Source organism: Mobula birostris, chromosome 23 (assembly GCF_030028105.1).
Source record: "Mobula birostris isolate sMobBir1 chromosome 23, sMobBir1.hap1, whole genome shotgun sequence".
Classification (NCBI taxonomy): domain Eukaryota; kingdom Metazoa; phylum Chordata; class Chondrichthyes; order Myliobatiformes; family Myliobatidae; genus Mobula; species Mobula birostris.
The window spans coordinates 11,410,485-11,482,573 of record NC_092392.1 but is presented as its reverse complement, the minus strand read 5'-3'; the positions used below and the strand labels follow the sequence as shown (position 1 = coordinate 11,482,573).

The 72,089-nt window shown below is 43.0% G+C and overlaps 1 pseudogene; it reads left to right on the top strand.

The window, feature by feature from the left end:
• The first annotated feature begins 26,260 nt into the window (after positions 1 to 26,260).
• LOC140186874 (C-type lectin-like) lies at positions 26,261 to 62,597 on the top strand (annotated as a pseudogene).
• The last annotated feature ends 9,492 nt before the right edge of the window (positions 62,598 to 72,089 follow it).

The following is a 72,089-nucleotide window of genomic DNA, read 5'->3' as shown; positions in this document are numbered from 1 at the left end:
GACAAAGAAATGGCAAAGGACCTTTATAAGTATTTTGTGTCAGTCTTTAGAATGGAAGTCTGTGAGAGTGCCAGAGGACAGAAATGACAATTGTTGCTATTACTGAGGAGAAATTGTTTGGGCAGCTGAAATTGCTGAAGGTAAATAAATCACTGGCCCAGATGGACTAAACACCAGAGTTCTGAAAGAGGTAGATAAGGAGATTATGGACACATTACTAATGATCTTTCAAGAATCGCTGGATACTGGAATGGTTCTGGAGGATTGGAAATTTGCAAAAGCCACTCCATTCTTTAAGAATCAAGGGAGGTAGAAGATAGGAAGTGAAAGGCCAGTAAGCCTGATTGCAGTAGTTGGGAAGATTCTGGAGACCACTATTATGCAGGTGTAACAGGGTACTTAGAGGCACATAACAAAATAGGTCAAAGTCAGCATGATTTCCTTAATCGGAATTCTAGCTCAACAAATCCATTGGAATTCTTTGAGGAAGTAACAGGCAGGATAGCCAAAGGAGATTCAGTGGATGTAGTACATTGGATTTTCAGAAGACCTTTGACAGGATGAAGCACATGATGCTGCTTAACAAGGTAAGAGGCCATTGTATTACAAAAAAGATACTGGCATGGGAATAAAGGTTGGCTGACTGGAGAAGGGCTCATACAGAAAAAAAACACACACAGTTCAGGACACTGTTCTCTATTACTGACTGAGAAACTAAGTGAGTACAGCCACCACAGACAGTGAGAGTGGCTACAAAGAAATCAAGGCACTGAATCATCTGCTGGAAACAATGAGTGAATGTTTCTGGAGTTTTGAAATGATCTCCACCACCCTCATACTACATCAGCGATGGGACACTGAGAGTCCCATCGGAGAGTTGGGAGACCCTCATGGAACAGTAAAGCACAGGAACAGGCCCTTCAGCCCTCACTGTTAGTTGTTTCAAACCTACTAACCGAGAGCCATCAGCCGCCATGTTGTCTATAGCCCTCTATTCTCTGCATATTCAATCTCAATTTAAGAGCCTCAGTACTTCCATTGTATTTGTCCCCAATACCAACCCTGGCAGTGCTTTCCAGGCATCCATTGTTCACTACATAACAAAAATTACCCTGCATATCCCCTTGGAACATTAACCCTCTCAACTTAAGTGGTTATCTTATTGTGTTGGACATTTCATCCCTGGGAAAAAGCTACTGGTTGAGTACTGGGCAGCAAAGTAACATAGCAGTTAGTGTAACATATTACAGTACCAGTGGCCAGGGATTTGTTCTGCTGTATGTAACTAATATGATCCTTCCCCACCTCACGACCCCCATGACTACCTGGTTTTCCTCCAGCTACTCCAGTTTCCTCTCATTCCATGGGTGTAATTGGGCAGCACAGGCTCATTGGACCAGAAGGACCTGTTAATGCGCTGTGTCCCTAAATGAAATAAATAAACAAATATCTATTTATACCCATAATAATCTTATAAGCACAACCCCCTCCTCCTCTTAGCCTCTGTTGCTCCAGAGAAAACAACACAAGTTTATCCAATCTCTCCTCATAGCACATGCTCTCTGATCCAGACAGCATCCTGGTAAACCTGCACCATCTCCAATGCTACCGTATTATCCCTATAATGGAGTAACTAGAAATGAATGCAATACTCCAAATGTGATATAATCAGTTTTATAAAACAGCAACTTATCATTTGTATTGAATACCTCAACAAGATAAGGCAAGGACAGCAGATTCCTTCTTAAAATTTAAGTTTGAAGCTTCTAGTTTAAATATCTGTCAACTATACATGAATACAGTCAAATGAAAGGGTGTTCCTCCAAAGCCAAGTTCGAACACACATTACCAACAGCACACATCACATGTTACCTCACGCAGGTAAAGACATCTATTAATCTTGCGAGAGCATGGATCTGTGCCTGGAAAGTCTTCACTCTGGGCAAGGTTGTATGGAAGACCAACAGTTGCCCATGTTGCAAGTCTCCCCTCTCCACGACACTAATGTTGTCCAAGGGAAGGACATTAGGACCCATACAGATTGGCACCAGTGTTGTCACAGAGCAATGTGTGATTAAGTGCCTTGCTCAAGGACACAACACGTTCCCTCGGCTGGGGCTCCAACTCACGACCTTCAGGTCGCTAGTCCAATGCCTTAACCACTTGGCCATGTCACCTCACACATAGCACAATTATTACATATGGTTAGAGGTTTAGAAAAAAATACAGCAACAAAGAGTAAAACAAGATAATATAGCCCATGTCTCTGAGATGTCTCGGACCAGCTTGATCTTCCACTGAGCAAATACTGGAGTACAGCACTCTGCATACTCTAGAGGGCAACACGGAGTAAACACTGGAGGATAGCATCCAATGAACACCAGGGGGCATCACTGATGGGAGGGCCAGTGCTCAATACAGTACAATATTCAGAGGCACACTGCTAGCTCTGGTGTGTCTCTCACTGGTGATTGTCAACAGGCGACCCCAAGGCATTTGGGCCTTTTCCACAAAACAACCGAGGCGGTGTTGCTCCTTCTGTTGGTCTCACCAATAAACCAGTGAACTGGGATTCTTTATTAACCTATCAATATTTCCAAAAGGTATTGACTTGTACTCCAGGATCCCTCTGCATATCAACACTGTTAAGGATCGCCCCAGTAACTATGTACTGTCTCTTCACATTTAATCTCCCAAAGTCCGAACATTTTACTTGATGAGATTAATCTCCCTCTGTCATTTCTTTACCCATATCTGCAACTGATCTATATCCTGCATATCATTTGCTAATCTTCCATAGCTTCACCAATATCTGTATCATCTGAAAACTTACTAACCTACCTATCCATGTTTTCATCCAAGACATTTATATCGATATCATGAACAGCAAAGGTCTCAGAATGGATCTCTACAGAACATCACTAAACATGGACCTCCAGGCAAAATAAAACCTATTGAAAAGAACTCTTTATCTTCTATGGCAAGCCAATTCTGAATCCAATTGACCAGATCACCATTGAAACTATCAATCAAATGAGTAAGAAATGATTTGCCTTACACAAGCCATGTTGAGTGTCTCTAATTATGTCCTGTTTCTCCACATAAAAATCCTCTCCAATACCTTCTATACAACAGGGGCTAGAGTCATTATTTCTGTGTTTTTCCTATCCTTACAAATAGAATTATATTAACTATTCGCCAGGCCTGTGGGCTCTTGGCGAAAGCATCAGCTCTAAATAAGTAACCTGAGGTATATCTATCAGACGCTGAGGACAACTACCTTAATATTCTTCAAGAAACCTAACACTGTCTCTTCCTCTGTCTCAAAATCACTGAGCATATTGGTACACTCCACACTGATCTCTCTATCCTCCACTTCCTCTTCCTTGATAAAAACCAACACAAGGTATTAGTTTAGGACATCAGCAATACCCTCAACCTCCAAACACAATTCCCCTCTTAATCCTTCAGTGCACCTACCCTCTCCCTAATTATCCTCCTGCTCTTAGTATAGGTGTAGAATGCATTGGCCGTCCCTTTAATCCTCCTTGAAAAGGAATTTTCATGGCCCTTCATACCTTTTCTAATTCCCTTATTAAGTTCTTTTCAAGCTTCTTTATAATCTTCAAATGCCTTGTTTGTCTTGGCTTCCTAAACCTAACATGCATTTCCTTTTACTTTTTAAATAAATACACCTCTCTTGTAATCCACAAACCCTTTCTCAATCTGTCCTTGTCCTTCCTTCTCACTAGAACTTGCCTGCTATGTACTCTGTGTAGTTGATCTTTGAACATCCTCCACATGTCAGATGTGGACTTGCCCAATAATAGTTGTTCACAATTCACTCTCTCTAGTTCCTACCTAATGTTCTCATAATTGGTCTTCCTACCATTCAGTTATCTCTGCAAGGTCCACACATACCCTTTTCAGAGCTATATTAAAATTTGCAAAGTTGTGATCACTGATTCAGAGATGTTCTTCCTCTCACTCAGGGTTTCACAGCCTGTGGGCCACTGAGCCTTCCGTTAGTGTTTGGGCTCCATGGCATAAGAAATGTTGGGAACCCATACTCTAAATATTCAGCGAGATTAATTTCCCAACACCATGGTCCAGTATGGCCCTTCCTCTTGTTAGATTGTCTACATATTGATTTTAGAACCCCTACTCGACATATCTAACAAATTCTGCCCTGTCTATACCTGTTGCAGAAAGGAGATTCCAGTTAATATTGGGAAATTTGAAGTCACTCACAACAAACCTTAAAACACTAAAAAACTTCAGCAGATGTACCGTCGAGGACATTGCAACTAGCTGCATCACCGTCTGGTATTGGGTAGGTGGGTGGGGGCGGGGTTTGTTATTGTACAAAATAGAATTAAGTTGCAGAAAGTTGTGGAATTAGTCAGTTCCATCATGGCTACTAGCCTCTGTAGTATCCAAGGCATCTTCAGGTAGTGGTACCTCAGGAAGGAAAATGGAATCCATCATTAAGGAACCCCACCACCCAGGACATGGCCTGTTCTCATTGTTACCATCAGGCAAAAGGTAAAGGAGTCTGAAGGCACACACTCAGCAATTCAGCTATAGGCCATCCTTTGCAATCTTTACTTTATTGTCGCCAAACAATTACTAGAGCTTACAATCATCACAGCGATATTTGATTCTGCGCTTCACGCTTCCTGGAGTACAAATCAATAGCAAATAGTAAAAATTTAAATTATAAATCATAACTAGAAAATAGAAAAGGGAAAGTAAGGTAGTGCAAAAAACCGAGAGGCAGGTCCGGGTATTTGGAGGGTACGGCCCAGATCCGGGTCAGGATCTGTTCAGCAGTCTTATCACAGTTGGAAAGAAGCTGTTCCCAAATCTGGCTGTATGAGTCTTCAAGCTCCTGAGCCTTCACCCGGAATGAAGAGGGACGAAAAGTGTGTTGGCTGGGTGGGTTGTGTCCTTGATTATCCCGGCAGCACTGCTCCGACAGCGTGCGGTGTAAAGTGAGTCCAAGGATGGAAGACGAAAGGAGAATCTGGTTTCTAGATGGACACTGAATGTATGAACACTATCTCACTTGCTTTTATTTCTGTTTTTGCACTACTGATTTAATTTAATTTAACTATTTGGTACACACATATATATTTACAGTATTTCAGGGTTTTCTTCTATATTTATCATGTATTGCATTGCACCCCTGCCACAAAATTAACAAATGTCCTGATATGTGCCGGTGATATTAAGTGTGATTCTGATTCTCATTCTGACTTGTTTTTTTTCTGTGGAAACATGTTGACAAAGAAGATGAAACATGAATAAAAGCCAACCTGGAAATTACTGAGAACAATAAACAAACAGATAACATTGTATTCACAGAGGGAGGTGAATTACATGGAAAAATGATTTGCAGTTTTGCACATACCAAGTTATCTCAGTGAACCTGAAAGTTTGTGCTGAAATGGAATCTGGAGTGTACAAATAAATGAAATCAAGAAATTTATTCACTTCGAATTTCTTCATTTTACAGAATACAACTTTCTTCATAATTCCTTTAATAGCTAATTGTGCTTTACCCATTGGGGTTATTGTGGTCATGGACTTGTCTCCTGAATTCTATTACATTAAATGCAAACTTTTAAATTTTTCACCTGGAGGATACAGTAGGAAAATGGAAAGTTGCGTTCTTTGAAGAGAAAATTAGCAAAACAGAACATTTTACATGGTGAGACACATTGCTGTGTGCAGGTGTCCTGGTGTGCAGGAAAACAAAGTCCGATGACTCCTGGATACACTTGACATTTGATAACTGACTTGGCCTGAACAATCCAAGATAGCTTCCAACAACAAAATCATTGTTCTATTCTGCCAAGCAGACTGTCAGCTTTAGAATCATCAGCAAACATCTTAATTGTTAAAGCCAATGGAAATTTATTCTCAAAGCATGGATGTGTCAGCATATACTACCTTGAGATTCATTTTCTTGCTGGTATTTACAGTAAATAAATATGTAATAATTTATGACAAATTATACACCAATGAATGATGAATAACAAAGTTGCAAAAGAAGAAAAATCATGCAAAAATACTGGGAACACGAATTGCAGGGTCACAGTTGTACAGACACATTTTGAGGGTCTGTAGGTTGTGGAATGAGTTCAGAGTTGAGCTGAGTTACATTATTGATGGTCGTTCAGGAGACTGAAGGTTGCAGGGTAATAACTGTCTTGATTGTGGCAGTGTGGTGTCTATGGCCTCTGTACATCTTGCTCAATGGTAGAAGCAATGAGAGAGCATGACCTGGATAGTGGGGGTCCTTGATAATGGATGCAGATTTCTTGTGGCAGCATTCCTTGTAAATGTGCTCAGTTTTCAGGAGGGCTTTACCTGTGATGGACTGGGAATATTTCTGTAGAATTTTTCATTCACGGAATAGGTGTTTCCATACCAGGCAATGATGACACCAGACAGGATACTCTGCTCTTTTCAGTTATAAAAGTTTGTCACTGTCTTAGGTGAAATGCCAAATCTACACAAAATTCTAAGGGGGATGGGATTCAGTCATGTATCACACATCATACCAATGTCAACAAATGCTGCTGATCGGTTCCTTTTTGTTTACTTCCTGATTTAATCTTTAATTTTAATTCAAAGTCAACAGATGATGTAACAAATAAAACACTGGTCCTCCGTATCCATGCCAACTTTCAAGCACAGTCCACCTTGTCCCCTTTCTGTGGAAAGTGGCCAGTGAGTGAGTGGGCCAGTGAAGGAGTGGAACTTTGAGGCTTTGAATCGAGAGGCTTCGACGAGAAGAGGCGAAGGACAAGCTTGCTCGCAGTTAGTCTTTACAATGCCTACTGAGATGGTGATGTGCCTCTCATGTGAGGTGTGGCAGTCTTGGGGGAACGCCCCTCTCCCACAGAGTCACATCTGTTAGAAGTGCGTGCAGCTGGGCGATCTGGAAGACCATGTGAGGAATCTGGAGCAGCAGCTGGATGACCTTCGACTCATAAGGGAGAATGAGGCAATCATATATGAGAGCTACAGGGAGGTAGTCACACCTAGGCTGTCGGAAGCAGGTCGTTGGGTGACAGTCAGAGGGGGGAAAGCGAAGGTGAGCAGACAGGTAGTGCAGAGCACCCCTGTAGCCATTCCCCTGAATAATAAGTTTACCATCCTGGATACTGTTGGCGGGGACGAACGACCAGGTGTGAGCCACGGTGCCAGGGCCTCCGGCACTGAGTCTGACCCGGTGGTGCAGAAGGGTGGGACGGAGAAGAGGAGAGCTGTCGTCATTGGAGACTCTATAGTCAGGGGAGCAGACAGGAGATTTTGTGGATGTGAGAAGGACACCCGCATGGTTTGTTGTCTCCCGGGTGCCAGGGCCCGGGATGTCTCTGACCGGGTGCACGACATCCTGGTACGAAAGGGAAAGCAACCAGAGGTCGCGATACACGTTGGCACCAACGACATAGGCAGGAAGAGGGATGAGGTCCTGAAGTGTGAGTTTCGGGAACTGGGCAGAAGGCTGAAGAACAGGACCTCAAGGGTGGCATTCTCAGGATTGCTGCCAGTGCTACGTGATAGTGATGGTAAGAATTAGAGGAGATGGCAGCTGAATGCGTGGCTGAGGAGTTGGTGCAGGGAGCAGGGTTTTAGATTTTTGGACCATTGGGATCTCTTCTGGGGAAGGTGGGACCTGTACAAATTGGATGGGTTGCACCTGAACTCAATGGGGAGCAATATCCTATCAGGTAGGTTTGCTAGCATGGTTCAGGAGAGTTTAAACTAATTTGCAAGGGGGATGGGACCCAGAGCGATAGAGCAGTGAAAGAAATGCATGGAGTAAAGCCAGATCTGACATATAGAGAGGCTTTGAGGAAGAGAAGCAGAATAAACGGTGTAAAGGTAGTAAGGTAGAAGGGCTGAAGTGTGTGAACCTCAATGCAAGGAGCATCAGGAATAAAGGTGATGAACTGAGAGCTTGGATACATACATGGAATTATGATGTAGTGGCCATTACAGAGTCTTGGCTGGCACCAGGGCAGGAATGAATTCTCAATATTCCTGGATTCCAGTGCTTTAAAAGGGATAGAGAGGGTGGAAAAGGGGAGGAGGGGTGGCATTACTGATCAGGGATACCATTACAGCTACAGAAAGGGTGGGTAATGTAGCAGGATCCTCTTTTGAGTCAGTATGGGTGGAAGTCAGGAACAGGAAGGGAGCAGTTACTCTACTGGGGGTATTCTATAGGCCCCCTGGTAGCAGCAGAGATATAGAGGAGCAGATTGGGAGGCAGATTTTGGGAAGGTGCAAAAATAACAGGGTTGTTATCATGGGTGACTTTAACTTCCCTAATATTGATTGGCACCTGATTAGTTCCAAGGGTTTAGATGGGGCAGAGTTTGTTAAGTGTGTCCAGGATGGATTCCCATCACAGTATGTGGACAGGCCGACTAGGGGGAATGCCATACTAGATCTAGTACTAGGTAATGAACCGGGTCAGGTCACAGATCTCTCAATGGGTGAGCATCTGGGGGACAGTGATATATTCAGGAATTGGAGCTGGAATTGGATGAACTCCGTATTGTTCGAAAGGCTGAGGGGTTGATCGACAAGACCTGCAGGGAGAGGGTTACGCGCAAAGTGCAAGGCACAGGTAATCAGGTGAGTGTCAAGAGGGGGAAAGGGGATAAGCAGTCAGTGCAGAGTACCCCTGTGCCCGTTCCCCTCAACAACAGGTATACTGCTTGGAAGAGGACCTAGCAAAGGACAGCCACAGTGTTTAGGCCCCTGACATCGAGTCGGGCTCTGTGGCTTAAACGGGCAGGAGAAGAAGAGGTGTGCAGTAATGAGAGGGAGTTCGATCTTTAGAGTACCAAACAGGAAATTCTGTCAACTGAAACAGACACACAGATGATATGTTGCCTCCCAGGTGCTGGCATCAGGGATGTCGTGGATCAGATTTAGAGCATTCTTTAGGGGGAGGGTTACCAGTTGGAATTGTGGTGTATATTGGTAAGAATGACACGGTAAAAAAAGAGAGGAGATCTTGAAGAGAGAACATCCACTCTTTAAGAATGGAGGGAAGCAGAGAAAAGGAAGTTATCAGCCAGTTAGCCTGACTGCAGGGGTTGGGAAGACACTAGAGTCCATTATTAAGCATGAGATTTCGGGCTACTTAGAGGCACATGATAAATTAGGTCAAAGTCAGCATCATTTCCTTCAGGGAAAATCTTGCTTGATAAATCCTTTGGAATTTTTTGAGGAAGTAACAGGCAGAATAGGCAAAGGAGAGTCAGTAGATGTTGTATACTGGATTATCAGAAGGTGTTTGACAGGGTGAAGCATAGGAGGCTGATTAACAAGTGAAGAGCCCATTGTATTACAAGAAAGATACGAGTATGGATAGATAATTGGCTGACAGCCTGGAGGCAAAGTGTGGGAATAAAAGGGGCATTTATTGGTAGGTTGCTGGTGATTTGTGGTGTACCACAGGGGTCCGTGTTGCGAAAAATCTTGATACATTATATGTCAGTGATTTGGATGAAGGAATTGATGGTTTGTTGGTCAAATTTGCAGACAATTTGAAGATCAGTGGAGGGGCAGGTAGAGTTGTGGAAGCAGAAGGACTTGGTCAGTTCAGGAGAATGGGCAAAGAAGTGGCAGATGGAATATAGTGTGTGGTCATCCACTTTGTAGAAGTAGTAAAGGTGAAAACTATTTTCTAAATATGGAAGAAATTCTAAAATCAGAGGTGAAAAGGTACTTGGGAGTCCCAGTGCAGGATTTCCTAAAGGTTATCTTGCAGGTTGAGTCAGTGGTAAGGAGAATATATACAGTGTCAGCACTCATTTCAAGAAGTCTGGAATACACATGCCAGGATGTCATGCTGAAGCTTTGCAAGGCATTGGTCAGATTGTACTTGTTGTATTGTGAACTGTTTGTTCATAAGGATGTATCTCAGAGGACCTGAAAGACTGTACTGTAATGGGGTCGATACATGGGGTCAGACCACATGCTCAAAATTCAAATTCAAATTCATTTCTGAGCCACCTTGAAAATCACTGAGCATTCAGGAGGCTGAAGTTCAATTTCATTAGATGACAAGCAACACACACCAAAGTTGCTGGTGAACACAGCAGGTCAGGCAGCATCTCTAGGAAGAGGTACAGTCGACGTTTCAGACCGAGACTCTTCATCAGGACTAACTAAAAGAAAAGCTGGTAAGAGATTTGAAAGTGGGAGACAGTTTATAAACTGTTCTGAGGAATGGAACAAATTGATGTTTTGGGTTTGGCAGGATATTCAAGGATAAAACATTTTGTTAATAGATGGTAGTATCTGATGAGCAATTAAATAATTGGGGTCACTAATCAAGTGTCAGCGATGTTAAAGGATGTGATGTGGAAAACATGGGTTTTAACAAAGTGTTTGAGAAAGATTCCTGCGTTTGATTCAGGTAGACCCAAGAGAAACATCTTTATGAAACATCTTGTTTAGTTGACACCAGGAGTTCGGGTGTCCATCTTATCACACAGGAGAGGGTGCAGAGTAGATTCACCAGGACATTGACCGAGCTGGAGTGTTTCAGATATGAAAAGGGACTGGATAGACATGGTTTGTTTCCCTGGAGTAGAGGAGCCTGAATGAAAACCTGATAGAGATCCACAATATAATGAGGGGCACAGGTTGTAAGAATCTACTTCCTGGTACTGAGACATCTAAAACCAGAGGACATGGTTTAAGGTGAGGTGTAAGAGATTCAGAGGGGATCTGAGGATTTTTTTTCAGCAGAGATGCGTCTGCAATCTGGGAAGCACTTCCTGAGATGATGAGAGAAGTGCGTACTCTTTCAGTACTCGGAAGCATTGGAGAAACACTGAATCACAATGGAATGACGGATGACTAATGGCCAAGTGCCGGGGAAGGGGACAAGGTGGACTGTGCTTCAAAGTTGGCATGGATACAGAGGGCCAGTGCTTTATTTGTTACATAATCTGTTGACTTTGAATTAAAATTAAAGATTAAATCAGGAACTAAACAAAAAAGAACTGATCAACAGGATTTATTTACTTTGGAAGGATATGTGATACATGACAGAATCCAATCTCCCTTAGAATTTTGCGTAGATTTGGCATTTCATCTAAGACAGTGACAGACTTTTATAACTGCAAAGAGCAGAGTATCCTGTCTGGTGTCATCATTGCCTGGTATGGAAACATCAATTTCATGAATGAAAATTTCTACAGAAATATTCCCAATCCATCACAGGGAAAGCCCTCCCAAAAACTGAGCACATTTACAAGGAATGCTGCCGCAAGAAATCTGCATCTATTAACAAGGACACCCACTATCCAGGACATGCTCTCTTATTGCTTCTACCATTGAGCAAGATGTACAGAGGCCATAGACACCACACTGCCACAATCAAGAGAGTTATTACCCTACAACCGTCAGTCTCCTGAACGACCATCAATAATGTAACTCAGCTCAACTCTGAACTCATTCCACAACCTACAGACCCTCAAAATGTGTACAACTGTGACCCTGCAATTCATGTTCCCAGTACTTTTGCATGATTTTTCTTCTTTTGCAACTTTGTTATTCATCATTCATTGGGGTATAATTTGTCATAAATTATTACGTATTTATTTACTGTAAATACCAGCAAGAAAATGAATCTCAAGGTAGTATATGCTGACACATCCATGCTTTGAGAATAAATTTCCATTGGCTTTAACAATTAAGATGTTTGCTGATGATTCTAAAGCTGACAGTCTGCTTGGCAGAATAGAACAATGATTTTGTTGTAGGAAGCTATCTTGGATTCTTCAGGTCAAGTCAATTATCAAATGTCAAGTGAAGCTTATTGTCATTTAACTAAATACCTGTACATAATGTATATAGAAACAAGACAATGATTCTTCGAACCAAGGTGTTAAACACATACACATAACAAACGATAACTTATGAAGGTAAGGATAAAATCTACAGATGAATCACACATAAATAACAAACTAAAGTGTAATAAAACTAAATATTGTAAAGAATAGAACAGATAAACCAGTGATATACTGACTACAATACAACTGGGAGTGCAGAAGCCCTATTGCCTGGGAAGAGAAACTGTATCTCATCCTGGCCATTCTTGTTCTTATGCATCATAGTATCCTTTGTTTCTAAATTTCACTTGCAACTTGCTTTCCATCCACATGGCCCAGCAAGACAAATTTTTGAATATTTTATCTTTATGCCTAGCTGCTGTCTTTGCTTAGCTTCTTTGTACAGCTCCTCTGGAGAGAGTCCACTGTAATGAAGTCTCACCATGCTCTCTCTCATCTATAGCAGCATCATTTGTGCATCCAGATTCACCTGTTTCACCAACATTCTCTTTGTTCCTTCCAACCCACTCCCTCTCTACACCAAGATATTATGCCAAAAGAATACCTTAATATGCATATAGTGAAAGAGTTTGTTGCCTTTGTTATACTTTTACCACTGAGCTCTGTTTGACAGATTTTCTTAAGCCTTTAAGTAAATTCTGTCAAAAGATTTCCTTTCATCGCACTAGGATCTATTTTCTTTGCTTGCTGATTTCCTGGATGCTTATAAGTTTCTAATTCATCCATTGGTTGTATTGTATCCTGCTGCTCTGTTTTGTATTCCATTAGCTCTTTTGCACCTTTCTTTATGTTTAATGTTCTGCATTAATCTAGTCCAAATTCCATGTGTATATCTATCGAAAATAGAGCTACTATTTGAATTAATTGTTTTAGCTTTACTGATAAAAGAGTGTATAATTTCAAATCATCCATGGAAAGAAGTTGTGCCAAGGAATAACTTGTTTCATTCTTTCTGATTTGATATCCAACTTTCATCTGAATGTTTATTGATAAGGAGATTATAGTACGTCAGTGCTTCATCAGATGTTGAAGGAATTTCACAAGTATTGGGTGTCGTTTATATACGCAGTTTGTCAACTCCTGAAGACAGGTGGCAGATCAACTGATGATCCCACTGGTGATAGCACAGGACAGTTAACATCTTAGTCCACGTGTATTTTGTAACTCTGTGTTAAGAACTTCTGTTAACCATGATGTGGGACAGAATCAAATGCTTTGTGGCAGTCAATTTAACATTTGAAAGAGTTCTGGCTGAACACCGGGCTTGATTTAGAATTACAGAGTTTATTACCCTTTACATTTTCTGTCAGGAGTTTTTTTACATCCTTTCATGCCCTTTCTGCTCTTCTATAAGTATATTGTGGTTCGAACTGAGTGGTGATTAGTTACGAGATGTACGATGTTACAATTTTAAAGCAAAATACAGGAAATGCTGGAGGAACTCAGCAGGCCAGACAGCATCTATAGAAAGCTTGCAGTTTAATTCCATCTATGTGAGACCAAACTAATTGTTCCCACTAAATCGCAAACAACCTAATCTTCAAGATCAACTTGCCATGTAGGTTCTATTCCAAGTTTCTACTGGAGTCCATGTAGACAAATTCCATTACCCGACCTTCATCTATCCCTTTACTTACCTCTTTGAAAAATACTAAAAATTCATCTGTCGTGACCAGCCCACACATGCACAAAATCATGCTGATATTCCCAATCATGCTTTGACTATCCAAGTGTTGTAGCCCTGTCATTAGAATTCCTTCCAGTAATTTCATGAGAACTGAAGTGAGGCTCACTGGCCTATAGGGAAATCCTTGGGGATTTCCCCAGCATAATATAATTCAGGTCTGCAAACACCTCCTTGCTGATAACATGCATTTGATCCAAGACTTTACTCTGTATTACCCAATTTTGTTATCCATGATATTCTCCTTTGTCAACACAGAGGAGAAATGGGCATGAAGGTTGGTGAATGACCAAAGGTACATCCAGAGGAGGAATGGATGGGAAAAGCGAAAATGATTTCTCCCCATATGAAGGGGGGTCTCACTGATTCATCAAAGGTTTTATGAGAAATAAGAGTCGAATGGCTGAGAGTAGGAGCACGTGGAAAGGGTGAAGGGAAAGTGAATGTTTGATTGAACAGTTTTAATAAAACTGAGGTGGGTATCAGATTGTTGAGGAAGGAGACTTGCACAATATTCTCTAGATGCAGATATATTTATCGCTTGTACATCAAAGCATACAATGAAATGCATTGTTTGCATTAAAAACCAATGCATGCGAGGATGTGCTTCACCACAGAAGTGTCACCAATGAAGTTACCTCCAATGGGATCGAATGTGATCCCACCACTAAGCACATCTTTCCCTCCCCCCCTCTCTGCTTTCCGTAGGGATCACTCCCTACGTGACTCCCTTCTCCATTCGTGCCCCCCATCCCTCCCCACTGATCCCCCTCCTGATGCTTATCCTTGTAAGCGAAACATGTGCTACACATGCCCTTACACTTCCTCCCTTACCACCATTCAGGGCCCCAGACAGTCCTTCCAGGTGAAGCAACACTTCACCTGTGAGTCGGCTGGGGTGATATACTGCGTCCGGTGTTCCCGATATGGCCTTCTATATATTGGTGAGACCCGACGCAGACTGGGAGATTGTTTTGCTGAACACCTACGCTCTGTCCGCCAGAGAAAGCAGGATCTCCCAGTGACCACACATTTTAATTCCACATCCCATTCCCATTCTGATATGTCTATCCATGGCCTCCTCTGCTGTCAAGATGAAGCCACACTCAGGTTGGAGGAACAAGACCTTATATTCCGTCTGGGTAGCCTCCAACCTGATGGCATGAACATTGACTTCTGTAACTTCCGCTAATACCCCACCTCTCCCTCGTACCCCATCCGTTATTGTTTTATATACACACATTCTTTCTCTCTCTCTCCTTTTTCTCCCTCTGTTCCTCTGACTATACCCCTTGCCCATCCTCTGGGTTTTCCCCCACTCCCCCTTTTCCTTCTCCCTGGGCCTCCTGTCCCATGATCCTCTCGTATCCCTTTTGCCAATCACCTGTCCAGCTCTTGGCTCCATCCCTCCCGCTCCTGTCTTCTCCTATCATTTTGGATCACCCCCTCCCCCTCCCACTTTCAAATCTCTTACTAGCTCTTCCTTCAGTTAGTCCTGATGAAGGGTCTCGGTCCAAAACGTCGACTGTACCTCTTCCTAGAGATGCTGTCTGGCCTGCTGCGTTCACCAGCAACTTTGATGTGAGTTGCTTGTCATCTAATGAAATTGAACTTCAGCCTCCTGAATGCTCAGTGATTTTCGAGATGGTTCAGACATGAATTTGGATGTGGTGTGATTTTGAGCATGTGGTCTGACCCCATGTATCAACCCCATTACAGTACAGTATTTCAGGTCCTCTGAGATACATCCTTATGAACAAACAGTTCACAATACAACAAGTACAATCTGAGCAATGCCTTGCAAAGCTTCAGCATGACATCCTGGCATGTGTATTCCAGACTTCTTGAAATGAGTGCTGACACTGTATATACTCTCCTTACCACTGACTCAACCTGCAAGATAACCTTTAGGAAATCCTGCACTGGGACTCCCAAGTACCTTTGCACCTCTGATTTTAGAATTTTCTCCATATTTAGAAAATAGTTTTCACCTTTATTACTTCTACAAAGTGGATGACCACACACTATATTCCATCTGCCACTTCTTTGCCCATTCTCCTAAACTGACCAAGTCCTTCTGCTTCCACAACTCTACCTGCCCCTCCACTGATCTTCAAATTGTCTGCAAATTTGACCACCAAACCATCAATTCCTTCATCCAAATCATTGACATATAATGTAAAAAGAGTGGTGGCAACACGGACCCCTGTGGTACACCACAAATCACCAGCAACCTACCAATAAATGCCCCTTTTATTCCCACACTTTGCCTCCAGACTGTCAGCCAATTATCTATCCATACTCGTATCTTTCTTGTAATACAATGGGCTCTTCACTTGTTAATCAGCCTCCTATGCTTCACCCTGTCAAACACCTTCTGATAATCCAGTATACAACATCTGCTGACTCTCCTTTGCCTATTCTGCCTGTTACTTCCTCAAAAAATTCCAAAGGATTTATCAAGCAAGATCTCCTCTTAAGGAAACGATGCTGACTTTGACCTAATTTATCATGTGCCTCTAAGTAGCCCGAAACCTCATGCTTAATAGTGGACTCCAGCGTCTTTCCAACCCCTGCAGTCAGGTTAACTGGCTGATAACTTCCTTTCCTCTGCTTCCCTCCATTCTTAAAGAGTGGATGTTCTCTCTTCAGGATATCCTCTCCTTTCCTACCTATGTCGCTCTTACCAATATACACCACAATTCCAACTGGTAACCCTCCCCCTGAAGAATGCTCTGAACCTGGTCCAAGACATCCCTGATGCCGGCACCTGGGAGGCAACATATCATCGGTGTCTCTCTTTCAGTTCATAGAATTTCCTGTTTGGCACTCTAAAGATCGAACTTCCTCTCATTACTGTACACCTCTTCTTCTCCTGCCCGTTTAAGCCACAGAGCTCGACTCAATGTCAGGGGCCTAAACACTGTGGCTGTCCTTTGCTAGGTCCTCCCTCAAGCAGTATACCTGTTGTTGAGGGGAACGGGCACAGGGGTATTCTGCACTGGCTGCTTATCCCCCTTTCCCCCTCTTGACACTCACCTAATTACCTGTGCCTTGCACTTTGGGTGTAACTAGGTGTATGTCTTGTTAATCAACCCCTTAGCCTTTCAAATGATCCAGAGTCCATCCAATTCCAGCTCCAATTCCTGAATATATCACTGTCCCCCAGATTCTCACCCACTGAGAGATCTGTGACCTGACCCGGTTCATTACCTAGTACTAGATCTAGTATGGCATTCCCCCTAGTCGGCCTGTCCACATACTGTGACAGGAATCCGTCCTGGACACACTTAACAAACTCTGCCCCATCTAAACCCTTGGAACTAATCAGGTGCCAATCAATATTAGGGAAGTTAAAGTCACCCATGATAACAACCCTGTTATTTTTGCACCTTTCCAAAATCTGCCTCCCAGTCTGCTCCTCTGTATCTCTGCTGCTAAGGGGGCCTATACAATACCCCCAATAGAGTAACTGCTCCCTTCCTGTTCCTGACTTCTACCCATACTGACTCAAAAGAGGATCCTGCTACATTACCCACCCTTTCTGTAGCTGTAATAGTACCCTTGACCAGTAATGCCACCCCTCCTCCCCTTTTTTCACCCTCTCTATCCCTTATAACTGGAATCCAGGAATATTGAGAATTCATTCCTGCCCTGGTGCCAGCCAAGTCTCTGTAATGGCCACTACATCATAATTCCATGTATGTATCCAAGCTCTCAGTTCATCACCTTTATTCCTGATGCTTCTTGCATTGAGGTACACACATTTCAGCCCTTCTACCTTACTGTCTTTACACCGTTTATTCTGCTTCTCTTTCCTCAAAGCCTCTCTATATGTCAGATCTGGCTTTACTCCATGCACTTCTTTCGTTGCTCTATCGCCCTGGATCGCATCCCCCTTGCAAGTTAGTTTAAACCATCCCGACCAATGCTAGCAAACCTAGCTGCAAGGATATTGCTCCCCCTCGAGTTCAGGTGCAACCCATCCAATCTGTACAGGTCCCACCTTCCCCAGAAGAGATCCCAATGGTCCAAAAATCTAAAACCCTGCCCCCTGCACTAACTCCTCAGCCACACGTCCAGCTGCCATATCATCCAATTCTTACCATCACTGTCACGTAGCACTGGCAGCAATCCTGAGAATGCCACACTTGAGGTCCTGTTCTTCAGCCTTCTGCCCAGTTCCCGAAACTCACACTTCAGGACCTCATCCCTCTTCCTGCCTATGTCATTGGTACCAACGTGTATCACGACCTCTGGTTGCTTTCGCTCTCGTACCAGGATGTCATGCACCCGGTCAGAGGCCGGACCCTGGCACCCGGGAGACAACAAACCATGCGGGTGTCCTTCTCACATCCACAAAATCTTCTGTCTGCTCTCCTGACTATAGAGTCTCCAATGACGACAGCTCTCCTCTTCTCCGTCCCACCCTTATGCACCACAGGGTCAGACACAGTGCCGGAGGCCCTGCCACCGTGGCTCACACCTGGTCGGTCGTCCCTGCCAACAGTATCCAGGATGGTAAACTTATTATTAAAGGGAATGGCTACAGGGTTGCTCTGCACTACCTGTCTGCTCACTTTCGCTTTCCCCCCTCTGACTGTCACCCAACGACCTGCTTCCGACAGTCTAGGTGTGACTACCTCCCTGTAGCTCTCATCTATGACTGCCTCATTCTCCCTTATGAGTCGAAGGTCATCCAGCTGCTGCTCCAGATTCCTCACATGGTCTTCCAGATTGTCCAGCCGTATGCACTTCTGGCAGATGTGACTCTGCGGGAGAGGGGCGTTCACCCAAGACTGCCACACCTCACATGAGAGGCACATCACCATCTCAGTAGGCATTGTAAAGACTAACTGCGAGCAAGCTTGTCCTTCGCCTCTTCTCGTCGAAGCCTCTCGATTCAAAGCCTCAAAGTTCCACTCCTTCACTGGCCCACTCACTCACTGGCCACTTTCCACAGAAAGGGGACAAGCTGGACTGTGCTTGAAAGTTGGCATGGATACGGAGGGCCAGTGCTTTATTTGTTACATCATCTGTTGACTTTGAATTAAAATTAAAGATTAATTCAGGAAGTAAACAAAAAGGAACTGATCAGCAGCATTTGTTGACATTGGAAGGATGTGTGATACATGACTGAATCCCATCCCCCTTAGAATTTTGCGTAGATTTGACATTTCATCTAAGACAGTGACAAACTTTTATAACTGCAAAGAGCAGAGTATCCTGTCTGGTGTCATCATTGCCTGGTATGGAAACACCAATCCATGAATGAAAAATTCTACAGAAATATTCCCAATCCATGACAGGTAAAGCCCTCCTGAAAACTGAGCACATTTACAAGGAATGCTGCCACAAGAAATTTGCAACTATTATCAAGGACACCCACTATCCAGGACAGGCTCTCTTCTTGCTTCTACCATTGAGCAAGATGTACAGAGGCCATAGACACCACACCGCCACATTCAAGACAGATATTACCCTGCAACCGTCAATCTCCTGAACGACCATCAATAAAGTAACTCAGCTCAACTCTGAACTCATTCCACAACCTACAGACCCTCAAAATGTGTCTGTACAACTGTGACCCTGCAATTCATGTTCCCAGTATTTTTGCATGATTTTTCTTCTTTTGCAACTTTGCTATTCATCATTCATTGGGGTATAATTTGTCATAAATTCTATTACGTATTTATTTACTGTAAATACCAGCAAGAAAATGAATCTCAAGGTAGTATAGGCTGACACATCCATGCTTTGAGAATAAATTTCCATTGGCTTTGACAATGAAGGTGTTTGCTGATGATTCTAAAGCTGATGGTCTGCTCGGCAGTATAAAACAATGATTTTGTTATAGGAAGTTATCTTGGATTGTTCGGGTCAAGTCAATTATCAAATGTCCAGTGAAGCTTATTGTCATTTAACTAAATACCTGTACATAATATATATGGGAACAAGACAGTGTTGCTTCGAACCAAGGTGTTAAACACATACAAATAACAAACAATAACTTATGAAGATAAGGATAAAATCTACAGATGAATCACACATAAATAACAAACTGAAGTGTATGAATATTAAATATCATAAAGAATAGAACAGATAAGCCAGTGACATACTGACTAAGATGCAACTGGAAGTGCAGAAGCCTTATTGACTGGGGAAAGAGACTGTATCTCATCCTGCCATTCTTGTTCTTATACATCATAGTCTCCTTTGTTTTTAAATTTCACTTGCAACTTGCTTTCCATCCACATGGCCCAGCAAGACAAATTTGCGAATATTTTATCTTTATGCCTAGCTGCTGTCTTTGCTTAGCTTCTTTGTACAGCTCCTCTGGAAAGAGTCCACCGTAATGAAGTCTCACCACGCTCTCTCTCATCTATAGCAGCATTATTTGTGCATCCAGATTCAGCTGCTCAACACTGTTTCACCAACATTCTCTTTGTTCCCTCCAACCCACTTCCTCTCTGCGCCAAGATATTACGCCTAAAGAATACCTTAATATGCATATAGTGAAAAAGTTTGTTGCCTTTGTTATACTTTTTCCACTGAGCTCTGTTTGGCAGATTTTCTTAAGCCTTTAAGTAAATTCTGTCAAAAGATTTCCTTTCATCACACTAAGATCTAATTTGTTTGCTTACTGATTTCCTGGATACTTAAAAGTTTCTAATTCATCCATTGGTTGTATTGTATCCTGCTGCTCTGTTTTGTATTCAATTAGCTCTTTTGCACCTTTCTTTTTGTTTAATGTTCTCCATTAATCTAGTCCAAATTCCATGTGTATATCTATTGAAAATAGAGCTACTATTTGAATTAATTGTTTTAGCTTTACTGATGAAAGAGTGTATAATTTCAAATCATCCATGGAAAGAAGTTGTGCCAAGGAATAAATTGTTTCATTCATTCTGATTTGATATCCAACTTTCATCTGAATGTTTATTGATAAGGAGATTATAGTACGTCAATGCTTCATCAGATGTTGAAGAAATTTCACAAGTATTGGGTGTCGTTTATATACGCAGTTTGTCAACTCCTGAAGACAGGTGGCAGATCAACTGATGATCCCACTGGTGATAGCACAGGACAGTTAACATCTTAGTCCACGTGTATTTTGTAACTCTGTGTTAAGAACTTCTGTTAACCATGATGTGGGACAGAATGAAATGCTTTGTGGCAGTCAATTTAACATTTGAAAGAGTTCTGGCTGAACACCGGGCTTGATTTAGAATTACAGAGTTTATTACCCTTTACATTTTCTGTCAGGAGTTTTTTTACATCCTTTCATGCCCTTTCTGCTCTTCTATAAGTATATTGTGGTTCTAACTGAGTGGTGATTAGTTACAAGATGCATGATGTTACAATTTTAAAGCAACATACAAAAAATGCTGGAGGAACTCAGCAGGCCAGGCAGCATCTATGGAAAGCCTGCAGTTTAATTCCATTCATGTCACTCCAAACTAATTGTTCCCACTAAATCACATACAATCTAATCTTCAAGTTCAACTTGCCATGTAGGTTCTATTCCAAGTTTCTACTGGAGTCCATGTAGACAAATTCCATTCCCCTTCATCTATCCCTTTACTTAACTCTTTGAAGAACACTAAAAAATCATCTGTCGTGTCCAGCCCACACATGCACAAAATCATGCTGATATTCCCAATCACACTTTGACTATCCAAGTGTTGTGTTTCTTGTCCTCAGAACTCCCTCCAGTAATTTCAAGAGAACTGAAGTGAGGCTCACTGGTCTACAGGGAAATCCTTGGGGGTTTCCCCAGCATAATATACTTCAGGTCTGCAAATACCTCCTTGCTGATAACATGCACTTGATCCAAGATTTTACTCTGTATTACCCCATTTTGTTATCCATGATATTCTCCTTTGTCAACACGGAGGAGAAATGGACATGAAGGTTGGTGAAAGACCAAAGGTACATCCAGAGGAGGAATGGATGGGAAAACAGAAAATTATTTCTCCCTACACGAAGGGGGGTTGCACTGAATCATCAACCATTTTATGAGAAATAAGAGTCGAATGGCTGAGAGTAGGAGCATGTGGAAAGGGTTAAGGGAAAGTGAATGTTTTACTGAACAGTTTTAATAAAACTGAGGCGGGTATCAGATTGTTGAGGGTAGGAGACTTGCACAATATTCTCTAGATGCAGATATATTTATCGCTTGTACATCAAAGCATACAATGAAATGCATTGTTTGCATTAAAATCCAATGCATGCGAGGATGTGCTTCACCACAAAAATATCACCATACGTTCTGTTGCCAACATATTGTGTTTACAGTGTTTCTCCAGTGGACTCGCAGAGATTCACAAATACAGGGCTCCACCCATTGGGTTTCAATTTACAGAATTCCAATCAATCCTTTGCTCTTGATCCTTGACCACAACAATCCCCATGGGTAAAGCACAATTAGATATTAGATTAAAGGATTCATGAAGAAAATTGCATTCAGTAAAATGAAGAAATATGATGTGAATGAATTTCTTGATTTCATTTATTTGTACACTCCAGATTCCATTTCAGCACAATCTTTCAGGTTCACTGAGATAACTTGGTATGTGCAAAACTGCAAATCATTTTTCCATGTAATTCACCTCCCTCTGTGAATACAATGTTATCTGTTTGTTTATTGTTCTCAGTAAGTTCCAGGTTGGCTTTTATTCATGTTTCATCTTGTCAGCATGTTTCCACGGAAAAAAAAGTCAGAATGAGAATCAGAATCACATTTAATATCACCAGCACGTATCAGGAAATTTGTTAATTTTGTGGCAGGGGTGCAATGCAATACATGATAAATATAGAAGACAACCCTGAAATACTGTAAATATATATGTGTGTACCAAATAGTTAAATTAAATTAAATCAGTAGTGCAAAACAGAAATAAAAGCAGGTGAGGTAGTGTTCATAGGTTCAGTGTCCATCTAGAAACCAGATTCTCCTTTCGTCTTCCGTCCTTGGACTCACTTTACACCGCACGCTGTCGGAGCAGTGCTGCCGGGATAATCAAGGACACAACCCACCCAGCCAACACACTTTTCGTCCCTCTTTATTCCGGGAGAAGGCTTTGGAACTTGGAGACTCGTACGGTCAGATTTGGGAACAGCTTCTTTTCAACTGTGATAAGACTGCTGAACAGATCCTGACCCAGATCTGGGCCGTACCCTTCAAATACCTGGACCTGCCTCTCGGTTTTTTGCACTACCTTACTTTCCCTTTTCTATTTTCTATTTATGATTTATAATTGAAATTTTCACTATTTACTATTGATTTGTACTCCAGGGAGCATGAAGCACAGAATCAAATATCGATGTCATGATTGTATGCTCTAGTATCAATTGTTTGGCGACAATAAGGTAAAGTAAAGTAAAGATTGCAAAGTATGGCCTATGGCTAAATTGCTGAGTGTGTGCCTTCAGACTCCTTTAACTCTATCCTGATGGTAACAATGGGAAGAGGCCATGTCGTCTGTGGTGGGGATCCTTAATGATGGATTCCATTTTCCTTCCTGAGGTACCACTACCTGAAGATGCCTTGGATACTACGGAGGCTAGTAGCCATGATGGAACTGACTAATTCTACAACTTTCTGCAACTTAATTCGATTATGTACAATAACACGCCCCACCCCCCCCCGCCACCCACCTACCCATCACCAGGCGGTGAGGCAGCTAGTTACAATGTCCTTGACGGTACATCTGCTGAAGTTTTTTAGTGTCTTGAGTGACTTCAAATTTCCCAATATTAACTGGAATCTCCTTTCTGCAACAGGTATAGACAGGGCAGAATTTGTTAGATATGTCGAGTAGGGGTTCTAAAATCAATATGTAGACAATCTAACAAGAGGAAGGGCCATACTGGACCATGGTGCTGGGAAATTAATCTCGCTGAATATTTAGAGTATGGGTTCCCAACGTTTCTTATGCCATGGAGCCCAAACACTAACGGAAGGCTCAGTGGCCCACAGGCTGTGAAACCCTGAGTGAGAGGAAGAACATCTCTGAATCAGTGATCACAACTTTGCAAATTTTAATATAGCTCTGAAAAGGGTATGTGTGGACCTTGCAGAGATAACTGAATGGTAGGAAGACCAATTATGAGAACATTAGGTAGGAACTAGAGAGAGTGAATTGTGAACAACTATTATTGGGCAAGTCCACATCTGACATGTGGAGGATGTTCAAAGTCCAACTACACAGAGTACATAGCAGGCAAGTTCCAGTGAGAAGGAAGGACAAGGACAGATTGGGAAAGGGTTTGTGGATTACAAGAGAGGTGTATTTATTTAAAAAGTAAAAGGAAATGCATGTTAGGTTTAGGAAGCCAAGACAAACAAGGTATTTGAAGATTATAAAGAAGCTTGAAAAGAACTTAATAAGGGAATTAGAAAAGATATGAAGGGGCATGAAAATTCCTTTTCAAGGAGGATTAAAGGGAAGGCCAATGCATTCTACACCTATACTAAGAGCAGGAGGATAATTAGGGAGGGGGTAGGTGTACTGAAGGATTAAGAGGGGAATTGTGTTTGGAGGTTGAGGGTATTGCTGATGTCCTAAACTAATACCTTGTGTTGGTTTTTATCAAGGAAGAGGAAGTGGAGGATAGAGAGAACAGTGTGGAGTGTACCAATATGCTCGGTGATTTTGAGACAGCGGAAGAGACAGTGTTAGGTCTCTTGAAGAATATTAAGGTAGATGTCCTCGGCGTTTGATAGATATACCTCAGGTTACTTATTTAGAGCTACACACATAAAAGTTGCTGGTGAACGCAGCAGGCTCCGATGCCTTTCTGTAGGAAGCAGTAAAATGGGCCAGATCAGTTCCAGTTCCTCCAACAATGAGCAGTTTGTTCATAGGGTAGTCCTGTAGTACTTGAAGATCTTAAAGTCCAGGATTCTCTTGCAATCATAAAAAAGAGAATTTAAAAGAGAAACAAAAAACAGCCCTTCGGTTGGCCCTAGAGAGGCCGCGGTGTCCATAAGACCATAGGACTTAGGAGCAGAATTAGGCCATTAGGCCTATGAAGTCTGCTCCACCATTCAATCATTGCTGATCCTTTTTCCTGCCATCGGCCCCACTCCACGGTCTTCTCACCATAACCTATGATGCTATGTACAAACAAGACCCCTTTAATCTCTGCTTTAACTACACCCAATAACCTGGTAATTATTTATTATTTGCTTTGTGTTTACAAACAGCCTAAACACAAAGTGTGGATAAAAGAGAAATACTGTAGGTTCTCCAAATCTGCTGCGTTGAATAAAGACCTTTGATATCTCCCTGGTACCATATCTATCTGCCACAACAAACATGTTTGTGTACAATTCATATTCTTTGGAAGTGTAGCTGTTGTCTTTCTCTGTAATACCTAACATGTTTTACCTGTGTTCTGTGAAGTGAAATTGTTGATAACAGTGGAATGCACTTGCAAAACCTGCTGGCTCAGAGATGTTTTTGGTGCAGATTTTAATCTATCACTGGGACGTTTGGTAATCCTCTGATGGCACGTAAAGAAGAGGAAGCACTTTGATGACGGGCAGGTGTCACATAGAGAACAGGGTGGTGATAACCATCAAGACCCTATCCTAAGGGGTTTCAATGAAGAGTTCGGCTTATACTACAGACTGGCTGCACCACTTACTGAAATACTTTTGCAGAATAATATTGACAATCTGTTCATTCTGTGGGACCACAGCCCTCCAATGAAAAACATTTAAAAGAATGCCAATTCTCTCCACAAGGATGTTGGCATCCTAAGATGTTAACACCACCCTAGTACTAGAATGAGGAAACAGACATCTCATAGAGATAGGATCTATGGGCATTTAGAGAATCATGGTCTGATCAGGGACAGTGAGCATGGCTTTGTGAAGGGCAGATCGTGTCTAACAAGCCTGATAGAGTTCTTTGAGGAGGTGACCAGGTATACAGATGAGGGTAGTGGATGTAATCTACATGGATTTTAGTAAGGCATTTGACAAGGTTCCACACTGTAGTGTCATGGTCCGGTCCGTGAAGACCGCATTCTGGTTCAGGGTCCGGTCCATGGACTCAGGACTCCGGGTCTTCCAGCTGTCTCTCCTCTGGCTGAGTTTATCGTAGGCACCTGATTCCCATCTTCGGGCTTGGAATATAAGTAGCCTTGGGGGTGAGTGTGGGTTGCTGGTTTGTCTTGTCAGTCCCCCTTGGAACAACCTGCTGATGGAAGGCTGGTGAAACCATTCATGATCTCTAGGCCTGGTTAGAGGACCACTGCTTCATGAAGCATTGTTGCCACTCATTGGAGTAGACTTTGTGGTATGGATTTGGCTGTTTCCTGGGCCAGCTGAGTGGCTGTCAGCCACTCTGAGCTAGGTAGGGACCTGGCTATTCCCGTAGCCAGCTGAGGTTGCTGGCTGTAACTGTGACTCAGAGCAACCCCAGAGCAGAGATGGAACTGTCTGTCGTTCTTTGGTGTTTGTCTCTTCTTGTCCTCCCCTCCGTAGGGTAAGTCTGGCCGTTTTGCCGTTGACCTGTGGGGGGTTTCTGTCTTGTATTGTCCTTGCCTCCATGGGGTAAGTCAGGCCGTTCTGTTGTTGCCCTGTCGGGGGGTCATGTGTTGTCTTGTCTTTTCCTTGCCTCCATGGAGTAAGTCAGGCTGTTTTGCCATTGCCCTGCAGGCGGATATGTCTTGTCTTGCCTTTGCCTCTGTTGGGTAAGTCCAGCTGTTCTGCCGTTACCCAACAGGTGGACCTGTCCCACCTTGGTGTGGAGAGGTTGAGTCCCGGCTTGTCTAATTATAAGTCCCGGTTCTATGTCTATATACTGTCCTGTCTCATGTTGGTGTTGTATTAACGATGACTCCTGGCTTTTTGAAGGACAAGTCCTGGCTCTATGTTGATGTTCAGTTTCCAGTTGGTCTCTCAGCTCCAGCCTCTGAGTTACCAGCCTCCGCATTCCAAGACGAGCACGCCGCAGCCAAGCTCCCAGGACCCAAGCCTCGAGCACGCCGCAGCCAAGCTCCCAGGACCCAAGCCTCGAGCACGCCGCAGCCAAGCTCCCAGGACCCAAGCCTCGAGCACGCCGCAGCCAAGCTCCCAGGACCCAAGCCTCGAGCACGCCGCAGCCAAGCTCCCAGGACCCAAGCCTCGAGCACGCCGCAGCCAAGCTCCCAGGACCCAAGCCTCGAGCACGCCGCAGCCAAGCTCCCAGGACCCAAGCCTCGAGCACGCCGCAGCCAAGCTCCCAGGACCCAAGCCTCGAGCACGCCGCAGCCAAGCTCCCAGGACCCAAGCCTCGAGCACGCCGCAGCCAAGCTCCCAGGACCCAAGCCTCGAGCACGCCGCAGCCAAGCTCCCAGGACCCAAGCCTCGAGCACGCCGCAGCCAAGCTCCCAGGACCCAAGCCTCGAGCACGCCGCAGCCAAGCTCCCAGGACCCAAGCCTCGAGCACGCCGCAGCCAAGCTCCCAGGACCCAAGCCTCGAGCACGCCGCAGCCAAGCTCCCAGGACCCAAGCCTCGAGCACGCCGCAGCCAAGCTCCCAGGACCCAAGCCTCGAGCACGCCGCAGCCAAGCTCCCAGGACCCAAGCCTCGAGCACGCCGCAGCCAAGCTCCCAGGACCCAAGCCTCGAGCACGCCGCAGCCAAGCTCCCAGGACCCAAGCCTCGAGCACGCCGCAGCCAAGCTCCCAGGACCCAAGCCTCGAGCACGCCGCAGCCAAGCTCCCGGCTCAAGGCCCCAGCCTGCAGCCTACATTTGGATTGGAGGGTTGTGACTAGTGGTGTCCCACAAGGATCGGTTCTGGGACCTCTGCTTTTCGTGATTTTTATTAACGACCTGGATGTGGGAGTAGAATGGTGGGTTGGCAAGTTTGCAGATGACAGAAAGGTTGGTGGTGTTGTCGATTGTGTAGAGGATTTTTGAAGATTGCAAAGGGACAATGATAGGATACAGAAGTGGGCTGAGAAGTGGCAGTTGGAGTTCAACCCTGAGATGGTACAGTTTGGAAGGACAAACTCCAAGGTAGAGTACAAAGTAAATGGTAGGATACTTGGAAGTGCGGAGGAGCAGAGGGATCTGGGGGTACATGTCCACAGATCTCTGAAAGTTGCCTCACAGGTAGATGGGATAAGAAAGCTTATGGGGTGTTAGCCTCCATAAGTCGAGGGATAGAGTTTGAGAGTTGTGAGGTAATGATGCAGCTCTATAAATCTCTGGATGGGCCACACTGGGAGTACTGTGTCCAGTTCTGGTCGCCTCACTATGGGAAGGATGTAGAAGCATTGGAAATGGTACAGAGGAGACTTACCAGGATGTTGCCTGGTTTAGAAAGTATGCATTATGATCAAAGATTAAGGGAGCTAGGGCTTTACTCTTTGCAGAGAAGGAGGATGAGAGGAGACATGATAGAGGTGTACAAGATAATAAGAGGAATAGATAAGGTGGATAGCCAGCACCTCTTCCCCAGGGCACCACTGCTCAATACAAGAGGATATGGCTTTAAGGTAAGGGGTGGGAAGTTCTAGGGGGATATTAGAGGAAGGTTTTTTACTCAGGGAGTGGTTGGTGCGTGGAATGCACTGCCTGAGTCAGTGGTGGAGGCTGATACACTAGTGAAATTTAAAAGACTACTAGACAGGTATTGGAGGAATTTAAGGTGGGGGTTTATATGGGAGGCAGGGTCTAAGGGTCGGCACAACATTGTGGGCCGAAGGGCCTGTCCTGTGCTGTACTATTCTATGTTCTATCTTCCATTATGCACCCACAGTTCCCCTCAGAATCCTAGAACTCTCAATCAGATCACTGGCATTTTTTATCCCAATGAGTTTTGACAAATTCTGAATAATATATCTTCAGTGGACATTTCACTCACTCCAAATATCCATCTGATAATCAATGTTGCACTTATTCAAGGCAAATATTTCCTGCCTTGGGTACGCAGACCAAATCAACACAAGAACTGCAAATAATGGTTCACAGTCACACTGCAGATTATCAGTGAGAGTCCTTCAGCAATGCAGACAAAATGCTGCAGAGACTCAGCAAGTCAGGCAGCATCTATGGAAGGGAATAAACAGTTGATTTTTGTTCAGAGACACTTCATCATGACTGGATAGGAAGGGGGCAGTAGCCAAATTAAGAAGGTAGGGTAAGGCGAAAGAGTACAAGTTGGCCTGTGATAGGTGACCAGGTGAGTGGAAGCTCGTTGGGTGCTGGAAGGTTGATGGGTATTAAGAAGCTGGGAGATGTTCAGTTGGTGAGGTAAAGGGCTGAAGAAGGAATCTAATAGGAGAGAATAGTGGAACATGGAAGAAAGAATAAAAAGAGTCACAAAGAGGTGATAGGAAGGTGAGGAGTCAGGAATGGATGAGAGGGTAAGCAGAATGAAGAATGGAAAAAAGAGAGAAAGGGGGAGGAGAGAAATTTCTGGAAATTAGAGAAATTGATGCTCGTGCTCTCCAGTTGGAGGCTACGCAAACAGAATATGAGGTATTGTTCCTCCAATCCAAGTTTGGACTTGCTTTTGTTCTCCAAAGCTCTTACAGCATCAGACAACATCCACCTACAGATTAACTTTCTGCATCTGGTGAACCAGCACGTCAGGACCTCTCCACACACCAACATTTACAGGTCCCTCACCATGTGAAACATTCCACTTTGCTTTGTCACCCATCAAATGTACAACATCCCACTTTCCCATAGAACTCTTCAAGTGCAGTCTGCATTCATTGTTACTGTGTGTGGAAAGTAACTGATCTTGGTGTTTGAAGTAACAGGTGATTTTTTTTTTTAGAAACTGCAGTACACCAGAAGACCTGTCAAAGCTGATCTACCTGAGCATGAATTTGGAGCAGCTTACATTCTCAGTTGATGGCTTTACCTGTAAAACTACATTTAGGTAACAGAGTAGTGGTTACGGGAAGACTTAATTAAGTGACAGACTAGGTCTTCATTACAAAATAAAATGATTATCCACAAGTCTCTCAATTAAATCCAATTGTTTAATATAACAATAGGTGCATGTTGATGCTGACTGACTTGCTGAGGTCCTTTAGCATTTATTGTGTGTTACCCTGGATTTCCAGCCTCTGCAGAATATCTTCTGTTTTTGTTTATAATTAATGAAATTCCTGAAAGTTCAATGTTGTTTACTTTTAGACATTGTGGTTCCATAACCACATTACCACAACCCACGTCTCTATTTACTAACTGGTGGTCATGATTAATCTTTCCTCTACCACAGATCCCCCTCTAGGCCCGTTCCCTAGAATAACCAACAAGACATTAAGGTTTAGAGCCCTTGCACCTCTGTTGTTTATTCCATTACATGACCGTGCCCATACAGCAACATTTTACCTGCAAACTAAAATAATAATGATCATGGTAACAATCAGTTGTACAATAATGAGCATTTGAGAGGTGAGTCAAATGCAGGAATGGACGTGTACATTCAAGCCCCAATTCTGAATACTGTTCCAAAAGTAGGAATTCTCAAGAACAATTTTTGGCACTATTCTCATGGTCCTTTACCCTTTTCAACAATTGTTTATGACTTCCTTATCCTTCCCGATGCTCTTTTCCCAATCAGCAGTTAAATGTAGAATGGGTGCTAGTCCAGTGCTACATACTTGTGCAATCCTTTGTCTGGGTGACTGTCATAAACAGTCAGTTGCAGAAACCTTCCATATCTGGCTAATGGAGCTCTGCCCTGTAATCTTTAATTCAGTCAGTATATCACATGATTTCCGTTTCTAGTCAGATTGCAGTTCACCTGTCCTTTGTAATAAGCTCTTTCTGATGTTGTGATGTTGGAGGTGTTGTTCACCAAATAAATGAGAGGAAAGTTTGTTTCTAACAGGTAATATGGTCAGGAAACAGTTATTGTAATGTAAAAACCACATTCAGGCAGGATTCTTCTTACAATCTATTCCAGACAAGCCCAGTGGTTCCCCCTGGGTATCACTGTATCAGCTCCTCTCCTCTCTTGGACTCGTATAACTCGATTGCATAGGCATGTGGGTTACTCACAGATATACACATTCCCTCCGACTACTGACAAAATCCAGGCAGTACTGCATTTTATCATAGCTTTGGGTGTCATTATTCACTCAGCCCAATACATTAACTGTTTACTCTTTTCCATGGATGCTGCCTGGCCTGCTGAGTTCCTTCAGCATTTTGTGTGTGCTGAGTCATAAAGCAGTCAGGTTGAAAACTGCCTCCACCTGTCTTCAGCCTGTACTAGAGTGAACTTTTTGCCAGTATCTTCTAATAATCACCAAATCTCCCACAAGTGTCCCTCTGGCCCCTGACTGCACTGTCCCTGCATGATGAATATTGATATGGAATCCCCCTCTTGAGTACGCCTACTGTCCACAGGATGTGTCCCGAATGCCATGCAGTGTTCAGAATACTGCATACTGTCACATTCCCCATGTAAAACCACGTACCACTGGTAATCCTACAGCTGGATTTCTTCTTTATTCCTTTGATTCTACATTTTGCTTGCGATGGAGAGAGAGCTGAAAGGTATGATGCAGTTTATGAACTCTTTCTTAAACCTTCACATCTTTCCAAAGATGGGTCAACAAGAACTTCCCACAGATCAAAACAGAGAGAGAGAGAGCTCTTTAGTTGGTGGTTTCAGGGATGAGAGGTGAGTTTGGGGGAAAGTACACACAAAGAGGAAATGCTGCAGTGAACAGGACATGGTGCAGAAAAAGAAACCTCTACCATAATGAGCACATGACTTTGCAAGGTTTCAAAGAAGTCTTTGACAATCATTTTTGTGATATTTTATTTCTTCGAAACTTATCCAATAAATCGTCTACATTTATAGTATATGCAATGGACCTGTACCCACAGTCATTGTCTGGGGCACAGATAATGTTCTGAACTATCTTATATTGCAGATGAATTGAGAAATGCTACACTTGGAGTGTACTATAGGGAAATGGAAAGTTGTGCTGTTTGATGGGAGAAAGAGCAAAACAGAAGATTTTACATGGTAAGGAACCAGTAAATGATGGTGAGTGGATGGGTCCTGGTGTGCTGGTTTACCTGATGCTGAAATTTAATCTGCTGGTAGAATGAGAATTATGAAGTCAAATAGCAGGTGGTCAGGTATTGTAAAGACTTTGGTGAACAAAAACAAGGCGGTCTCAAAGGTATTCTATTGTGTTACACTGGAATTCTTTAAGTTCACTCAGATATCATCAAAATGAATACAATGACATCTTAAAGTTTTGCATCAATTGCACTTTTCAGCAAGGAGTTTGGACAGGAATTTCTAGCTGTATCTACAACACATCTTAGCTGTTAGAGAAAACCAAACAATGGACCTGCTCAAGGAAGAATGTGAGTTCCAGACGAACGTGCTCTGCATCATTCCTGTGTCAACAATCTGACATGTACCTCAATTTTATTAAAATTCACCAACTTTCATTTAACCCATTCTACATACTACTACTCTAACCATTCACATTTTAGTTCTGATAAACTGTTGGTGATTTCAGTGGGATACCCCTTGAAATGCAAAAATATATCTCTGTTTTAGTATTCTCTCTGGCCCTGCATGTACCTTTGATCAGTCACCAACTCTGTTCACCCTCTTTCAGCCCTCCCCATCATCCCCATCCTGAAGTTGTGCCCTCTTGTCCTAGAAACCCCAACCATGGGAAATAACGTTGGAGACATTCTATACCTCTAGAAATGAATGCCAAAATCTGATGTGTCAGTATTTCAGTGGAGTAAAGGAAATTACAGTGGTATGAGAGAGGAACGGGCCAAAGCTGACTGGAATGGGACACTGGCAGGAAGGACGGCAGAGCAGCAGTGGCTGGAGTTTATGCGAGAAGTGAGGAAGGTGCAAAACAGGTAGATTCCAACAAAAGAAATTTTCGAATTGTAAAAGGAAGCAGCTGTGGTTGACAAGAGTAGTCAAAGCCAAAGTTAAAGCAAAGGAGAGGGCATACAAGGAAGCAAAAATTAGTGGGAAGACAGAGGATTGGAAAGTTTTTAAAAGCTTACAAAAGGAAACTAAGAAGGTCATTAAGAGGGAAGAGATGAACTATGAAAGGAAGCTAGCAAATAATGTTAAGGAGGATACTAAAAGCTTTTTCAAGTATATAAAGAGTAAAAGACAGGTGAGAGTAGATATAGGACCGATAGAAAATGATGCTGGAGAAATTGTAATGGGAGATAAGGAGATGGCGGAGGAACTGAATGAGTATTTTGCATCAGCCTTCACTGAGGAAGACATCAGCAGTGTACCGGACACTCAAGGGTGGCAGGGAAGAGAAGTGTGCGCAGTCCAAATTACGACAGAGGAAGTTCTCAGGAAGCTGAATAGTCTAAAGGTAGATAAATCTGCCGGGCCAGATGGAATGCACCCCCATGTTCTGAAGGAAGTAGCTGTGGAGATTGCAGAGGCATTAGCAATGATCTTTCAAAAGTAGATAGATTCTGGCATGGTTCCGGAGGACTGGAAGATTGCAAATGTCACTCCGCTATTTAAGAAGGGGGCAAGGAAGCAAAAAGGAAATTATAGACCTGTTAGCTTGACATCAGTGGTTGGGAAGTTGTTGGAGTCGATTGTCAAGGATGAGGTTACAGAGTACCTGGAGGCATATGACAAGATAGGCAGAACTCAGCATGCATTCTTAAAGGAAAATCCTGCCTGACAAACCTATTACAATTTTCTGAGGAAATTACAAGTAGGGTAGACAAGGGACATGTAGTGGATGTTGTATATTTGGATTTTCAGAAGGCCTTTGACAAGGTGCCACACATGAGGCTGCTTAACAAGATAAGAGCCCATGGAATTACAGGAAAGTTACATACGTGGATAGAGCGTTGGCTGATTGTCAGGAAACAGAGTGGGAATAAATGGATCCTATTCTGGTTGGCTGCCGGTTACCAGTGGTTTTCCACAGGGGTCCGTGTTGGGGCCGCTTCTTTTTACGTTGTACATCAATGATTTGGATTATGGAATAGATGGCTTTGTGGCTAAGACTGCTGATGATACAAAGATAGGTGGAGGGGCCGGTAGTGCTGAGGAATCGGAGAGTCTGCAGAGAGACTTGGATAGATTGGAAGAATGGGCAAAGAAGTGCTAAATGAAATACAATGTTGGAAAGTGTATGGTTATGCACTTTGGCAGAAGAAATAAATGGGCAGACTATTATTTAAATGGAGAAAAAATTCAAAGTTCTGAGGTGCAGCGGGACTTGGGAGTCCTCGTACAGGATACCCTTAAGGTTAACCTCCAGGTTGAGTCAGTGGTGAAGAAGGCGAATGCAATGTTGGCATTCATTCCTAGAGGAATAGAGTATAGGAGCAGGGATGTGATGTTGAGGCTCTATAAGGCACTGGTGAGACCTCACTTGGAGTACTGTGGATAGTTTTGGTCTCCTTATTTAAGAAAGGATGTGCTGACGTTGGAGAGGGTACAGAGAAGATTCACTAGAATGATACCGCGAATGAGAGGGTTAACATATGAGGAACGTTTATCCGCTCTTGGTCTGTATTCCTTGGAGTTTAGAAGAATGAGGAGAGACCTCATAGAAACATTTTGAATGTTGAAAGGCATGGACAGAGTGGATGTGGCAAAGTTGTTTCCCATGATGGGGGAGTCTCGTACGAGAGGGCATGACTTTAAGGATTGAAGGGCGCCCATTCAGAACAGAAAAGCGAAGAAATTTTTTTAGTCAGAGGGTGATGAATCTATGGAATTTGTTGCCACGGGCAGCAGTGGAGGTCATGTCATTTGGTGTATTTAAGGCAGAGATTGACAGGTATCTGAGTAGCCAGGGCATCAAAGGTTATGGTGGGAAAGCGAGGGAGTGGGATTAAATGGGAGAATGGATCAGCTCATGATAAAATGGTGGAGCAGACTCGATGGGCCAAATGGCCAAATTCTGCTCCTTTGTCTTATGGTCTTATCCTGCACAAGGACTCCTAAGTATCTTTGCATCTCTGCATTTTAAATTCTCTCTCCCTCTAAATAATAGTCTGCCCGTTTATTTCTTCCACCAAAATGCATGACCATACACTTTCCAACATTGTAATTCATTTTCTACTTCTTAGCCCATTCCCCTAAACTATCTAAGTCTCTCTGCAGGCTTTCTGTTTCCTCAAAACTACCCGCTCCTCCACCTATCAATGTATCATCGGCAATTTTAGCCACAAATCCATTAATCCCATCGTCCAAATCATTGACGTACATTGTAAAAATCAGCGGCTCCAATACCGACCCCTGTGGAACTCCACTGGTAAACGGCAGCCAGCCAGAATAGGATCACATTCTACCCACTCTCTGCTTTCTGCTGATCAACCAATGCTCCACCCATGCTAGTAACTGCCCAGTAATTCAATAGGCTCTTATCGTGCTAAGCAGCCTCATATGCGGCACCTTGTCAAAGACCATAAAAATTCTCAACATTACATCCTTGCTCTTATACTTTAGTCCTCTTGAAATGAATTGCATTGCATTGCATTTGCCTTCCTCACCACAAAGCCAAACTGCAAGTTATCAATTAGGGAATCCTGCACACTTGGTGTCTCAGTTTTTTTTGGTATTTTCTCTACATTTATAGAATAGTCAACTCTTTCACTTCTTCTACCAAAGTGCCAAACCATATACTTCCCAACATTATATTCCATCTGACATTTATTTGCCCATTCACCTAATCTGTCTAAATCCTTCTGTAGCCTCTCTGTGGCCCATGGCATTACAGAAAAGATTCTAGCAAGGGTAAATCAGTGGCTGATTGGCACAAGTCAAAGAGTAGGATAAAAGTAGCCATTTCTGTTTTACTGCCGGTGACTAGTGGGGTACCGCAGGGGTCTATGTTGGAAACAATTGGTTTTATGTTATATGTCACTGACTTGGAGGATGGAATTGATGTTTTTGTTGCAAAGTTTGCAGACGATACAAAGACAGACGAAGGGGCAGGTAGTTTTGAGGAAACAGAGAAGCAACAGAAGGACTTAGATTAGGATAATGGGCAGAAGAAGTGGCAGATCAAATACAGAGAAACTGGAGAGGATTCAAAGGTGGTTCACAAAACTGATTTCAGGATTAAAGGGCATTTTATATGAAGAGTGTTTGATGGCTCTGGGTCTGTATTCACTAGAATTGAGAAGAATGAGGGGTAATCTCATTGAAATTGAAAGAGCTAAAAAGCCTTAATACAGTGGATATGGAGAGGATGTTTCCTATGGTGGGAGTATCAAAGACCAGAGGGGACAGCCTCAAAACAGAGGGGTGTCCTTTTAGAATATAGATGAGGGACTTCTTTTGCCAGAGAGCAGTGAATGTGTGGAACTTGTTGCCAGACGGGACTGTAGAGATTTGTGATTGGTAAGGGTATGAAGGATTAGGGGAAGGAAGGCAGGTGATTGGGGCTGAGAGAAAAAATGGATCAGCCATGATGAAATGGCAGAGCAGACTCGATGGGCAAATGTCCTAATTCTGCTCCTATATCTTAGCTGTCTAAATCTGATTTCATGAAAATCATTATGAAAACATAAATGTTCTCTGCAGCCTCCAATTCTCAATGTTCAGTTACAGAACAACATTCTACAGCCACACTTGGAGTTCTCAAGACACTCCTGTGGTTTCCCAATTATGTCATTCAAGCTTGTCAATCAGTGATTGGTTGGCAGAGATTTTTAGGTGTGAGGTGTGGCCAAATGGGTTTGATTTGAATGGTTCTCAAAGCCTCCAAGGTCTCAGATCTACACATATATATAGGGGTGCATCAGGACTGGAAATCTAATTGACACAAGCATCTTGGAGAGAGAGAGAGAGAGAGGTGGGAATGGCAGCAGGATATCCCCACTTTCACTGGGAAACTTGATGCTAATGATGAATTATTTTCTTGTGTTTCAGGTTTGAGGGAAGAAACATGATGTTGGTGTGGGTTTTGGTGGTGACCGCACTGCTTGTCAGTGATGTGGCAGGTAAGGTCCATTGATTCCGGAAGCTTTATAAATATACTGCTGTGAGGAATGAATGTACATGCACTGTGCTGGGACTGTGGGAAATGGGAATTTGTGGCTATTGATTCCGGATGGGGTGCGGAAGGAAATTTAATTGATTTGAATTAAATTGACTTTATTTCTTTATGAGGAGTAAAAATCTTTACATTATGTCTCTGTCCAAATGTGCAATCTGCACTCATAGTAATTTATAATAAATAGAACAGTCGATGTAATATAGAGTATACTCAAATCAGTGTGAGTTCATCAGTCTGATGGCCTGGTGGAAGAAGCTGTCTTGGAGCCTGTTGGTCCTGGCTTTTATGCTGCGGTACTGCTTCCCGGATGGTAGCAGCTGCAAAAGATGGTGGTTGGGATGGCCTGGGTCCCTAATGATCCTACAGGCTGTTTATACACACCTGCAATTGTAAATGTCCTGAATCATGGGAAATTCACAACTACAGATGCACTGGGCTGTCCGCACACTCTCTGCAGAGTCCTGTGATTAAGGGAGGTACAGTTCCCATACCAGGCAGTGATGCAGCCAATCAGGATGCTCTTGATTCTGCCCCTGTAGAAAGTTCTCAGGATTTGGGGCCCATACGAAACTTCTTCAACCGCCTGAGGTGAAAGAGGCACTGTTGTGCTGTTTTCACCACACAGCTGGTGTGCACAGACCCTGTGAGGTCCTCGGTGATATGGATGCTGAGGAAATTGCTGTCTACCCCCTCTACTCCAGATCCACTGATGTCAATAGGGGTTAGCCCGTCTCCTTTCCTCCTGTGATCTACAACCAGCTCATTTGTTTTTGCATAATTGATGGTGAGGTTGTTTCACCACTGTGTCAGAGAGATAACTTCTTCCCTGTAGGCCACCTCATTATTGTTTGAGATAAGCCAATCAACATAGTGTTGTCGGAAAATTTAATTAGCATTTTGGAGCTGTGGCTGACAATACAGTCATAGGTATACAGGGAGTAAAGGATGGGACTCAGTATGCAGCCCTGAGGGGCTCCTGTATTGAGAGTCAGAGGGTTGGAGGTGAGGGAGCCCACTCTTACAAACTGCTTGCGACCTGACAGGAGATCCACTATCCAGCTGCACAAGGCCGAGTCCTCTGAGTTTCTTGTCGAGCCTGGAAGGAACTATGGTGTTGAATGCTGAACTGTAGTCCAAGAACAGCATTCTCACATATAGAAACATAGAAAATAGGTGCAGGAGTAGGCCATTTGGCCCTTTGAGCCTGCACCGCCATTTATTATGATCATGGTTGATCATCCAACTCAGAACCCTGCCCCAGCCTTCCCTCCATACCCCCTGATCCCCGTAGCCACAAGGGCCATATCTAACTCCCTCTTAAATATAGCCAATATACTGGCCTCAACTGCTTCCTGTGGCAGAGAATTCCACAGATTCACCACTCTCTGAGTGAAGAAGTTTTTCCTAATCTCGGTCCTAAAAGGCTTCCCCTTTATCCTCAAACTGTGACCCCTCGTTCTGGACTTCCCCAACATCAGGAACAATCTTCTTGCATCTAGTCTGTCCAATCCCTTTAGGATTTTATACGTTTCAATCAGATCCCCCCTCAATCTTCTAAATTCCAACGAGTACAAGCCCAGTTGATAAGCATCCTTCTTCTCCAGATGTGTAAGGACGGTATGTAGAGCAGTGGCTATTGCGTCATCTGTCAATCGGTTGTGTCCGTAGGCGAATTGTAGGGGTCCAGTTTGGGTGGTAGTAAGCTGCAGATGTAATCCTTGACCAGACTCTCAAAGCATTTGCCTGTTATTGAGGTGAGAGCAACAGGACGCCAGCCATACAGCCATGCACGCCTGGTCTTTTTTGGTACAGAGACAATGGTGGATAGTTTGAAGCAGGAGGACACTCTACACTGGGAGAGGGAGAGATTAAAAATGTCTGTAAACACACCAGCTAGCTGTGCTGTGCACATCCTAAGTACTCGCCCTGGGATGCCTTCCAGTCCCGCAGCCTTACGACCTGTCCACTCATTGGGAACATCTGCGTAGCTCAGCCTCAGAGTTGACCAGGATGTCCTAAACGAAATGTCTCTTGTTCAGGACATTCATCTCTGAGCTATTGAGATGGAAGATGAGTTAGAGACTCTCTTGTGTAGAGCAGACAGATTTCTCCGCAGTGTCACTTCACAGGAAAACATACTTGTACGCCTGATGGTGAGGATGAAGACAATAGGGAGCATATCCACAGAGCTGGCAAAGGTTGTACTTGTGCCTGATTTGATAACTTAACTGACACACAACATCTCTTCAAAATATCAAAAATGTTCCAGAATATAGCACTGAGACAGAACAGGTGACAGAAGTGAGTGGAGGAAGCATTTTGGATTGAGTGATCATGATTTCATTAGTTTCAAGACATCATGATGAAGAATAGGACTGATCCTCAGGTGAATTTCTAATCTAGAGGAAGGTCAATTTAGATGGATCTGCCAGGTGTAGATTGGAATAGATTGTTTTCCAGCAAAGAGATGCTTGGCAAGTGGGAGTCCTTCTAAAGTGAAATATTGTATGTACATAATCTGTTTAATCCTGTAAAAAGGAAAGTTTAGCAAACATTGGTTATCGAGGATCAAAGATCAAGGACAATTTTTTTTGCTATTTTCATTTTCATGTGATTTGCAGTGGTCCTTTACTTCTTGTAAGATATGATAAAACTTACTTTATCTTCTTCACTATTATTGGCTGTTGAAGCATATCCTACCATTAATGAAATGTTCATTTATTGCCTTCAGAGTTTCATCAGAATTACTCAGTCCAATAATGCCCAGAATCCCATCAGGATTTTTCTTCTTTGAGAGTTTGGTGTTATTTCCTGTTTATTATCTCCTGAATAGATCAATTTGTATTCATCAGAATCCAAACATCGACTCCCTTTCCATCTTGTCTCACACAGTCCCATGACAAGCCTTTAAATTCCAGAATCATGTTCCTGAACCTCCTTTGAACCCTCTCCAACACTAGCACATCCATTTTTGGATAAGGGCACTGAAAACTGCTCACAATACTCCAACTGAGGCCTCATCAGTGCTTTATAAAGTCTCAACATTACATCCTTGATTAATATCATAGTCCTCTCAACAGGAATCTAATATCGCATTTGCCTTCCGCACCACTGATTCAACCTGCAAACTAATCTTTAAGGAATCCTGCACTAGGATGCCCAAATTCCTTTGCACCTCAGATTTTTGAATTTGCTCTGCATTTAGAACATAGTCTCACTTTGATTTCTTCTACCAATGTGCATGACTATACACTTCCCTACACTGTATTCCATTTACCACTTCTTTTCGAATCTTCTAATCCAGTGGTCCCCAACCTTTTTTGCACTGCGGACCAGTTTCATATTGACAATATTCTTGCGGACCGGCCAACCGGTGGGGGGGGTGGGTGGTGTGTGGTAGGGTTGCCAACGGACAAGAATAGCAGTAAAATACGTTGGATTTCCCAGAGAAAGACTACAATGACCATGAAGACTTGCGCGGGCACAAGTGCGCATGCGTGACTTGCGCTTTCGTGTCCGTGCCGAGTTTTTTCTACAAATCGCTTTTGCCAATTCTGTGGGGGGGGGGGGGGATGTTAATCGCGACCGGAATATAGGTGATAAGTGGCTAATACACTCAATTTCGTTTCTAAAAGGGTTTATCTAACGGATTTAATATTAAACGCACAGTGCATATTTTCCTCGCATGAATATAGCGATAAGTCAATTATCAGGGGAGGACAGGGGAGCTTGAAGTAAGTGTTGAAAAAACTTCCAGTAGAAGTGATAGAGGCAGGTTCGATATTATCATTTGAAGGAAAAATTGGATAGGTATATGGACAGGGAAAGAATGGAGGGTTATGGCCTGAGTGTAGATCGGTGGGATTAGGTGAGAGTAGCGTTCAGCACGGACTAGAAGGGCAGAGATGGCCTGTTTCTGTGCTGTAATTGTTATATGGTTATATGGTTATATAAGTCCATAGTATCATAACATTTTAAGTAACATTTGGATATTAAACACACAGCACATATTTTCCCCATATGAACATATAAAATCATTGCAACACACCAGTATCGCTGAATTAGTAGGAACCCTGGGCTTGTTTCTCTGCAACAAGACAGTCCTATCGAGGGGTGATGGGAGACAGTGATACTCAAACGGGGTTCCTTGTGTCCAGTCTATTCCGCTATTTAGTTTTCGTTACATTCTTTGCAGAGATATGTTGGAAATGGAATCAACGTTTTCAGTGCTTTCATGGCTATCTCAGGATATTTAGCCTTGACTTTGATCCAGAATGCCGGCAGAGACGTTATGTCAGACATACTTTTCAGCCCGCCGTCATTTGCAAGCTCGAGGAGTTGATCTCCTTCCCGCGCTAAAGTGGATGACACGCGGATCATGACCTCACGTGGGTTCAAACTCAACAGCGCGTGACAGGGAATGAGGAAAGGTGCAGCTGACTCATATCGCCAAATCATATCGTTTCCTCGCGGCCCGGTGGTTGGGGACCGCTGTTCTAATCTATAATAGTCATTTTGAAGCCCCTCTAATTCCTGAAAACTACCTGTCACTCCATCTATCTTCATATCATCTGCAAACTCGGGTGAAATGCCAGCAATTCATCATCCAAATCCCTGACATATAATGTAAGATGAAGTGGTCCCAACACAGACCCCTGTGGAACATTACTAATCAGTGACTGCCATCCAGGAAAGGTTCCCCTCATTCTCACTCTTTGCCTCCTGTCAATCAGCCAATACTTTATCTAGGCTAGTACCTTCTCTGTAATTCGATGGGCTCTTAAGTTGATACGCAGTCTCATGTGTGTCACTTTAGCAAAGGCCTTTTGAAAATCCAAGTACGCAACATCCAACGAATCTTCTTCGTCTATCCTGCTTGTTATTCCTTCAAAATATTCCAGAAGATTTGTCAGGCGAGGTTTCCCCTGATGGAAACCATGCTGGCTACAGCCTATGTTATCATGTGCCTCCAAGTACCCCAAAACCATTCTTGCGTATCGACTCCATCTTCCCAGCCACTGACATCAGATTACCCAGATCATAATTTCCTTTCTTTTGCCTCTCCCTTCATAAAAAATGAAGATTCCTTCAGAACCATGCCAGAATCAATTGAATCTGAAAGATCATTACTAATATCTGCACAATCTCTTTAGCCACCAATTTCAGAACCCTGGGTTGTACACCAGCTGGTCCAGGTGCCTTATCTACCTTCAGACCTTTCAGTTTCCCAATCATCTCCCCTAGTAATGGCAAATTGACTCTAAGATGGTGTGAAGTTTTTATTTTAATAGGTCTGTGGTGTTTTGCAGAAGGGAACTGTTCAAGAAGGCAATTTGCAGGGTGGTTAATGGTCACAATGATTTTTCCTGCTCAGTCCTTTGTCCTGGAGACATGCAAACCCTGCAGAGGAGGTAGACAGCAGCCAATCACCTGAGCTGGCACTTTGCTGTACTTTTTTTTTATTGTGAGAGGATGATGTCCCCAACTGGACAGCAATGGCTGATGTGAGGATGCTCTTTGTGATGGCAGTTCGGAGTTGTGTCAGTTTTTCTGGTGAAGGTGGAATTTTACCAACAATATCAGAGGATATTGAGAGTTTTGTTAAGGAAAGTCACTTAAGGGGCATAATAAATGGAAAATAGCATTTCAGAGAGAACTCAGGAGCACTAAAAGAAGACATGAAGTTGCCTGGTAGATAAGATAAAAGAGAATCCCAAAGGTTTCTAAAGCCATATGAAAATCAGAATGACAGCAAGGGATAAAGTTGGTCCTCTTGAAGATTATTATGGTAATCTATGCATGGGGCAAAAAGAAATGGGGGAGATCTTGATGTTCTTTTTGCATCTGTACTTTCTTGGAAGACAGACACACAGACTGCAGAACTAAGGCAAAAATGTAGTGGGGTCACAGACTGTACATGGCTATATTGAGGTGAATTAAGGTTCATAAATCCTCAGGCACTGACAAGGTGTCCCCTCAGACCTAGAGGGAGGCTAGTGCGGACACTGCAGAGGCTCTGGCAGAGAAACTAAATAAGTCCTGGGCAATGGGTGAGATGTAGAAGGATTGGATGTTTTCTACGTGGACTTTAGCAAGGCCTTTGACAAAATCCAGAATAGGAGGCTGATCCGTAGGGTTAAGTCACTTGGCCTTCAGGCTGAAGCTGTCAGTTGGATGCAACATTGTCTTAGCGAACGAAGCCAGAGGGTGTTTGTAGATGATCGTCTCTCTGAGTGGTGTGCTTCAGTGATCGGTGATTGGTCCATTGTTCTTCATCATCCACTGTATGTTAATGATTTAAATGATAATGTGGCAAATTGGACCAGAATATTTACAGATGACATCAAGATTGATGCAAAGTGGACAGTCAGGGAGGCCATCAAAGCTTGTAACACGATCTGAACCGGCTGGGAAACTAAAGTGAAAAAATAGCAGGTGGAATTTACGGCAGACAGTTGTGAGGTGTTGTACTTGGGGAGGATCTGAGTTACAGGAATAGGTTGAATTGGCGAGAACTTCATTCTCTGGAGCACAGGAGAATGAGGGGAAATCTCAGAGAGGAATACAAAAATATAATGGCGCATAGATTGGAGGAACCCTTGCAGACTTTTCCCCCTGAGGTTGAGTGAGAGTACAACTAGAGGTTAGAGGTTCAGGGCTAAAGGTAAAATATCTATGGGGAACCTGAGGGGTAATTACTTCTCTCCAAGGGTGGTACATGTGTGGAATGAACTGTCAGCTGAAGTGATAGATATGGATTCAATTGCAACATTTAAGAGAAGATTGGAATGGTATATAGATGAGATTGATATGGAGGGCTGTAGTTGAGATTCAGGTAGCTGAGACTAGGCAGAGAACCAGAAAGGCACAGAGCAGATGTGCTGAAATTATTTCTCCACATCGCCCAGGAATCCTGTGAACAACTACTTGTATCTATCCCCTCTCGCTGTGAAATAGGGACACCTGGAGTGAGAGAGTGAGACAGAGCCTGGTCTCCAAAGTCTTGGACGTCCATGTTCCCACTGCTTACTATCCTACCATTCTCCATGTATACTATTGTCTTGTTTTCTCCCTGTAGGTTGTAGAATGAGTTCAGAGTTGAGGTGAGATAAAATATCTATGCTAGTTCAGGAGCCTGAGCATTGTAGGGTAATGACAGTCTTGAATGCGGCAGTGTGGTGCCTAAGACTTCTGTACCTCTTGCCTAATAGTAGAAGCAAGAAGAGAGCCTGACCTGGATAGTGGGGGTCCTTGATAATGGATGCAGACTTCTTGTGGCAGCATTCCTTGTAAATGTGCTCAATTTTCGGGAAGGCATTGCCTGGAATGGACTGGGTGTATCCACCATCTTCTGTAGAATTTTTCATTCCTCTGCTTTTGTTTTTCCATACCAGGCTATATTGAAATTGGTCAGGATACTTTCCTCAATGCATCTATAAAATATTGTCAGAGATAAATGACATGCTGAACCTATGCAAAATTCTAGCAAAGTAGAGGTGCTGTCTGTCGCACATCCTTCCACACATCACAAATCATGATCTTTTCCTTTTTGTTTTGAACTTCTTGAAGTAATCAAAAATTCACTTTAAAATCAACAGATTGTACAACAAAAAAGCCATTGTCAACCATATCCATGCCAGCCATCAAGTACAATCGACCTCATCTCCTTCACCAGTACATGGCCAATAGCCATCCATCATGCCATTGTGATTCAATCGCTTCAATGTTTCCAAGTGCTGTGAGTACCTAACTCTCCCATCTCAGGAAATGCATCCAAGATTGCAAATATACACCTCATGGAAAAATATTCAGATGCCCTCTGAATACCTTACACCTCACCTTAAACCATGTCCTCTGGTTTTAAATATCTCTGTACTGAGGAATAGTTTCTGACAACCCCACCAATTCTATGCCCTTCTTTATATTGTGAATCTTGATCACATCTTCATTCAGTCTCCTTTACTTCAGGGAAGCAAACCAAGTCCATCTTGTCACTTCTCATATCTGAAACACTCCATTTCAGGCAATGTCCTGGTGAATCTCCTGTGCACCCTCTCCTGAAAGCCAGGTGTGGACAGAACAAAATGTTTCATAAATTTGTTTCTCTTGGATCTACTTGAATCATCCACATGGGATTTTCTGAAACACTGTTAAAATTGATGTTTTCCATATCAAACATCCAATCCTCACTGACACTTGAGAGCTCTAAAAATTTAATTCCTCATGAGATACAACCATCTCTTAACAAAATGTTTTATTGCTGAATAACCTGCCAATCTCTAAACTTCAATTTGTTCTGTCCTTCAGAACTGCTTATAAAAATTTCCCACCATTAGTGTCAGACTCTGATCCATAGTTGTTTGGTTTACCCTCTCCCTATTGCAAAGAATAGTGTCCCTCCAGAAACCTCAGTCCTCTGGCACTGAAGTGGACAAAGAGCATTGACCAATTTCTGTGGATCCAGAGAGTTTCCTGTGTTGTGATTATTTGGAATTGGTGTTTTAATATTCCCCTGTCATTATTACATCTGATTTAACACTCAATACCTGTTTAATTGAAAGGGACCGCAATTATCAAGGAGGTGGAGGAGTGACTGTACAATCCTTATGGTATAACCCAAGGACCTTGTGATGAAAACTGGTTTTACTTTCCTCCTTTAAACACCTGTAATCGGTTTTTCCCTGACAAAAAGACATGGAAAGAAGCTGAGGTAAGTCATTGAAACCCAGTGATTGCTCTGGGAGTTGTGGAAAATGCTGGTTTCTGCTGGTTCATTCCCATGAACTCACAGCACAGCCTCTGGTTGAACTCTCCATGATGGGTCCTTGTGTTACAAGGTGCGCTTCTCTGCAGCTGTGGACTCTGCTTCCTATCAGTCAGATGAACATGTGAAAATTTAGAAATAAGGACCAAAAGCCATAGAGCAGAATTAGGTCATTCCATCATGGCTAATTTATTATCCCTCTCAACCCCATTCTTCTGCTTTCTCCCCATAACTTTTGATACCCTGATTAATCAAAAAACTATCAACCTTCACCTTAAGTATACCCAATGACTCTGCCTGCACAGTTGTCTAAATTCCAGAAATTCACCACCCTTTGGCTAAAAATTTTCTCTCATCACTTTTCTAAATGGTTGTCCCACAATTCTGAAGCTGTGTCATCTGGTTCTCAACTCGTCCACTATAGGATACATCCTCTTTACTTCCATTGTATTTTGGCCTTTCAATATGTGATAGGTTTCAAAGAGATCCCCCCTCATTCTTCTAAACTCCAGTGACCAAAGCACAGAAAGTCAAACGCTCCTCATGTGTTACTCTAGTTCCTGACATCGTTCCCATGAACCTCCTCTGGACATTCTGGTCCCACTATCTTAAAAAAGATGCACTGGCATTGGAGAATGACTCGCAATACCCCAAGCGCAGTCTGACCAATGCCTTATAAAGGCTCAGCATTTCATCCTTGCTTTCGTATTGTTTGTCTGCTTATTTTAACATAACTATTTAATAGACACGTGTATACTTCAAGTACTGCTGCCAGAAAGATAACAAATTCCACAACAAATACCAGTGATATTAAATCTGATTCTGATTCCATCCTCATCCTCTTGAAATGAATGTTAATGTTGCATTTCCCTTCCTTGCCACCGACTCAATCTGCAAGTTAACCTTTAGGGAATCCAGCACGAATACTTTGAACCTCCGATTTTTGAATTTTCTCCCCAACTTTGTCTATTCTGCCTGTTATTTCCTCAAAGAATTCCAACAGATTTGTCAGACAATATTCTCTCTTTAGAAAACTATACTAACTCTACCCCAGTTTATCATGAACCTTCAGGTATCCCAAAGGCTCATTGTTAATGACAGACTCCAATATCCTATCAACCACTGTTCAGCCTAACTGCCTCCTGTATGAATTCTTCAGCCACACATTCATCTGCCAGATCATCCCATTCTTCTTTTTTCATTTTTTTTTTATGTTCAGCATAACAAAACTTTCAATTTCCAGGTACATTTATATTTCTTGCCCTCACAGATGTCAACTATCAAAGTACTTCCATCAAAGTATGGACATCACCATCATATCCTATACAAAAGCCCTTATTAGTATAGCAGACAGATTTACATCTACATATTGTAGAAAAGGTTGCCACGTTTTATGAAAACTATTTGTTTTTGAGTGTACCATACATATTAAAAAGTCCAAAGCAATATATTCCATGATTAATTTACACCAACCAGAAAGTCCGGGGGCCTTATTGGATATCCAACCAAGTAAAATGTTCTTCCTCGCACAAGTCAGGATGTTAATCAGTTTTTTCTGATGTGCATTAATAATACGACTGCTGGGTAGGCCTAAGAGAAAAGATACGGGATCCAGTTCAAGCTCCATCTTCAGAATCTTTTCCATTTCACCCAAAATATCATTCCAGTATGCCTGAGGTTTGGGATAAGTCCAAATACAATGGGTGAGAGGTCGAATATTTCCTTTACACTTAGAACACATTGGAGAAACCCCCATCTTAAATTTTGAGAGACAATCATGAGTCAGATGGGCTCTATGCAGAATTTTGAGCTGCAATACTTCAGTTCTATTATAAACTGAAATTTTCTTTGTATTATCACAGATGTTTTTCCATGTTTCAGCTGTAATTTCCACTCCCAGCTCCTCCTCCCAGACCTTTCCCAGCTGCTCAGCCTCTCCACAAGAACATTCCCTCAGGATGCTGTAAAAAGTTCTGATGTAGACTTCACCCCGAGAACAAAACACCCTCTTTTCTATGTCAGAACTATAGAAATCAATTAACAATCACGTTTTTACTGTATATAATCTCTTACCTGAAAGAAACAAAAAGATCCTGGCTGGGTATGTTGAATTTCTGCACTACAGTATTTGACTAAAAGACATCATCGTTCCTTCATCAAACAAGTCTCCTAAGTAGAAAGTACCCTTAGAAATCCAAAGGTTAAATCCAGGATCCATTATGCCAGGCTGAAAATCTGGACTGCCGATTACTGGAGTGAAGGGTGATATTTTTGCTGCGTTGCCCTCAGTTTGTCGCACTGCCCTCCAAGCCTTGATTGTGTTAATTATTATTGGATTGTGACAATATTCCTTAACTAATTTCATCTTATTGAGGAAAAGCAAATTAAGAAGAGGTCATTTTATTTGTGAGGCTTCAATGTCCAGCCAAATTGAGAAGGGATCCCTGCAGATACAGTCAACCACATAAGACAAAAAGGAACTTAATTGATATTTTTTGATGTCTGGAAAATTCAGATCCCCTAGAGCACTGGGAAGCTGTAACTTAGACATTTTAAAACAGGGTCTTTTTTGTTCCAAATGAAAGACCCAAACCAGCCATTTTTTTTTTAAAGCGTTTGTTGGATGAAAATGACTGGAATCATTCGTAGTGGGTAGGGCAGAAGAGGAAGAATGTTCATTTTGAGCAAGGATATTTGGCCAAGCTAAGAAATAAGAAGAGTGCTCCATCGTTCAAAATCCTGTTTGATTTTGTCAAATAACTATGTAAAGTTAGCTTTGAATAATTGATTAAATGTAGATGTGATGAATATGCCTAGGTAAAGAAAACCTGTCTGTGACCATTTAAAAGGGAAAACACTCTGAGTGTCAGGTACCTGCTGCAGATTCTCCAGAGGCATAGACTCTGATTTAGTAAAGTTGATTTTATAACCTGAAAAGGTGCTAAATGAATTAATGCATTGTATAAGGTGGTGCACTGATATAGCAGGGTTTGATAAGAAAATTAGATCATCATTTGCATACAATGTAATTTTATGTGACTTTAGTCTGGAGCAGATTTTTTGGAGTCTTGCCGAATAGCCTCAGCCAATGGCTCGATCGCTAGTGTGAAAAGTAGTGGTGATAAAGGGTAGCCCTGCCGGCTGCCCCTCAAAATACTAATATTATCTGACCTAATACCATTAGTAAGAATCCCAGCCAAAGGGTCATTGTGAAGAACCTTCACCCACTCAATAAAATTATTGTCCAGACCAAATCGTTCTAAGATGAATAAACGATATAGCCATTCGACACCACAAAAGGCCTTCTAAGGAAACCACCAAGCCATCCACTGCCTGTTGCTGACATGCCTGAATCATATTATGTAATCTTCTGATATTGTTAGATGACTTGCGGCCTTTTACAAAACCCGTTTGATCCTCTTTTACGATAAAAGGTAACACAGTTTCTAATCGCAACGCTAAGGTTTTAGATAAGATTTTAAAGTCAACATTTAACAATGAAATAGGCCTGTAGGAGGCACAGTCTTCAGGGCTCTTTCCTTTTTCAAGTATTAGGGAGATATTAGCTTCTCTCAATGATGATGGGAGGAGACCACAGGTAAATGCATGATTAAACATGTTTAGCATAGGCTCTGATAATAACCCTGTGAACTCTTTATAGGATTCACTAGTGAGTCCATCAGGACCAGGGGCCTTCCCACTTTGGAACTGTCTCACAGCTTCCTGTATCTCATGTATAGATAATAAGACAAGACAAGAGAAAGGAGCAGAAGTCGGCCATTCAGCCCATCGAGTCTGCTCTGCCATTTTATCATGTACTGATTGTTACGTACCCCGTAACTGGGTTGCCAAACCAGCAGAAATGGATTACTCAGTTGGAGTCTGGATTACTAGAACTAAGAAAGTTTTATTAAAGAAACAGGCAACACAGTAATCGAAAGGATAATAAATGCAACAGTTCAGCAATGATAACCACACATGCACAGAATTAAGATAACAGCATCAATCAAGCTCTATCGTTGTCTAGGGATAAATGACCAATTTCAAAGTGACACAAAGTCCAGTTCAATTTAGTAGTTCAGTTCGCGGTAATCGTTGCCATGGCGATGGACAAAGTGGGGGGGGGGGAGAGAGAGAGAGAGAACGGGAACGACTGATCATTCAGAAACGGCTTCCACTCACAGACCGGCGATAATTGCTCACAAGCAGCTTTCGGGCGGGTCCTTTGTGATGTCACCTGAGGTCACTGACTGTGACCCCTCCTCCAGATGCGGTCGATCCTCTGCAGTGAACCCGGCACCCAAGCAAGGGCAGACACACACCGGGTTCCCACTGATCGTACCTTTCCACCCTGTGCGTTGTCCGGTACTTCCCACCGACTCGTGAGAGGCGCACCGCTTCCAGGGTCTCGTTACCTCGAGTGTCATGTGTGTTCTGCCTTACCGAACCTGTCCCTTCTTATCCCCCTGCTGGGGTATCGCCTGTCCATCACTTCAAACAGTTCAGGGTTCAAAGGGGGAGCCGCTCCAGACAGCTCTCTCTCTCCCGTCCCTTCATTACACATCCCCAGATGCTGTTTCATTGTGTTCCTTATCTCTCACTTGAAGACAGGTGGCAGACCAACTGCTGACCACACAGGACAGCTAACATCTTATCTATGTGTATTCTCGTCACATGATCTATTCTCCCATTTAGTCCCACTCCCCCGCCTTCCCACCATTACCTTTGATGCCCTGGCTGCTCAGATACCTATCAATCTCTGCCTTAAATACACCCAATGACTTGGCCTCCACTGCCGCCCATGGCAACAAATTCCATAGATTCACCACCCTCTGGCTAAAAAATGTTCTTCGCATCTCTGTTCTGAATGGGCGCCCTTCAATCCTTAAGTCATGCCCTCTCGTACTAGACGCCCCCATCATGGGAAACAACTTTGCTACATCCACACTGTTCACGCCTTTCAACATTCGAAATGTTTCTGAGGTCTCCCCTCATTCTTCTGAACTCCAAGGAATACAGTCCAAGAGCAAATGTTCGTCATATGTTAACCCTCTCATTCCCGGAATCATTCTAGTGAATCATCTCTGTACCCTCTCCAATGTCAGCACATCCTTTCTTAAATAAGGAGACCAAAACTGGCCACAGTACTCCAAGTGAGGTCTCACCAGCACCTCATAGAGCCTCAACATCACATCCCTGCTCCTATACACTATTCCTCTAGAAATGAATGCCAACATTGCATTTGCCTTCTTCACCACCGACTCAACCTGGAGGTTAACCTTAAGGATATCCTGTATGAGGGCTCCCAAGTCCCGTTGCATCTCAGAACTTTGAATTTTTTCTCCATTTAAATAATAGTCTGCCCTTTTATTTCTCCTGCCAAAGTGCAAAACCATACGCTTTCCAACATTGTATTTCATTTGCCATTTCTTTGCCCATTCTTCCAATCTATTCAAGCCTATCTGCAGACTCTGTTTCCATAGCACAACCAGCCCCTCCACCTATCTTCGTATCATTAGCAAGCTTAGCCACAAAGCCAACTATTCCATAATCCAAATCGTTGATGTACAATGTAAAAAGAAGCGGCCCCAACACGGACCCCTGTGGAACACCACTGGTAACCAGCAGCCAACCAGAATAGGATCCCTTTATTCCCACTCTCTATTTCCTGCCAATCAGCCAACACTCTATCCACGTATGTAACTTTCCCGTATTTCCATCCACTGCATCTCCCTTGTCTAGCCTACTAGTAATTTCCTCAAAAAATTGTAATAGGTTTGTCAGGCAGGATTTTCCTTTAAGGATTCCCTGCTGAGTTCTGCCTATCCTGTCATATGCCTCCAGGTACTCTGTAACCTCATCCTTGACAATCGACTCCAACAGCTTCCCAACCACTGATGTCAAACTAACAGGTCTATAATTTCCTTTTTGCTTCCTTGCCCCCTTCTTAAATAGCGGAGTGACATTTGCAATCTTCCAGTCCTCCGGAACCATGCCAGAATCTATCGGCTTTTGGATAATCATCGCTAATGCCTCCGCAATCTCCACAGCTACTTCCTTCAGGACACGAGGGTGCATTCCATCTGGTCTGGGAGATTTATCTACCTTTAGATTATTCAGCTTCCTGAGTACTTTCTCTGTCGTAATTGTGACTGCGCACACTTCTCTTCCCTGCCACCCTTGAGTGTCCAGTATACTGCTGATGTCTTCCTCAGTGGAGACTGATACAAAATACTCGTTCAGTTCCTCTGCCATCTCCTTATCTCCCATTACAATTTCTCCAGCATCATTTTCTATCGGTCCTATATCTACTCTCACCTGTCTTTTACTCTTTATATACTTGGAAAAGCTTTCAGTATCCTCTTTGATATTAGCTAGCTTCCTTTCATAGTTCATCTTTTCCCTCTTAATGACCTTACAATTTCCTTTTGTAAGCTTTTAAAAACTTCCCAATCCTCTGTCTTCCCACTAATTTTTGCTTCCTTTTATGCCCTCTCCTTTGCTTTAACTTTGGTTTTGACTTCTGTTGTCAACCACGGTTGCATCCTTTTTCCATTCGAAAATTTCTTCTTTTTTGGAATATATCTGTCTTGCACCTTCCTCACTTCTCGCATAAACTCCAGCCGCTGCTGCTCTGCCATCCTTCCTGCCAGTGTCCCTTTCCAGTCAACTTTGGCCAGTTCCTCTCTCATGCCACTGTAATTTCCTTTACTCCACTGAAATACCGCAACATCAGATTTCGGCTTCTCTTTTTCAACTTTCACAGTGAACTCAATCATGTTATGCTCACTGCCTCCTAAGGGTTTCTTCACCGCAATCTCTTTAATCACCTCCGGTATTACACAATACCCAATCCAGTACAGCTGATCCCCTCGTGGGCTCAACAACAAGCTGTTCTAAAAAGCCAATGGAGCATTGAGGAGGGATTCTTGTTCAAAAGAATTGCCTGGGAGATCTAAGTTCCCAAAAAGATCAATTCTGGTGTGACACTTGTGTGGATTAGAAAAAAATGTAATGTCTTTGTCTGGGGGATAGGCTCAGCATTTCATCCTTGCTTTCATATTGTTTGTACGGTTTATTTTAACAAAACTATTTAATAGACATGTGTATACTTCAAGTTCTGCTGCCATAAAGGTAACAAATTCCACAACAAATGCCGGTGATGTTAAATCTGATTCTGATTCCATTCTCGTCCTCTTGAAATGAATGTTAATGTTGCATTTCCCTTTCTTGCCACTGACTCAATCTGCAAGTTAACCTTGAGGGATTCCAGCATGAATCCTTTGAACCCCTGATTTTTGAATTTTCTCCCCAGCTTTGTCTATCCTGCCTGTTACTTCCTCAAAGAATTCCAACAGATTTGTCAGACAATATTTTCTCATGAGAAAACTATACTAACTCTGGCCCAGTTTATCATGAACCTTCAGGTATCCCAAAGGCTCATTGTTAATGACAGACTCCAATATCCTTCCAACCACTGTTCAGCCTAACTGCCTCCTGTATGAATTCTTCAGCCACACATTCATCTGCCAGATCATCCCATTTTTTCTCATTTTTTGCTCGGCATAACAAAACTTTCGATTTCCAGGTACATTTACATTTCTTCCCCTCACAGATATCAACTATCAAAGCACTTCCGTCAAAGTATAGACATCACCACCATATCCTATACAAAAGCCCTTTGTATAGGATATGGCAGACAGGCTTACATCTGCATATTGTAGAAAAGGTTGCCATGTTTTATGAAAACTATTTGTTTTTGAGTGTGCCATACATGTTAAAAAGTCCAAAGGAATATATTTCATGATTAATTTACACCAACCAGAAAGTCCAGGAGCCTTATCTGATATCCAACAAAGTAAAATGTTCTTCCTCGCACAAGTCAGGATGTTAATCAGTTTTTTCTGATGTGCATTAATAATACGACTGCTGGGTAGGCCTAAGAGAAAAGATACGGGGTCCAGTTCAAGCTCCATCTTCAGAATCTTTTCCATTTCACCCAAAATATCATTCCAGTGTGCCTGAGGTTTGGGATAAGTCCAAAAACAATGGGTGAGAGTTTGAATATTTCCTTTTACATTTAGAACACATTGGAGAAACACCCACATTAAATCTCAAGGCGATCTGGAGTCAGATGGGCTCTAAGCAAAATTTTGAGCTACAATGCTTTAGTTCTATTACAAACTGAGATTTACTTTGCATTATCACAGATGTTTTTCCATGTTTCAGCTGTAATTTCTGCTCCCAGTTCTTCCTCCCAAAACTTTCCTAGCTGCTCAGCCTCTCCACAAGAACATTCCCTCAGGATGCTGTAAAAAGTACTGATGGAGACTTCACCCTGAGAACAAAACACACTCCTTTCTATGTCAGAACTATAGAAATCAATTAACAATCATGTTTTTATTCTGTACTACAGTATTTGACTAAAAGACATCATCGTTCCTTCATCAAACAAGTCTCCTCAATAGAAAGTACCCTTAGAAATCCAAAGTTTAAATCCAGGATCCATTATGGCAGGCTGAAAATCTGGACTGCTGTTTATTGGAGTGGAGGGTGATAGTTTTGCTGTGTTGCCCTCAGTTTGTCACACCGCCTCCAAGCCTTGATTGTGTTAAATATTATTGGATTGTGACAATATTCCTTAACTAATTTCATCATCTTGAGGAAAAGCAAATTAAGAGGGCATTTTGTTTGTGAGGCTTCAATGTCCAGCCAAATTGAGAAGGGATCCCTGCAAACCCGGTCAACCACATAAGATAAAAAGGAACTTAATTGATATTTTTTGATGTCTGGAAAATTCAGATCCCCTAGAGTACTGGGAAGCTGTAACTTAAAATTTTAAAATGGGGTCTTTTTTGTTTCAAATGAGAGAACCAAACCAGCCATTTTTTTTATAAAAAGTGTTTAAGTGAAAATGACTGGAATCATTTGTATTGGGTAGAGCAGATGAGGAAGAAAGTTCATTTTGAGCAAGGATATTTGGCCAAGTGAAGAAATGAGAAGAGTGCTCCATCATTCAAGATCCTGTTTGATTTTGTCAAATAACTGTCAAGTTAGCTTTGAACAATTGATTAAATGTAGGTGTGATGAATATGCCTAGGTAAACAAAACCTGACTGACCATTTAAAAGGGAAAACACTGAGTGTCAGGTACCTGCTGCAGATTCTCCAGAGGCATAGACTCTGATTTAGTAAAGTTGAATGTATAACCTGAAAAGGTGCTAAATGAATTAATGCATTGTATAAGGTGGTGCACTGATATAGCAGGGTTTGATAAGAAAATTAGATCATCATTCACATACAATGTAATTTTATGTGACTTTAGTCTGGAGCTGATTTTTTTTTTTGGAGTCTTGCCAAATAGCCTCAGCCAATGGCTCGATCGCTAGTGTGAAAAGTAGTGGTGATAAAGGGTAGCACTGCCGGCTGCCCCTCAAAATACTAATATTATCCGACCTAATACCATTAGTAAGAATCCCAGCCAAAGGGTCATTGTGAAGAACCTTCACCCACTTACTAAAATTATTGTCCAGACCAAGTCTTTCTAAAGTGAATAAAAGGTACAGCCATTCGACATGATCAAAGGCCTTCTCTGTATCTAAGGAAACCACCAAGCCATCCACTGCCTGTTGCTGACATGCCTGAATCATATTACGTAACCTTCTGATATTGTTAGATGATTTACGGCCTTTTACAAAACCCATTTGATCCTCTTATGATAAAAGCTAACAGTTTCTAATTGCAATGCTAAGGTTTTAGATGTGATTTTAGTCAACATTTAACAATGAAATAGGCCTGTAGGAGGCACAATCTTCAGGGCTCTCCCTTTTTTTCAAGTATTAGGGAGATATTAGCTTCTCACAATGATGGGAGGAGACCACAGGTAAATGCATGAAACATGTTTAGCATAGGCTCTGATAATAACCCTGTGAACTTTTTATAGAATTCACTAGTGAGTCCATCAGGATCAGGGGCCTTCCCACTTTGGAACTGCTGTCTCACAGCTTCCTGCATCTCATGTATAGATAATGGAGTTGAGGAGGGATTCTTGTTCAAAAGAAATGCCTGGGAGATCTAAATTCCTGAAAAGACTCCATCTTAGATTGTCCATCATTACATTGCTCAGATTGATACAATTTAGAATAAAAATTCTTAAGAACATTAATCATTTTAGAATTGCTAGTGAGGGCTCCACCCATCCCTAATTGAAGCAATAGTCTGAGGCATTTTTCTTTCCAGCTAAAGCCAAATACCTTCATTTTCCATGATGTTCAAACAGTGTTTGTTTAGCAGATGTCAATTTTCTTTTGGCTGCTTGTGTAAATAAAGAGTTTAGTGTACAGCATAGGGCTGTGATCTTCTGTAACTTGGCTGCAGGAGGCTTATTAATAATCTTTTTCAGCTGCTGCAACCCTTGCTTCCACTAGGCACGGCTGTTCCACAGCTTTTCGCCTCTTACTAGCTGAATAAGAGATAATTAATCCCCTTGCATGGGCCTTAGCAGTTTCCCAGAGCATGGATAGACTACTAGCTGATTTGGAATTAATAGATAGGAAAGTTTTGAATTCGGAAGTGGTTTATAAACTTGTTAGCTTTTAGAATAAAATGGTTCAGCCTTCAATGTCTAGATCATGCTGAATTATTTTTGGGCTTAATATTCACATACTACTGCATGGTCAGAAATAGCAGTATTTCCAATTGTGCAGGATACAACTAAATCTAGGAGCGTTTTGGGGGTTAGAAAAAGATCAATTCTGGTGTAACAGTTGGGTGGATTAGAAATAAAATGTAAAGTGTTTGCCTGAGGGATGTAACAACCTCCAGACAGCCACAAGTCCTAGTTCTCCACATAAGCCCATGATTTGTTTAGACTGTGAGGAGAGCAATGGGGGACCACCAGGCATTCTGTCCATCAATGAGTCCATGAGACAATTAAAATCCCCACTACAATAATGTTTTGTATTCAAAAGCTTGTAAGTTGCTGAGAAATCTTGAAGAAACATAAGCCTGGATCCCTCATATATTAAAGCCTGGGTATCAGTCCCACGGTGTCTCAAAGCCTCCACCACTCTTTGCTTATCATCGAAATTATGGAACCGGACAAGAACAGGTCGAGGACATTGGTCTGGACCTGGCTTTGGAGCCAGTGTACAATGAGCCCTTTCCACTTTAATGTATCCAGCCTTGGTTTCCAAATCAAGGAAATTAGGCAGCCAGCCCTCAAAAAAAATTTCTCTCGCTGGCTGCCTTCTGTACATTCAGGTAGACTGATGATCTGTATGTTCTTCCTCCTACCTCTATTCTCAAGATCATCAATATGGTCAGACAAGCTTTCAACTTGCTTTTCCAGCGCTTGGACAGGGCTTTGGGCTGATCAGCTACAGTCTCTACCACGGAGACTTGGGTCTCGGTCGTTCTTGTATCAAGATTTCTAAGCTTCAATGTGTGGTTTTAGAGTACAGTATTAGAGTGGAGCCAGCTTCTCGTCCATTTTGGATATGTTCTCTAACTTCCTGAATTACTTGATGAAAAGCAGGGTCCAGCATGTTAACAGTGCTCGCTCCCCAGCCCCAGGCAAGCGCTCTGTGCAGTTTGTCTTGGTCATCTTTTTAGTACTTTTCGAAGGCATGATGTTGGAACAACTCAAAAAATACTCATCAATGTTCATCCTATTAAATCTGACACGAGCATTTTTATAAAAAAAAAAGTTGAAATAGATAGGTTTGTATGCAAAATTATCAGTGTTGGGGTGCTGAGCTCAGCAAAGCAGACCTTTCACTGTGCTGCCATCTTGAAACCACTCAGATCATCCCATTCTTAACCCCCTCACTCGCATGTGGCACAGGCAGCAATCCAGAGATCATAACTCTCCAGGGTTTCTGCTTTTCAGTTTCAGGCCTAACCCCCTCCACAACCAGCAGGTAACACAGAGCTAGATTTACACCAAACACTTTGAAGAAAAACAACTGTTTCAGGAAATTTCTAACATCAGGTCAGATAATTTACTGAGGGCCCAGTATGAGGATTAAAAGTGATGATACTCTTTCTTTTATAGGAGTTCTGCAATCAACTCCCACATTATGGAAATCTGGCTTCTGTGACCTCAGCTGAACACAACACGTTCATTGCTAACGTGATCCGTGCTGTGGATACAAGCAAGCCTTGGGCATGGATTGGCCTGAATGATATATGGAAGGTGAAGTTTATGATGATGTGTTACATTGCCACCACAGACAGAATTATACCATCCATCCTGCAGAGTAACAGGGGTGAGGCAGTGTGGGGGTAAAGTTACTGGGTGTATCCTAATAATCCAGGGACATGAGTTTGAATCCTGTCCCAGCAGCTGGGAAATCTGGAAATAAAATGCAATAAATCCATAGCAAACATTGTTATCAGAAATGGTGACAATGGAACGGCCAGACTGTTGTAAAAACTGATCTGGTTCACTGTGGTTCTTCAGGGTGAAGAATCTGCCATCCTTCCCCAGTCTGGCCTCACTGCGACTCCAGAGATCCATCAATGTGTTGACTCTTCCCTGCCCTCTGAAATAGTCAGAGGATGATCAGGGAAGGACAACAAATGCTGGTCTGACCAGTGTCACCATGTCCTGTGAACAAATAAATTCCACGTGTTTATGTCCCCGTTTATCTCCATATGCGCCTCCTCTCTCCCTCCTTCATCTGATACGATCAGTGTGTCTTTCCTTTCTCCATCATGAGTGTCTCTGACTTTTCCTCACTGATCCCTCACCCCAGTGAGTCACATTCTAAACAGTCTGGAGAAAAGGGTTTCTCTCAAGGAGCCTGCTGGATTGACCAGTGACTCTCCTGTCTTTATGGTCCAGCACCACAAGTGGAAACATTTCTCTGTTAGCAATGTTGAATCTGCACAGTTTGAAGGAGGATCCCAGTGAGCTTCTCATCCACTCCACACACAGTTCATTTGGTTTTACCATCCAAGTGTTAGTTGTAGCTGTGGCTCTACAGTTAGAGCAGGTACCGAGAGACGGAGAGAGAAAGGGAGGGAGAGACAGACAGGTGACAGAGACAGAGAGAGGGACAAAGAAAGAGAGAGGGGGACTGACAGAGATTAGATTATGAGGACACGCAGTCCTCTTGTCATTTAGTAATGCGTATGCATTAGGAAATGATACAATGTTGCTCCATGAAAGATATCACAAACACAAGACAAACCAAGACTAAAAAAACTGAAAAAACCCACATAATTATAACATGTAGTTACAACAGTGCAAAGCAATACCGTAATTTGATAAAGAACAGACCACAGCACAGTAAAAAAAAAAAGTCTCAGTCTCTCGAAAGTCCCATCATCTCACGCAGATGGTAGAAGGAAGAGAAACTCTCTTCCTGCCATGAGCCTCCAGCGCCGCAAACTTGCCGATGCAGCACCTGGAAGCACCCGACCACAGCCGACTCTTGAGTCTGTCCGAAAACTTCGAGCCTCCGACACTGAGCACCATTTCTGCCAAGTGCTTCGACCCCAGCCCCGGCAACAAGCAATAGGCAAAGCTGAGGATTTGGGGTCTTCCCCTCCGGAGATTCTCGATCGCACAGTAGCAGCGGCAGCCAAGCGGGCATTTCAGAAGTTTCTCCAGATTTTCCTCCGTGCTTGTCACGTCTATCTCCATCAAATCAGGTTTGTGCACGGTCTGCTACTTCACAAATACGATATCATTTCAGAGTAGCCGCACGCGCTGCGTCGCGCCGCCATCTTCTCCTCCCCTCTGGAGAGAGGAGGAGTGAGAAAAGACAGGGGGAGAGAGATATTACCCTCTGTCAATGAGGTATAATGGCTCAAGTTTGCTCTACCTTTATTTATCGGAATCCATTCATGTGCTGACTTTGTAAGCTCTTCTGTCATTTGTTCCTCTGGTGTTTATGAGATCAGTCTGTGTATTTGTGCTCAATGACTCATTGCCTGAGTTGTCATTATTCTTTCTCCCTGATTTTCACTCTCAGATCCGGTTTCTTTTGCTCCAAGGATTCTGTTACTTCCATGAGATTTCCCCCACCCTGACAGTCTGTCATTTAAAATCTCATTCACTGCCCCGTTTGTCCTGGCTGCTCGTATTCTGCTCTCACTCTGACTCGGGTCCAGCTCCTCCCTGTACCAGTAAGTGACAGGTTACTCAGTGTTCCACAGAAATAATCACTGATTTATATCCCATAGGAGGGAGCTTACACATGGGCTGATGGAACTTCCTACACTTACAGATGTTGGGCTTCAAGACAGCCTGATAATCACCGAGGCAATGAAGACTGTGTGCACCTTCTTTCTAGAAGTAAGTGTAACAGTGAGATGTTTTTTTTTTGAAGTCCATTTCAGATACAGTATTGAAGAGGCCTGTCACAACAGAAGGAATGAACCAGCCCCATGCTCAGCTGAACTGGACTCATTGCCCAGCAGTTAGAGGAGGATAAGTGGGATGTAATGCAGGGACGGGAACAGTCAGTTAATGAAGATGAAACAAAATACTGCTATTGCTGGAAATCTGAGATAAAAGCAGTGATTTCACAAACTTCTCAGTAGGTCAGGCAGCGTCTATGGAGAGAACATCGGAGTTAATATTTCACATTGAAACCCCTTGGTCAGGTTCAACTCAGTACGACCCTGTAGGTGAAGGAATGTAATATCAGGTTTGGAGGATCCTGCAGTGTGTCACTGCAGATAGAGAAACTCAAAGTTCAAAGAAAACTTAATATAATTTGCTTGTGGGCATTCACAGTAAATATAAATAAACACAGTAGAATTAATGAAAAACTACCACAAAGATGGACAAAGAACCAATGTGCAAAAGCCAATGAACTGTGTAAATACAAAAAAAAACAAAATTATAATAGATAAATAAGTAATCAATAATATTAAGAACATGAATTGTAGAACCTTGGCTCTTGTAATGATTCCTCTTCCCACCCTGTCTCTTGTAAAAATGCCATCCCCTTCTCGCAATTCATCTGTCTCTGCTGCATCTGCTGTCAGGATGAGGCTTTTCATTCCGGGATGAAGGAGATGTCCTTTTTTAAAGAAAGGGGCTTCCCTTACTCCACCATCAACTCTGCTCTCAAACACATCTCTCCCATTTCACGCACATCTGCTCTCACCCCATCCTCCCGCCACCCCACTAGGAATAGGGTTCTCCCTGTCCTCACCTACCACTCCACCAGCCTCTGGGTCCAACATATAATTCTCCAGAAATTCCACAACCTCCAATGGGATCCCACTACTAAGCACATCTTTCCCTCCCCGCCTTTTCTGCTTTCCGCCGGGATCGCTCCCTACGCGACTCGCTTGTCCATTCGTTCCTCCCGTCCCTTCCCACCGATCTCCCTCCCGGCATTTATCTTTGTAAGTGGAACAAGTGCCACACATGCCCTTACACTTCCTCCCTCACCACCATTCAGGGCCCCAGACAGTCCTTCCAGGTGAGGCGACACTTCACCTGTGAATCGGCTAGGGTGATATACTGCGTCCGGTGCTCCCGATGCGACTTTCTATATATTGGCGAGACCCAACACAGGCTGGGAGACCGTTTTGTTGAACACCTATGCTCTGTCTGCCAGAGGAAGCAGGATCTCTCAGTGGCCGCACATTTTAATTCCACATCCCATTCCCATTCTGACATGTCTATCCACGGCCTCTACTGTCAAGATGAAGCCACACTCAGGTTGGAGGAACAACACCTTATATTCCGTCTGGGTAGCCTCCAACCTGATGGCATGAACATTGACTTCTCTAACTTCCGCTAAAGCCCCACCTCGCCTTTGTACCCAATCCCTTATTTGTTTATCTTTCCAAATCTTTTTTTTATTATTATTATTATCCAAATTAACATTAGTACATTGAAGTAAGCAACACTTACAATGTCCCAAAAAAAAACATTAATTTGAAGATTGGAACATTTTTGGTGATAATAAAAAAACCCTACTAAGTGAGGAAAAAGTGGGTGTTCAACCCCAGAGCCATGCGCCATGCAAAAAGCTTCTAAAGATAAACGTCAAACCGCCAGCAAGAAAAAAAGAACCAAAAATTTACAATTAGATCATGGAGGAAATCTATCAATTAACTCAAATGATAATAACGAGCAAATGAACCCCATCTTTTCTCAAAATTAAATATAGGTTCGAAGGTTTGACTTCTAATTTTCTCCAAACTAAGACATAGCATCACTTGATAGAACCATTGTGACAAAGTGGGAGCTGATGTATCCTTCCACTTCAGCAAAATGGCCCTCCTAGCTATCAATGTAACAAATGCAGTAACATGTTGGCCAGACACAGAGATACCATGAAAATTTTGAGTAATTATTCCAAAAAGCACAATATTATTATTAATATAACAAATATTATTATTTTCCCCTCTTTTTTCCCTCTGTCCCTCTCACTATAGTGGGCTCCCCTCCCCCCTTTACCTCTCTAGGCCTCCAGTCCCATGATCCTCTCCCTTCTCCAGCCTTGTATCCCTTTTGCCAATCAACTTTCCAGCTCTTAGCTCTATCCCTCCCCCTCCTCTCCTCTCTTCTCCTATCATTTTGGATCTCCCCCTCCCCCTCCCCCTCCCCCTCCCACTTTCAAATCTCTTACTATCTCTTCTTTCAGTTAGTCCTGACAAAGGGTCTCGGCCCGAAACGTCGACTGTACCTCTTCCTAGAGACGCTGCCTGGCCTGCTGCGTTCACCAGCATTTTTTGTGTGCTGCTTATGGTTTGTGGTATCAGTTCAGTGTTGGGGTGAGTGAATTTATTCACTCTGGTTCAGGAGACTGATGGTTGAGGGATAATCTATTGTTGATAATGTGGGACCTTCAGCTCCGTATCTCCTCCCTGAATACTGCAGCAAAAAGACAGCATGGCCTGGATGGTGGGGTACCCTTAAGAATGGAAGCTACTTTCCTGTGACAGCACTCCTTGTAGATCTGCTCAGTGGTGGAGAGAGCATTATGTGTGATGGACTGGCCTTTTGTCAGCTTTTTCATTCAAGGGCATTGGTGTTTCCATACCAGGTTGTGATGCAACCGTCAGTATGCTCTCTATCATGCATCCGTAGAAGTATTTCTAGAATTATTTTCAGATTTTCAGCATCTGCAACATTATGCTTGTGGTCTAACAGGTCAATGTTGAGTTCCTTTTTTCTGCTTCAAGGTCCTGCACCTTGGAGTGATTTGCCCTGTGGATCGAGGATTGGTTTTGTTTGTGCCTACGAACTTCAATGTACTTAGAAGACTCCAGTGGTTTCTAACAGTGGATTCAGTGCCTGATTTCTTTGTAGCCACTCTCACTGTCTGTGGTGACTGTACTCATTTAGTTTCTCAGTCAATAATAAAGAGAATTGCATCCTGAGCTGTGTGTTTGTTGTTGTGTGAGTCGAGTTTCCAGCAGCCTTCCTGTCCCACTGTTGCTCCCTCCCCACCTCTGCACTCAGTGCTGAACTGAGGAGAAGACAGCAACAGACTTTGTAAAATTAACTCTTTCTCTTGTCCGCACATGGTGTGTTGGGTCCAGACCACCACATATAGAAGTGAAATCAAGGATCTGATGAAGACACAAAGGGGATTTACTGGAATAGATGCAGGGAATGAGACTTTACAACACTGTGACTAGTTTGCAGAAGATGAAATGGGCCCATAAATACCTTTGGACAAAATACCTTTGTTGTCTGTTTAAAACTAAAACTCAACCAACTGTTTGTCAATTTTGCAAACAATTCCTGGTCTTTAACATTTGTCTAGATACAATATAATCTGATAGAACACGAGCCTTGTCCAAGTGTCTCATCAATCTGATGAGGGATGGCTTCAGAGAGGTGAGGAATTGACTAATCTGATAATGATAGTGAGAGGGACAATGGGAATAAATCAACGTTAAACCCTTCTTACCCATGTATTTCCTATTTAGTTACTGAACTGACATTCAGCCCTTCAAAGTCAGTCTGTAAACTATGATACACTGTGTTCCATATACTTACTCCAGTTCAAGTTTATTGTCATGTGCATAAGTACGGTGAACTACAGATACAATGAAAAACTTGCAGCAGCATCACAGGCGTGTAGATTCAGACCACACACAGAACATACATTATTCATAACTTGTGTAAATTACAAATAAACCAAACCTCAATTATACAAGACAGTGATGAAAATGGCTGTGTAAAACAAGATACTAGTGAAACAATCACAATCAGAAACACGCACATGGTGGTTCAAGTGATGGTCTACAGTGTCCCATTGCTGAGGTAGTATTAGGGTAGTGGAGATTGGTTCCAGACTCTGATGGTTGTAGGACAATTGCTGTTCCTGAACCTGGTGGTGTGGCACTTCAAACTTTTACATCTCCTGCTTAACTTCATCAGCAAGCAGAGGGAATGGCCCAGATGGTGAGGATATTTAATGATAGATGCTGCTTTCTTGAAGCAGTGCCTGATGTGGGTGCTTTCAATGGTAAGGACAGCTGTGTCCATGGTGGACTGGGCTGTGTCCACTTCTCTCTGTTGTGAGTTGTGGATATAGCTCAGCACATCAAGGAAACCACCTCCTCTCCATGGAACACACAAAGTTGCTTGTGAATGCAGCAGGCCAGGCAGCATCTCTAGGAAGAGGTACAGTCGATGTTTCAGGCCGAGACCCTTCGTCAGGACTAACTGAAGGAAGAGCTAGTAAGAGATTTGAAAGATGTTTGAATTTCCAGCATCTGCAGAATTCCTCATGTTTATGTCCCCTCCATGGAGCCTGTCTACACTTTTCACTGCCTCAGTAAAGCAGCTAGCATAATCAAAGCCCACCCACCCCACACATTCTCTCTTCTTCCTTCTTCCATTGAGCAGAAGATACCCAGCCTGAAACATTTCCCACCAGAATCAAGGACAGCTTCAACTCCACTGTTATATTATTACCAAATGTTTCCCTGAGTACAATATGCTGGAATCTGGAGCTGACAATCTACCTTGTTATGACCTTGCACTGTATTGTTTATCTGTTCTGTGCTTTCTCGGGAGCCATTACACGTTATTCTGCATTCTGTTATCTAGAAATACAGACAGCACAATCTACTTTGTTGTAGCCTTGCACCTTATGGCCTGTCTGCACTGAACTTTCTCTGTAACTGGAATTGGTTTATAAAGATATACTGAAAAGTTTAATCACAAACAAGATAAAATCTGCAGACAAATCCAGGGCAAGCATTAAAAAGGGCCACTTTTCAGCATAATTGTATAAGGGCTAAGAGAGTTGTAAAAGAGCGCCTGAAGGCTTTGTGTGTCAATGCAAGGAGCATTCGTAACAAGGTGGATGAATTGAAAGTGCAGATTGTTATTAATGATTATGATATAGTTGGGATCACAGAGACATGGCTCCAGGGTGACCAGGGATGGGAGCTCAACGTTCAGGGATATTCAATATTCAGGAGGGATAGACATGAAGGAAGGGGAGGTGGGGTGGCGTTGCTGGTTAAAGAAGAGATTAACGCAATAGAAAGGAAGGACATAAGCTGGGAAGATGTGGAATCGATATGGGTAGAGCTGCGTAACACTAAGGGGCAGAAGACGCTGGTGGGAGTTGTGTACAGGCCACCTAACAGTAGTAGTGAGGTTGGAGATGGTACTAAACAGGAAATTAGAAATGTGTGCAATAAAGGAACAGCAGTTATAATGGGTGACTTCAATCTACATGTAGATTGGGTGAACCAAATTGGTAAAGGTGCTGAGGAAGAGGATTTCTTGGAATGTATGCGGGATGGTTTTTTGAACCAACATGTCGAGGAACCAACTAGAGAGCAGGCTATTCTGGACGAGGTTTTGAGCAATGAGGAAGGGTTAATTAGCAATCTTGTCGTGAGAGGCCCCTTGGGTAAGAGTGACCATAATATGGTGGAATTCTTCATTAAGATGGAGAGTGACATAGTTAATTCAGAAACAAAGGTTCTGAACTTAAAGAGGGGTAACTTTGAAGGTATGAGACGTGAATTAGCTAAGATAGACTGGCAAATGACACTTAAAGGATTGACGGTGGATATGCAATGGCAAGCATTTAAAGGTTGCATGGATGAACTACAACAATTGTTCATCCCAGTTTGGCAAAAGAATAAATCAAGGAAGGTAGTGCACCCGTGGCTGACAAGAGAAATTAGGGATAGTATCAATTCCAAAGAAGAAGCATACAAATTAGCCAGAAAAAGTGGCTCACCTGAGGACTGGGAGAAATTCAGAGTTCAGCAGAGGAGGACAAAGGGCTTAATTAGGAAGGGGAAAAAAGATTATGAGAGAAAACTGGCAGGAAACATAAACACGGACTGTAAAAGCTTTTATAGATATGTAAAAAGGAAAAGACTGGTAAAGACAAATGTAGGTCCCCTGCAGACAGAAACAGGTGAATTGATTATGGGGAGCAAGGACATGGCAGACCAATTGAATAATTACTTTGGTTCTGTCTTCACTAAGGAGGACATAAATAATCTTCCAGAAATAGTAGGGGACAGAGGGTCCAGTGAGATGGAGGAACTGAGCGAAATACATGTTAGTAGGGAAGTGGTGTTAGGTAAATTGAAGGGATTGAAGGCAGATAAATCCCCAGGGCCAGATGGTCTGCATCCCAGAGTGCTTAAGGAAGTAGCCCAAGAAATAGCGGATGCATTAGTGATAATTTTTCAAAACTCGTTAGATTCTGGACTAGTTCCTGAGGATTGGAGGGTGGCTAATGTAACTCCACTTTTTAAAAAAGGAGGGAGAGAGAAACCGGGGAATTATAGACCGGTTAGCCTAATGTCGGTGGTGGGGAAACTGCTGGAATCAGTTATCAAGGATGTGATAACAGCACATTTGGAAAGCGGTGAAATGATCAGACAAAGTCAGCATGGATTTGTGAAAGGAAAATCATGTCTGACGAATCTCATAGAATTTTTTGAGGATGTAACTAGTAGAGTGGATAGGGCAGAAGTATATTTGGATTTTCAAAAGGCTTTTGACAAGGTCCCACACAGGAGATTAGTGTGCAAACTTAAAGCACATGGTATTAGGGGTAAGGTATTGATGTGGATAGAGAATTGGTTGGCAGACAGGAAGCAAAGAGTGGGAATAAACGGGACCTTTTCAGAATGGCAGGCAGTGACTAGTGGGGTACCGCAAGGCTCAGTGCTGGGACCCCAGTTGTTTACAATATATATTAATGACTTGGATGAGGGAATTAAATGCAGCATCTCCAAGTTTGCGGATGACACGAAGCTGGGTGGCAGTGTTAGCTGTGAGGAGGATGCTAGGAGGATGCAGGGTGACTTGGATAGGTTGGGTGAGTGGGCAAATTCATGGCAGGTGCAATTTAATGTGGATAAATGTGAAGTTATCCACTTTGGTGGCAAAAATAGGAAAACAGATTATTACCTGAATGGTGGCCAATTAGGAAAAGGGGAGGTGCAACGAGACCTGGGTGTCATTATACACCAGTCATTGAAAGTGGGCATGCAGGTACAGCAGGCGGTGAAAAAGGCGAATGGTATGCTGGCATTTATAGCGAGAGGATTCGAGTACAGGAGCAGGGAGGTACTACTGCAGTTGTACAAGGCCTTGGTGAGACCACACCTGGAGTATTGTGTGCAGTTTTGGTCCCCTAATCTGAGGAAAGACATCCTTGCCATAGAGGGAGTACAAAGAAGGTTCACCAGATTGATTCCTGGGATGGCAGGACTTTCATATGATGAAAGACTGGATGACCTGGGCTTGTACTCGTTGGAATTTAGAAGATTGAGGGGGGATCTGATTGAAACGTATAAGATCCTAAAGGGATTGGACAGGCTAGATGCAGGAAGATGTTGGGGAAGTCCAGAATGAGGGGTCACAGTTTGAGGATAAAGGGGAAGCCTTTTAGGACCGAGATTAGGAAAAACTTCTTGACACAGAGTGGTGAATCTGTGGAATTCTCTGCCACAGGAAACAGTTGAGGCCAGTTCATTCTCTATATTTAAGAGGGAGTTAGATATGGCCCTTGTGGCTAAAGGGATCGGGGGTATGGAGGGAAGGCTGGTACAGGGTTCTGAGTTGGATGATCAGCCATAATCATACTGAATGGCGGTGCAGGCTCGAAGGGCCAAATGGCCTACTCCTGCACCTATTTTCTATGTTTCTATGTTTCATGCCTCCTTCAATAACCTGGGGTAAATCCCATCAGGAGCTGGGAACATATCCACCTTAATAATCCTTAGAAGGCCCAACATATCCTGGTCCTATGCCTGAATATATTTACATGCTCGGCACTGATCACCTGGTCCTCCGTATCCTTTTGCTTGGTAAATACTGAAGTAAAGTACTCATTAAGTACATCACTCACATTCTCTGCATCCGTGGAAATTCTTCCCCCTTTATCCCTGAGTGGTCCCACCCTCTCCCTAGTTATCCTTTTACTCTTGATGCATGTATTGAATGCCTAGTATTCACCTGAATCTTACTTGCCAAGGACTTTTCATGGCCAATCCTGGATTTCCTAATTCCCTTTTTTAATTCTTATCTGTCTTTAGCTACCTCATGTGCTTCATTTGATACAGACTTCTGAAGCTTTACATACTTTCTCTTCTTGACTAAATTCATTACCTCTCTGGGCATCCATGTTTCTCGTCTCTTTCAATTTCTGCCCTCCTCCTAACAGGAACGTACCTTTCCTGTACTCTTTAAAGACCCTCCATGTACCTGATGTGGATTTACCGGAGAAAAGGTGCTCCCAATGAACACTTTTTAGGTGCTACCTAATGCCCTTGTAATTTGCTCTACTCCAATTTCAAACTCTCCCACAAGGACCATAACTGTCCTTGTCTCTTGCTCCCGAAAGTTCAGGAGTTGTGATCACTGTTCCCTAACTGATCACCCACTGAAAGGTCAGTCGCCTGGCCAGGCTCATTACCCAACACCAGGTCCAGTACGGCTCCTCCTTCTGTTGGTCTGTCCACACATTGATTTAAGAAACCTTCCCTGATACACTTAACACATTCTGACCAATCTAAAACCCTTTATATTAGGGAAGTTGAAATCCTGCACGACAACAACCCTTTTATTTTTACACGTTTCCTTAATCAGAATACATTTCTCTTTCTCAATGTCCTAGTCACTACTAGGGGCTTGATCATACAATCCCATCAGTGTGATTGCACTTTTCCTATTCCTGAATTCCACCCAAATGGACTCAGTATCTGACCGCTCCATTATGTCTCCTCTGAGTGCAGTTTTGATATTGTCCCTGAGTAGTAGAGCAACTCCACTCCCTCTTTTACCTCCTCCTCTATTGTTTCCAAAATCTTCAAAAACCTGGGACATTAATCACCCTTTGCTGCCCCTCTCTTAGCCAAGTTTCAGTAATTGCTACAATATCATAGCTCCATGTACTGATCCATGCTCTAAATTCATCACCCTGGCCAAAAATACTCCTAGCATTAAATATACACACTGCAAACTGTCTGACCCATCATCCCTGTTATTTCAATTTTGCCTCTCAACAATTTTCCTGACTTCTGCCTTCCCTTCCTTGTCCTTCTCTTTCTCGCCTGGTATTCTGGTTCCCAGCCACCTGCAAAACGAGTTTAATCCCTCCTCAGGGGTATCAGCAAGACTTCTGACCTGGATATTGGCTCCCCTCCAGTTTAGGTGCACTGTCTGTCTTGTACAGGTCACTCCTTCCCCAGAAAAGACTCCAATGATCCAAGATCTTGCACCACGACTTCTGACACCAGGGTGATCTGTTGTTGCCAAGGTGCCAGCATCAGGGATCAGGTCCAGAGAGCATTCTAACGGGGGAGAGTTACATGTGCGAATGTTGGTTCATATTGGTAAGAACAACATAGGGAAGAGATCCAGAAGAGAGAAAACCCACTCTTTAAGAATGGAGAGAGGCAGAGGAATGGAAGTTAGCCTGACTGCAGGGTTTGGGAAGATGCTGGAGTCCATTAGTTAGCATGGGGATTCGGGGTACTTAGAGGCACTTGATAAAATAGGTCAAAGTCAGCATGGTTTCCTGAAGGGGAAATGTTGCTTGATAAATCATTTGGAATTCTTTGAGGAAATTATAAGCAGGATAGACAAAAGAGATTCAGTGGATGTTGTATAATGGACTTTCAGAAGGCCTTTGACAGGGTGAAGCACATGATAAGATAAGAGTCCGTTGCATTACAAGAAAGATCCCAGCATGGATAGAAGATTGGCTGACTGGCAGCAGGGAAAGATTGGGAGTAAGGTATCTTTTTCTAGTTGGCTGCCGGTGACGAGTGGTGTGCCACACGGGTCGGTGTTGGGACAGCTTCTTTTCACATTATACGTCAATTATTTTGATGAAGGGATTGATGGCTTTGTGGCCAAATTTGCTGACAATTCAAAGATAGGTGGAGGGGAAGGTAGTGTTGAAGAAGCAGTTGCCAATATGCATCCAGATAGAATGCTTTTGGTAAAAGTTGGTAACAGTTGTTGGAGACATGTCAGAAATGTATCTCCAGAGGAAGTAGAGGCAATGATGAGCTTTCTTGTCCATGACATCATCATGTTTGGGCCAGGATCAGTTATTGGTGATGTTCACTCACAGGAACATAAAGCTCACAACCCTCTCAATCTCAACACCGGTGATGTGGACAGGAGCATGTGCACTGCCCACCTCCTCAAATCACTGAGCAGCTCTTCTGTTTTGCTTTTCCACACCCTGACTCATCGTTATTTGAGATACAGTGCACTGGAGTGGCATTATCAGCAGGCATCCAGATGCAGTTGGAGCAGAATCTGGCCGTGCAGTCATGAGTACAAAGGGAGGAGAGGAGGGGACTGAGGACTCAAACTCCCTGGGGCACCTATGTTTAGAAAGGTCATGGTGGAGGTGTTGCTGCCTATCCTTACTGATAAGACCAGAAGAGCACTGCAGTCAGGCTAACTGGCCTACAACTTCCATTCCACTGTCTCCCTCCATTCTAAAAGAGTGGATTTTCTCTCCTCTGGATCTCTTCCCTATGTTGTTCTTACCAAAATGTACCAACATTCCCACATGTAACCCTCCCCCTTTAGAGTGCTCTGGACCTGTGCCAAGGCATCAGGGAGGTAACAAATTATCCTGGTGTCTCTTTTGTTTCCACAGAATCTCATGTCTAGTTCTCCAAGTTTCAAATCCCCTGTCATCACTGGCCTCCTCTCTTCCTCCTGTCCTTTTAAGCAAATGAGCTGGACTCAGTGTCAGAGAGCTAAACACTGTGGCTATTCTCTGCTAGCTTATCTCCACAGCAGTTTTCAAAGTGGTCTACCTGTTATTCAGAGGAACAGACACAGGGGTACTCTGCACTGGCTGTTCATCCCCTTTCCCTCTCTTGACACTCACCCAGTTACCTGTGTCCTGCACCTTGGGTGTAACTACTTCCCTGTATGTCTTGTCGAACATAAAACCAAGACCGTAAGTCATAGCAACAGAATTTGGCTATTCAGCCCATGGGATCTGCGCCACCATTCCATAATGGCTGATTTATTATTCCTCTCTACCCCATTCTCCTATCTTTTCCTCATAACCTTTGGCACCCTGACTAATCAATAAGCTGTGAACTGCTTTACATGTATCGAATGACTCAGCTCTATAGCCACCTATGGTATGATTCACCACCATTAGGCTGAAGAAAGTTCCACTTGCCTCCCGGTTGCTGGGGTCCATGATGTATCGGAGGGGCTGCAGGATGTTCAGAAGGGGGATGGGGAACAGCCAGAAGTTGTGGTGCAGATTGGCACCAAAGACACGGGCAGAAAAGGGGAAGAGGTCCTACGCAGTGAGTATATAGAGCTATGAAAGAGGCTGAAGAGAAGGATATTGAAGATTGTAATTGCCAGCTTACACCATGTGCCACGGGCTGGTGTAAGTTGGAATGGGGTGACAGCACAGATGAATGAGTGGCTGCAGAGATGGAGCGGGGACAGGATTTCAAGTCCGTTGATCATTGAAATCTTTTCTGGGGAAGGGGTGAATTAATACGTTAGGGAATTTAGAGATCAAGGAGGAGGATGTGTTGGGCCTCCTAAGTATTATTAAGGTGGTGAGGTCCCCAGGGCCTTTAAAGATTTATGCCAGGTTATTGAAGGAGGCAAGCGATGAGATTCTGGGCCCTTGATCTGTATCTTTGCATCCTCTCCAGCCACGGGTCAGGTCCCAGAGGACTGCGACTGGTTAATGGTGTACCTCCATTTGAAAAGGGAAGAAGGGAAAATCCTGAGAACTCTGGACTCATGTCAGTTGGAGGGAAATTGTTGGAGAAATTTCTTAGGGATAGGACATGTGTGCATTTGGAAACTGATGGCCAAATTTGGGAGAGTTGGCATGGATTAGTGAGTGGTAGGCCATGCCTTGCCTTGATTGAGTTTTTTGACAAGGTGACGAGAGAGATTAATGAGGGTAGGGCAATGGATGTTGTCTACATGCATTTTAGTAAGGCGTTTGACAAAGTCCCTGATGGGAGGATAATCCAGAAGGTTAAGATGCATGGGATCTGCAGCAAAATGGCTGTCTGGATTCAGAACTGGTTTGCACATAGAAAGCAGAGGATAGTGGTTGGAAGGACTCATTTGAGCTGGAGGCCTGTAGTTAGTAGAGTTCTGAAGGGATCAGTGCTGGGACTGCTGCTGTTTGTAATCTATATAAATGGCCTGGATGAAAATATAGATGTGTAGGTCAGTAAATTTGTGAATGATATCAAGATGCATGGAGTTGTGAATGGTGTAGAAGACTGGC